Genomic DNA, 60,948 nt, shown 5'->3' with positions numbered 1-60,948 from the left:
TTTAAGAGGACTAGTATTAGAATTGGTTGACAACCAAAATAAAAATAATCTAATTACTATGAAAAAACTTTTGAATTAAATTTATTTAGAACATAACTACTTAGAGACACATTACATTAAATTAGCTTGAATAAGGTGAAATGAACAACGACAAAAAAAAAAAATAGCAAAGGTCAACTAGTTTTGAATTAAAGCGTAAAGCATTATAACCATGTATGTTTGATTAAGCTTAATAGAAAAATATGCATGGTCCAAAATAAGTTTAGAATTGCGATGTCAAGAAATTCTGTTAGGGAGCGCTTTATTTTAATGTGGGACTTTTTGCTACAAATTCAAATTTGAAAAAGTGGAACTCTAATAAAATGATAGTGTTTGTCCTAATTGTTAATTTTAAAATACCTAACTCATTTTGAGCAAATCACCTCATCAATATTCGGAGGGGAATTTACCCGATTTCCTCTGACCCGTCACAATGCTCCGCTTATTCTCCCGCCAGAAAAACCAAGTTCTCTCACTCTCCGCCACGCGCCACCTCTTTTCTACCACCACCGCCGCCGCTTCTTCAAATCTCTATTCAAAATATTCCTTCGTACCCCCGCCGTCCCTTAAACCCCAAAGCCCTAGTTCCACTCAGTCACCACCCAAGAAGCAGCCCAAACCCCGGTACCGTCCGCCGTCGTCACTGGACCGGACTGGTGAGAAACCGCTTCAATCCAAATTGCCCTTCGACTTCCGCTTCAGTTACACTGAGAGCAGTACGGATGTGCGGCCCATTGGGCTTCGCGAGCCCAAGTACTCACCTTTTGGGCCTGGGAAGTTGGATAGAGTGTGGACTGGAGTGTGTGCACCTGTGGTTGACCCAAAAGTGGGGTCACCGGAAGATGAGAAAACGGTGGAAGAGAAGAGAAGAGTGGCGAGAGAGAGAATTCAAGGAGAGCCTTTAACGAATGCGGAGAGGAAAGCTCTTGTGGAAAGGTGCCAGAGGCATAAAACCAAGCGGCAAGTCAATTTGGGTATTCACTTTTGTTGAAAAAAATCATTTCTTTTGTTATTAGACGCAAAGGTTTGGTAGTGTGTTGGATGAGATGAGCTTTGATTTGTTGTCTTTTACTGTTATTGTGTAGTATTTCAATTTTTGCAAAAGTATTTTAAGTGGAATTGAGAAAGTAAAGATTGGTACTTAACCCATGTGTTAACTTGATTATGCCATGGTATCTATGGCAAAGACTTTGTGGTATTGCTTTACATTATTGCATATTGTAATTGCATCAAGTGAAAGGTGTAAGTGAAATTCTGCATAAAGATCGGGCTGGTTTGCTGACTTGAAGGCGGTACTCAGTTGTGCTTGGTTTTAACTCTTTATTGAAGTGCCATGGTTGTACTGTTGTATATGTATGACTTGAAAATAAGCATCATTTCATAATGAGGTATATGTATGACTTGAAAATAAGCATCATTTCATAATGAATTTGAGAAGGTTGATAATTCAGGAGTTATTATACTACTTATTTTCATTTGCCTTTTGTTCTTTTCTTGAAGATGGATCATTACAATCTAAACCACTTCATGAAACTTGTTTGCCAAGCACACATAATTAGGTTATTCAAAGAAGTTGTTGTTGATATTCTGATGGCTTTAGTATTGCTGCATCTAGATATAATGAATCAAATGTATTGTTAGGATTATTTTTAATCCTATATGGTTGGAGATTTTTAAATAATAATCACTGAAGTTTTTGTCGGAGTAATGTTTTTTAAAAACAGAGAAGCACCGAAAAGTTATGGATTGCCTAATATTTTTGGAGAGGGCATTTGGTGAAACAATTTTGTAATTTAGGCACTAGACATATTCCTATCAGAAATCCAGTTGTTCTAAGTTCTTGTATACAACTGCCTGTTACACTTTGCATCTTGGTGTTCTTTTGTAATGCAAACCATGCTTGACTTCTGTTATTAGCGTTGAAGTTTACTGTCATAGACTGGGGAATTTAGTGGTGTGGAGACATCTTGTGTTCTTTTATTATGCAAACCATGCTTTACTTCTGTTATTTGCATTAAAGCCTACTGTCATGGATTGGGAAATTTAGTGATGTGATGTGCTTCATGCCTCCATTTGCTAGTAGAGCTTTAGCCTTTGTAATGACATGAAACATTTTTTTCCTTCTCTACTCTAGTGAAAAAGATGTTGAATATCACTGGACATAAGTTTTATAGTGTGATTATAAAAGCACATTATCCGAATGTCTGCTTGCTGATTTCCATTATCTTTTGTTTTGCAGGACGAGATGGTTTAACACATAACATGTTGAATGATATTCATAATAACTGGAAACATTCTGAAGCTGTAAGAATAAAATGTATGGGCGTTCCTACAGTTGATATGAAGAATGTTTGCACTCAGTTGGAGGTATCTCCGTCCTCCAAATTCAATCTCATCCACTTCATTTTCTTCTTAATCCCATCTTATTATTGTAATTATTCAGAATTAAGTTGCTTGAACAAGTATCCATTTACTCTGTTCAGGGGCTTTATCCTCTAAAAAGATATGCTTCACTCATCTTTGAATTTCATTTTTATGTTTTACTGTGCCATTGATTAGTAATGTGGGTTCTTGTATGTCTTCTAGGATAAGACATTTGGTAAAATCATCCACAGACATGGTGGTTTACTTGTGCTCTATAGAGGAAGGAATTATCATCCCAAGAAGAGGCCTGTTATCCCCTTAATGCTCTGGAAGCCCCACGAGCCTGTATATCCTAGGCTTATAAAAACTACTATCGATGGCTTGAGTATCGAGGAAACTAAAGAGATGAGAAAAAGAGGATTAGCTGTTCCTGCATTAACAAAACTAGGTATCCCTTCTTGTCAACTGTGTTTTGTTTGGTGAGGCCATCTAGATTTGGTATGTGACATGTAGTCTACTATGCAGCCAAAAATGGTTACTATGGCAGTCTTGTACCGATGGTACGAGATGCTTTTCTCACTGAGGAGCTGGTTCGGATTGATTGTAAAGGCCTTCAAAAGAGTGATTACAAGAAAATAGGCTGCAAACTGAGGGTAAGAATTTTCTCCTTCTATTTTGTGTTGGACTTGTTCATATGGTATACCTTGGTGCTAGTAATGGCCATAGTTTTTCTTGCATCTTTATGTGGAGTACTATGATTTACGAGAAGAAATGCTGTTTCTGTTATTTTTTAAGTACAACAAGTTACTTGCAAGGATAATATGTTTGTTGAATTTTAGACTCCCTGTTTTGCCAAAGCTCCAAGCTTTTTTGGCCCAATTGTTTAGAAGAGGATGGGCCTGAGATTTGGGTTTTATGTGGTGGCTTTTGGGGCACAATTATGGTTGCGGTAAGAGAAGACCCGTGCTAGTATCCATTGGGGTTTGACTGCTGAGATTTGAATTTTAAATCTCCAGTCAGAGATAGTCTGATCATGCGGGTCCCTTTCATTGACAATTTAAGGAAAGAGGCCTTCCCTGTGCTTCTTGAATTGAGCAAAGGTTTTGCTTTCGGTAACTTTTCCAGTGACGTTGCTGGTAAAGCCAGAAGGAGTTTCCAAGTGAATGGGGCGTGATTCCATCCAAACAGGGATGGCCATATAGATCTTCCAAATTCGATCTCATCAAATTTGAGGATTTTGTATGGGGAAGATTTGACTTGATCCTGGCCCATTCAATAAAGATTCGGTCATTAGTGTTGTGGTCGTTGGCTGTGAGTTCCTTTTGAAGTTTCCCGACCTTGTGAAAGAAACTTTCTGACCAGTTATGAAGAAGAACACTACGTCCACTGAGTCTGACCCAAGTGTTTTCGTTTTCTCCCCGTTCTACTCTGAAGGCCCTTAACTCCATTCCCCATTTCATTGTTGAGGTCACAACCTCAGCAAAGGGACATTCCATGAGAAAAATGAGAGCCTTTCATTTCTCTAACCAGCACGTTGAATTTCTTGTTATGAAGGATCCATGATCAAATTTAATCTGAAGAGGGTGCGGCTGTGGTAGGAACTCCCAGCCAAACATCTCTTGAGATACAGTTGTCTAGTAGACCTAATATATTTAAATACTATTTTGAGTGAAGTTCCAAGCTTTAAGGAATGCTTTGGGCCTTTTTCCTGAGAACATTATGGATTCTGTTGAACTAGATGTTCACAACTTTTAAGAACTTGGAGACTATCAGTGCTTATCTTGTATATTAAGGACCATTTTTTATTGAACAGCAAACTTAATGGACTATTTTGGGATTTTCTTGAGAAAAGGCTCGTCAAGGAAAAAACTCTTGTACTCTTCCTCTTTTAATCTTTTATAATGATAAGATGGGCTGAAAAGTGGCAAGCATAAACTACTTCGAACTATGTATTGGTCCCAAGTAATCAAGTATCCAGTGCGATACGTGGACGCCTGGCAAACGATATGGTATCAGATTTTTTCTTTTTAATTTTCAGGATACAGATATTCTCATTTAGAGATATAATAAATATCCAAAAATCAGATATTTTGAGGCAACTTTGATATGTTTGGGGCCTGTGAATCTTAAGTGAGAAGATAGAGGGTCTCATTTCTAACGGATATAATGGGTTAATTATTTATGTTCAAAGATGTGGCTAAGTTCCTGGCTTTTCCAGATAATATCTGGTAAGTAATTTATAAGAATGATGTTAGTTGACTTCAATTTATAGTTTATGTTTTGTTGACTTAATGAAATATGTGTTCTTACTTCTTACTTTAGTTTTCAATAATTATTAATGCTGCTTATAATATTTTTAACTTGTAAATGTTTAATGAAAAATATAAAGAATTGTATTGTGTAATACTGTATTCTTTTAACACCGACTTGGTATTGTATTAGTGAAATTTCTTTTACTTGTCAGAGAGAGATGTATGCATTACAGTAACGTTTTTGGGCCCCAACAATAGCGGCGGCAATGTCCAAAGCATGATGGATCTGGTAAAATTAGAAGCTTGCTACAGAGATTGGGTTTTGATTCTTGGACCGAATATCCACATGGAGCTCCATTATTGAGTCTCCAAACCACAACCATTTGTTCTTAGATAAACACATTGGTTGATAAATTCTTTTTCAGTAATGAAATAAATCAAGAAAGAATTTATAAGGAAGTTTTCACTTTATTTCGAATAAACAAAAGTCACTTTTATTGTATGCTCATAGAAAGAAGTGGTGGTTGAGAGGGAGTCTGAATCACCAAGGAAGAATGTGGTGAAAATCACTCTTGGCCTTGGGGGTGGGATTACCAAATCACAGAAAAACAGAAGAAACAATCATGGTCATCTTCTGCTTGTTAACTTTTAGAGCTCTTTGCCTCGGGGGGTTGTTGTTGGTTAATATTCCTAGAACTGCAGTAGCTAGTTCTATCTCATTCAGTTCACATCTGTTTGAAATGAAGACTTCAACTTAGAAGAGCTAAATGTTTGGAATAATGCTGTGATATCCATTTGGATGAAAATAGTGATCGGCATGCTACTAAGACTTAAGATGTAATTGATGTTCAAAGATTGTTCTGATATCCATGCGGGCAATATAGTGATTGTCATGCTGCTAAATACTGTGTGCGCTAACTTGTGTCAATGGCAGGATTTGGTTCCTTGTATACTCGTGACATTTGATAAAGAGCAGATTGTGGTATGGAGGGATCAAAACTACAAGCCTTCTGAGGATGGGTTCTTCCTTACAGAAAGAGAACCATTTGATCATTCTGGTAATGATTTGGATGATCATGAGGTTGAAAACCTAAACGGAGAAGGAATTACAGGCAACAGTGATTATTATTCTGGCGACAGTGATTAGATCATTTTTTGATAAATATTTTTGGGCTTCAAGCGGTTATAGTTATTGCAAGTCAAGCGGAGGGAAAAATAACAATACACAATACGTCGACCAAATACAAGGTAAATGGTTAGATATATGTTGTGTCTCCTTTCTTGTCTGAAGATTACCTGACTAGATCTACTATACTTTTAATTTTATTTATTTACAGAAAACAGTTGCACAGGTTGTGGAAGAATGAAGATAGCTGTTGATGGCTGTCATTCGTTGTATATATAGATAGATAGATAGCATGTAGTTTTCATGTTGGCTCTTCCAAAAGTTGGAAAATCTATTGATTTGCTGGGAGTGAAGAATATCACGTGCTTGCTACATCATGCTGATTATTTAAGTCCCAATCTCTTACCAACTTAGGTGAGAAATTTCTGGTGCAGTATTATACTATCCTGACAAATGTTCTTTGTGGATCTCAATGCAAACAGATCCCAAAATCACTTGTTTGTTTTCCACGCCTGATCCCAACTTATGATGTTTACACCAAATCATGTTTAAGTGAATAAATTATGTGAGAATGTAAGTGATCAATTGTGGTTAACTGTTAAAAAGTTCACTTGCAACCATAGGTCATGCATCTATTTAGTTTTTTTCCACAGGTAACTTTTGGCCAAAAGAGCAAGAACATGTCTGCCCAAGTAGTTACATGTGGAGAAAAACGTCGATAAATATTTTCACCGATTCAACAAGGATGAGGGGATTGGAATACGAAAGTTTAATATTTTTAATTCTTGGTACATCATAAATATTGGTGTTTAAATGTTAGCGTAATCGATTTGTATTTTTTAAAATATTGCGAAGATAATTGACATAACATGTGTACATTCTAAGTGGGGACAATCTCATTATTTTAACTTATCCTATGGAATGAGTTATTCCATTACTATTCGCAATGAATTATTAGTTTTATTTCTAAACTATTGATTCTCTTAAAAATATCTCTTTATTTGATAAACTGAACTTAAATACATTTTCGATCTTACAACTTGAAAGAAATACACTTCTAAATTCTTGTCAAATTTTACATGTTTTCAACATTTCTCTTCGCTTTTTATCAAGAGTCTCATGCCCCTACAAGAGTTTGAGACACTTGCTATGTCATATGGGGTATATCTAAGGGGTCGCTCGGTGTAAAGGATAACACCAAATAATTTTGGGATTAAGTTGTAATGTCACTTAATTTGTTGTTTGCTTGGCACGTCTGGGATAATTTATTTCGGAATTAATAATTAGTATCGGGATAAATTATCTCTTCACTTGGGTGGTATAGTAATTTTGGAATAACTTATTACGGGATAAAATAAGTAAATGATAAAAACATTCCTTTAAACTCTTTTTATACATCGCTTTCACATTCATTAAGAGTATTTTTGTAAACAAATAAATTGTTCTTAAAATTTATTATTTTGAATACAACAAATCAAACACTCAACAAAAATAATAATAATTCCATTATAACTAATTCCACTCTAACTTGAATTCAAACCAAACTATCCCTAAGTTTAATTAGTCAAATAGATAGATGATTTTAAGGTTGACTCTCTAGTATATATGGAAGGATTAATAATTCTAGAACTAATTAATACATTTAATTAAATATAAGATAAAATAATTATTACATTTTACTGTTTAATTATTATCTCTTATCTCTCGTACTAAACACCTTTAAAAGTTTTACAAATAAAAAATAGTTTCATCCTTTAATAAGCCTTCGACTTGAGATTAATGAGTTTCCAAAGTAGGTATCTAATAATGAGGTGAGAATTATTAAGCTTTTTGATAATTTGAATCTGAATTAATCGAAATCTTAAAATAGAATACTCTCAAAAGAAGATTGTCCACGTGGGAGTAACGTGAGAATGAAAATGTGGGAGAGCCACAGATAACATGAGGTGGTGGTTAACGTTGACTACTCCGGATTTCTGTTTGATTGAAGTTTGCTGATGCCAGCACGTACTGTTTTTGTCCTTTCAATTACTCCCTCCAGAATTAATTATTTTTATTATTCTATAATTACAACTTTACAAGGCACACAAATACTAGGCAATAATAAAAAAAATATGTGAGGTAATACTGGCTCAATGTTTAATAATCTCTTTTAGGGATTTTTATTAATTTTCTCAATATTTAAAGTTGAGAAATAACATCTTTTAAAAAAGGATAAATCCTTTTTGGGTATTTTCTCTATCTATTACACCCATGTGTCTTTTTATTGATTTGATGATGCATAGAAATATAAATATTTTCGTATCAAAATATTTCTCTAACAAACACGTCAATGCACACGTGGCTAATTAAAATAGGATGGCATGGGTTTAGCCTTTAGGTATATACTTTTGTAACGTGTGATGGTCTACCTGCCATGATTATGTATATTTTGTTAAAAAAAAATCTACATCTTGCTTCTTTCATCGGTTCCATATTAATTGAATTTGATAGACAATGCATATATATTAAGAAAAATATTTATATATATATATATATATATATATAATTTAAAAAAATATAACTTCAATAAATAAAAAGGTAAATATAAAAAAAATATCAAACATTCATTTCGAACTTTGAATAATTTAATAATTTAAAACAATGAAAAAATCTTTAAAAATTCACTTATTATAGAATATAAGGAGTACGATTCTTCACAATCAACAAGGTCGTCAAAACTAATTCCTCATTTTGTTTTTTAAATCACAATTTATTTTTTATTTTTAAGATACTTTTTAAATTCTATATTAAATAAATTAAAATAAACAAACAAATTGAAGCGAAAAGAATATTATTTTTCAATTTTTAGTCTAAACTTGATTTTCTGTTATTCACACACTGCTACAAGAATAATGATGTTTCCTTTTTTCCTTTTTATTTAATCAAAAGTACACCATATTATGTCAACTATCTAATAGTAGTAATTATTATAGTATATAAATAGCTTCATGTTTCTAGGTCCCATCGTTCCTCTTTTTTATCCTCAATTGCGAAAATAAGTTTTTTAAAATCAAATTTATGTTGCTCTGTGTAGCTTTTACTTTGCTATATTAAAGGAGCCAAAATGCCAATGTAGTTGGAGAGTATATAAGACATTAAAACGAAATTTCATAGAAGTTATCTTGTTGGAGACTTGGAGTCATGAGACATATAGCTGTATTTAGACAATTTCACTTGAGTATAAAAATAGTATAGAATATAATTTATTAATATTACTGACATTAGTAATCCTGATATTATTTATGATATAAGATTATCTTTTATGTATTATTTATTTTGATTTATTAAAAATAATATAAATTACATATTTTTTAAGAAAAACATTTGTTTGTAAAAATACCCTCTCCACAAATATAAAGGAACTTGAAAAAAGATTTTGAAAGGAAATTATGTCTATGATCATGCTAATGTATACATTAAAATCTGTTTGTATTAGTTAACGAAAAAGCATACCAAATAAAATATTAAGTTAATGTATGTATTTTTGGATAAAATTGTAAATAGCCAGTAAATTTTAAATGTGAAAATAGATTTATTGTTCAATAAATATTTACCCTTGTTTCTCACTATTCACGGCCCACCTATGTGAACAATCCACCCAAACAAGTGAAATTACCCATTTGTCCGATTTTGTCGCGAATTTTTTGTCCTTTTTTTCAATTAAAAAAGCATTTATTGCCACATAAATCGTTAATTTGTCAGTCTTTTCCCCTTCTCTCTCTCTCTCTCTCACCCTTTTCCCTCCCATTCTTCTTCTCTTTTTTCTCTCTACTCACTACTATACCCCCCGCTTCCGGCCACCGGCAATCTTTTTCCGGCAATGTCGGACCATTCTATATTTGCTCCTCTTTTACCTTCCGATCGCCTCCCACACAAATCCAACGGAGACAATCAAGAATACGCGCCTGAGCCGCACGTGATTCTCACCGTCGAAGACGATGGGGTACAACATCAATTATCAAACGGTGATCATCTGGGTACCCATATTTCGGAGGTGGATGATAACCCATATGCGTTTCTTGGAGCGAATAGGTTCGACATGCCCGGATCCACCACAGTTGACCCGTTTAGGAATAATACACCTAGAGTTGAAGGGGTCTATGAATGGTTAAAGATTGTTGTGTGTTTGCCGATTACCTTGGTGAGGTTGGTACTTTTTGGGTTGGCTTTGATGATTGGTTATGTGGCTACACGGACTGCTTTGCTAGGATGGAAAGATAGAAGCAGTCCTATGCCTAAATGGAGGTCTAGATTGATGTGGGTTACCCGGATGAGTGCACGAACTATCCTCTTTTCTTTCGGGTATTTATTCAATCATTTACTTGTAAATTTGGTCAGTCAAAGAATGCTACTTTGTTTAATTTGCTTGATGAAATAAGATTCTCCAAGTAAAGGAGTAGGATTTCATGATTTGTGTTGATAAAAGTCACTCTCTTGAGCAAGACTTAATTGTGGAAAGATCAAAATATTATTTGTCTATTTTCTGGTTACTTGTGAAAAGGTTGAGAGAATAATTTATCCACTTTTTTCTCAAATAGAGCTGCTAAGTTAACTTTGTGTCTCTTTCTGTGTCATTGTGATATCACCTGTATTGCATTGAATCTTCATTTATTAAATCGATCCTTCATATGCATGAGTGCTCGACACATATGGTTGGGGATGGGTGTGATATGAGTTTGAATACTTCCTGTGGATCATCAAAAGAGCTAGATTTACTTGCATTGGATACCTACACACGCCCCTGTTGGATATGTTGCTGAGACAAGCCCAATAAAATGGAACAGTACTATGATTGTTGCAAACCAAAATTTTATCCTACTTTTGAGTCGGACAGGATAGAGCTTTAACTTGCAGTAAGTATAAACCTACAAGCTACACTATTCCATTTCTAGAGATTGGGGAGGTTTCTGAAAAGGCATTTCTGCTAAGTGCTTGATAATCATTTTGATTTTCCGTTTGTTTAATTTTGTTACAAGTAACATCAAGGTGATGAACCTATATGCATGGATGAATACTAAGACCCACACTCAAACATCATACATCTGATTTCAGTCATGGAGTTCTTTTCCCTTTCTTAAATCTCAAGGCCCTGAAATCTTTTCACTTCTCATTGATGCGTAGTTTTTTCTTTCTTGTCTTCAGTTATAAGTGGTTAACATCCATTTCTGGCAATCAACTCACAGAGATTTTTCCTGAAGTTGAGTTAGACTCTTCTCTTATTCCCAAACAGTTGCTTTCATTGAAAACATAGGCGTATTTCACCTCTTTTTCAACTTGAGACCTGTTTTTTTCTGTTACCTCACCTTGTACAGCTCTTCCAGCTACTCCTTTATGTCTTTCTTGGTGTTGGTTCATTGTCATCCTTCTGTTAGTATTAAGTAATCCTTTCAATCTCAAAACGAGAACAGGATACTTGGAAGAACTTTGTGATCTGAAAAGACTTGCTTTTTTCACTAGTTTTCCCATTTCTTTACTGGATATGTTAATATCTATTCTGTTGTGTTTTTCTTAATGGCCTATGGCTACTTGGTGAAGATATGTCTTTCCTTCTCCTGCTCTTAGTGTTTTGACGAAATCCCTTTGTTACCTTCTTTTAATTGAACAAGATTACTTCTTGTTTGGATAGGCTCATTATGCCAGTCATTTATCTGAACATTTTCCCCTTTATTGCCATAAATTCTTTGTGCAACTAACACTCAAACCTGAAGTGTCAGATGAATTATGACTGTTAATAGTATTTTTTGAAATGAAAAGTTTGTTATTCAGTAAAAGTAATGAGTTGTGCTTGTTGGTATTTTGTTTACTATTTTCATCAACCCCATTTCAAGTGACATTTCTCAAGATGGCTTCTTTTCTGAGGTCAAGTGGAAACTAAGTGATTAAATAAAACATCAGTACCGTAAGCTTGAGATTTTGTTCTTTTCTCTATTGAATACGTGGATGGTGACGGAGGGGGTGAAAAACCTGGGATATTATTTAGCTCATAGTTGTTGGAGCTCTGGGGAAACCTGTGGGTGTTATATCGCTTGCAGGTGTTGGAACTCTTGTGAAATTTAGTGGCAGATTTATGTTCTTAAGGGAGACTACTGGCCTAGTTAACTCAATTAAATAAGTTTTATCCTTGCAAGACATTTTTTGATCATTAAATATACCCTTATTAAACTTATTTGTATTCCTTTTTTTTAAAGATCAAGTAACTTTTTAGTATTCCTTTCCCAAGTTTGAAGATCTTCTTCTATTAGTCTTTTTCCCTTTGTTTCTTGTAGCAGTTTTTAGTGTAACATGGATTTATAAGATTAGTGGTTTCATCTTGTATGTAAGTGGGGTAGAATCCCATTGTGGTATTCAATGTGAATAGTAGCTTGTTAGTTGATAAGTCAGGCATTTTGTGCTGTCCAAGTCAAACAGGTAGGTGCATTTTAAAAGAGGTCATGTTAGCTTTTGTCAAAGTTAAAGGAATTTGTTTTATTAGATTCTCTCGCCGTGCATTGTGTCTGACGATAATTATTATTTTTTGTTCCTTTTCCCTTTCCTATTTACTGTTTCAGGTATCAATGGATAAGACGAAAAGGAAAACCGGCACCAAGGGAGATAGCTCCCGTTGTTGTATCTAATCATGTATCGTACATAGACCCTATCTTCTTTTTCTATGAATTATTTCCAACAATTGTTGCCTCTGAGTCCCATGATTCCATGCCTTTCGTCGGAACCATTATCAGAGCTATGCAGGTAATGGGCACAACAACACTATCTCAAATTTTCTTTCTACTTGTTAGCCTATTGGTGCTATTACATATAGTTTATGTTTTGTCCTTTGTACACAGTACACAGACTTTCTTCATTTGATTCTAGCTTCCAATTCTGCATCCAGTTTATTCTGCCTCAGCTTGCTTGGTATATATTTCTGTAATTAGGATACTGAACTTGTTTCGCAGGTGATATATGTAAATAGATTCTCTCCCACTTCAAGAAAGCACGCTATAAATGAAATAAAGGTAAATAGTATCTGTCTTTGGTCTCTTGCCTTTTTTTTTGTTTATAAGATGGTCTCTTGTTTTTTTCTATCGATGCTATCGGATGATAAGACTTCTTTTTGGTTATTATGTTAGAGCATTTTATTCTAAGGTTAGTTAAATCTACTTTTTACACGTAGTAGGCCCATGATCACTTGTTGCATCTGTATTATAGATGTTTTCAGAATGTGGTATTGAGGTTTACCTTGGAGATATGAAATGTTATGTTCCATCCCAGGTAAAGCCTGCTACTTTAGTTCCATGTCTCAGGATCTTAGGTTGAGCTCTATTCTACAAATAGATGCAGATCTATTGAAGTCTGGAGGTAGTTTTTGAGCAATTTTTTTTTTGTTCAACCACTTGCCGACATGCTAAGGATTGTAGAAGATGGGCAAATTATAATATCTGATCCATAAACAACTCTTGATCTTTTTTATCAACAAGTATTTTTCCATTTCTAAAGGCTTAAACTTCCAACTGGTGTATCTGACTGCCGTCATGGTAATGACTTATTTACAGTTATTCACTTGATATTGAGGTAAACCTTTATTTAGAATTAAACTGGTACATGAAAAGTTGCCACTAAGAAGAAATGTCAGCAAAATTTATATGGCAGAAATTTTATGAAGTCCATGTACTCTCTTATTCAGTTCAATAAAAAGGTCTGAAGAAGTAATTTTCCCTTTAGCAACCATCTATTTAGCTCTCTTCATAAGGAATACTTGGCACATATTTATATGCATAACTACAAAAGTTTCACTTTGTACTTTAGCTATGAAATAGAATTAGTGAACAGCTCCATCCATAATTTGTAAATAAATAATCTTTCCTGAATGTATAAATATGAAGATGAAGTGTTCTAGGCTTCTAGCAATATATAGCTATTTGATACAGAAATATGCTTTCAAGGATCTGAAAACAGAGAAAGGCTTCTTGCGATCAATTTCCCCGAGTGCTTTTATTTCCTGAAGGGACTACAACAAATGGAAGATCGATTATTTCCTTTCAACTTGGTGCATTTATCCCAGGATATCCTATCCAGCCTGTTATTGTGCGGTATCCCCACGTACATTTTGATCAGTCATGGTATACTCTTCCTTCTCATCAAGTACTTTGCTGCTGATTTGTTTTAGTTATATCACCCTCATGTGGGTTTTCATTGTCGTACAGGGGGAATGTATCCCTAGCAATGCTGATGTTTAGAATGTTCACACAGTTCCATAATTTCATGGAGGTATGTATGACTTGCAGTAAGAAAATATGTGACTAACTGTTCATGGACATGTATGCACTGCTCAATGTGGTGACTTCCTATGGTGTCACGCTCCAAATCTATGATGCTTTTCTGCTACGAGTCATATGTCCAGAACTCTGCTCCTTTCACATATGAAAATCTGCTTCCTTACATGTATATGCATCTATAGTTATTAAGCAGAATGACTTTATCAATGTGATGGTGTATGACTGCCAATTTTTACCTGTTCATGACCTTATAATTTTTTTTGAGTTGTTAATGAAAACCATGAATATTCTTCAGTTCCAGTGAAATTTGGGGATTAATCTGCTGACTGTTGCTGGATTTGGTACACTGGCACTTTTAAATGTGTGTTTATCTTTGTATTAATCTATGTCCGGTATAGTCTAGACAAACTTATCTTCATTATGGTTAGTCAAGACACCAGCCGGTCATTTCCAGTTGTCTTGTAGGCCTATCTGCTCTGGTTCATCAGCTTTAAGTATTTTACAACATGTTTTTGATAGTTTTAGAGTTGTAGACCAATTTGCACTGATTCATTAGTTGTAAAGATTTAACTGGGAAGACGTTATTATGTGCTTTCAGTATGCTTGTTTCATACAGTCTTTTTTAAACATTGCTAAATATATTCTTTAAAATGATAAATAAATTTTAAAAATATGACCTACTGTGGAACTTTGGGAGTCTTAACTTCTACATCTTTGGGATTTCATTGAACAATTGTCTCACTTTGTTTAGTAATGTGCAGGTTGAGTACCTTCCTGTTATTACACCTCATGAAAATCGGAAAGAAAGTGCTGTACGACTCGCTCAAAGGGTGAGTCTGGTCTGTAGAAGAATTTATTCTTCTGCTATCTGGACAAGTTTTTATTTTTCATGTGTATTGTATGTTGTTGCGTATAAAAACTTCATGGATGATCTTATATGCAGAATTCATGTTTGTTTCCAGCTTCTTTTAATTAATGTGCTTATGTTTTCCATTATAGTAATCCGACCCAGTAAATTGCTGCAAATTTCTATTCAAGCTGTTCATGTCTCTCTCACTAGTCTGGAGTAGTCTTCTGTTTCTTTTCTTCCACACTGTCTGAACAAAAAACGCAGCGGAATTGTTCTTGCGGAGTTGGGTGTGACATGCATATGAGTATTATTTCATTTCATATTCTTCAAATGCACTAGAGTTAGGAACTGCACATACCAGTAACAGATATTACATAGTTGTGAACAAATCCATTTAGTATGTGTGAGGTCAGTGGTTATTCACTGATGTGACATTTTAGAGTCTTTTTTGCACCATTTCACCCGATTAAACTTGTCTGATCATAAAAGTGATGTCCATTAATACTTATCCAAAAGAAAAGGTTGATGTCTGTTTGTTGTCTCACGTATCACCTCTCCTTTAGAGTACTCTTTGGATGTTTTCTTTTTAGTTGGTATAGCTGCAGATGAGGTCACTGTTAAGGGACAAGACAGTGGAGTTAATAATTGTCGAAGCTGGGGACTTCTTTTACAGTTTTAAGGCCTGATTTATCTAAATTTTCTCCTTGCAGCTTATGTAGTGCGGTTCACATATGACTGATGAATAAGTTATGTTTGTTGTACTTGAAAGATTCTAATATTGACTTGACACACACAATAAAAGAACAGATTTTGTGTTATGCAGTTAAATGTCATTTTGGTTGATAATGTATGTGGTTAAATATTACTAGCTTGTCTAGACATCTTTTATATGTCCTATTTACGAAGGCTTGATCCTTAAATTAAAACGTATGATCAATACAGACTGGACATGCTGTTGCAAGTGCCCTTAATGTGGTACAAACATCTCATTCATATGGCGATGTATTGCTTCTTTCTAAAGCATTGGAGGCCAATCAGGTATAGGGTTCTTTTCAAGATTTTGTTAACTAAATCATATTCATATTGTTTATGTTGATGTATTGATTTTTGTCTCTTCCTTTGGGGTATCTTAGAGAAACTGATGTTGGAATCTGACTTCTTAGCACTTTTCTGGGGATCTTCCTAAAGAGCTCATGTAGCTTATTTGAGACTAATATAAACTTCTTATGCTATTAGACTGTCAGCAAATAGATGTTGATGCATTCAGTGCTGCTTAGAGTACTCCACCTATTGCCAATCTACTACATGTCTAGTCCCAAGAGCTGTATGGTCACCTCCAAGAGTGCCCTCTTGATAGTTGATACTGTAATATCTTTTATATTATCTGGGTTGTTGACAACACTATGGGATTTGTGGCCCAGAAGCATGCCAATTTTACCTCCAAGAGTGCCCTCTTTATTTTTTTTTTATTTTTATTTTTGACATAGGTAACTGTTTCTATTTCTGTAACACAGTACATGGGTTGTTCTGAAACCATATTTACAAAAGATCTCAAAAGGTTACTTCTTTCTCTTGCTGGTGTTCAATGCTGAATAATTCAGTACAGGTGCAACCCTTTGGAGTTTTTTCTATGTTTTAGTCAGTGAATTGCTTGCTTAGGAAACGATGAATTCTTTCCACTTGTTTATTAAATCTAATTTGTAGTTTGCTTGTACAAGGTATTTCAGTTGAATGTATCACTCTGGAGTAATGTCTTTTTATCCATTTCCAGGAAAATCCCTCGCTCTATTTGGTTGAGATGGCAGGGGTTGAAGCGGTGAGTTTACTTTAATTACTTCATCTCCTGAGAGAAGCAAGTTCACTTTTGTTCAGCTATTTTCTTAGAGTATGCTTATTTTGCGACATGGTGTGTTTGTAAGTTAATTGTGAGGCAAAACTGGGCATGGTGTCCATTCTACGGACTAGTACATTGACATTTCTCAAAATGCAAAATGTGTAGCTTCATTGCCTCTTAAATTTGGTGTAGTGCTCAAATGAAGCCTTTACTTTTGCCCCATAAGTTTAGAGTAGATTCAGTTGGTTCTTTTATGTAGTTGCTTTGAATACTACAAGGAAGTTGGGCACACACTAGCTCAAATTATGAATACTCCAGCATTTATTGTTTGATATACTTTTAGGTACATATAATGTTCCGATTAACATAGGTATTGGATGACTTCTATGTAGAACAATACATATTATAGCTTCATGTTGTTGTGCATGTTATGTATACTGGGCTTTCCCCCTATTTGTTACCAATAGGAACACGTATTTACCATAATATTAGTGCTTTGGGTTTCATTATGGTGTGATATAATGTTGATTTAGGTTGATGTTGGGAGAGGATAGAACAAGGAATGCGAGTGACATAGAAATGACCTCGTAAATGGAGTTTTAAATTATGTGTGAATAGAGTTACCAAACAGAGGACTTCGTAGTATCCCAGACATTTTCTGTTGTCAAGCTAATCTTTCCTATTGTAATTGATGATAAAGGATTTGGTTCAAGAAATAATTGGTTATCTTTTCTAGATTCCATGCACCGGTAACTACAAAACAATAAAATTGTGTAACTATGTACTCTATCATTGAATTATATCACAAAGAAAAAGATTATTCCCATGAATGAAATGCCATTTTTCTGAATATGCAGTCCAAACCTTGCACTGAGTAACAAAATTCTTCAGTGGTTTATTAAGATATCTGAAGCAGTATTACTACCTAATTTTATGCAGATTTTTGTTTCGTTGCAAGCAAAGCTAATTTTTCAAAAATGTGGACTGAACATGATGAAGGATATATGATCCTTTTCATTTTTATTTTTTTTAGGAATTTCATTTGAGCTCTTTGGAGGCTGTAGATTTTCTGGATGTTTTCCTTTCAATGAACCCAGACTCCAGGTATGCCATTTTTCTTGTTTTAAGCATTATGTTTGTGCTCTTTAGAGGCTGTAGATTTTCTGTTTGAAATATCCCTGTTTCAATGAACCCAGGCATTTGTTGTTGTCAAGCTAATCTTAGCTGGACAAATTTCTGGGGGCACATGGCCTGGTAGCAAGGGCCTGCTTGTATGTATGATGCTTGTATTTTGTTGACTAATAACTTTAGTGTTCCCTGTTACAAACTTGGTAATATTTATATGGCTACGTAATTTATAATTATTTCTGGAAAGCAGAGTACCATCAGTTTTGCTATACTTTTCCTGACCCTTTAAAACAACAACAACAACACACCAAGTGTAATCACACAAGTGAGGTATGGGGATGGAAGTGTGTACGCAGACTTTACCACTTCCTTGTAAGGTAGAAAGGCTGCTTCATGTTAATACTCTAAGGGCTCGTTTGGTGTGAGGTATAATAACAAATAGTCCCGGGATTAAATTATAGTACCGCTTATTTTGTTGTTTGGTTGGCAAGTTCGGGATAACTTATCCCGGGATTAATAATTAGTACCGGGATAAGTTATCCCTCTCCTTGGGTGGTATAGTAATCCCGGGATAACTTATCCCGGGATAAAATAGGTAAATGACAAAAATATCTCTTTCAACCCTTTTGTTATATCACTTTTTACATTAATGAAGGGCATTTTTGTAAACAAATAAATTGTTCTTAAAATTTATTATTTTGAATACAACAAACCAAACACTCAATAAAAAATAATCCCAACACAACTTATCCCATCATAACTAATCCCAACATAACTTATCCCAACATAACTTATCCCATCATAACTCATTTTCAAACCAAACGACCCCTAAAAGCTAGATGCTTAGTCAATCTATTTAATTGGAACTTTTTGTCTCATGTAAATAGTGTTGACAATTTGTTTGGATATTGTTAGCTCTTTCATCCTAGCTTAGTACTCATGTAAGGGAACTAACTCTCTGTCTTTGTACACTTTTGCCTTGAGCATCACACTGGTGCTCTTTAATGAAATCTTTTACTTCATTTAAAAAAAGTATTTCGAAAAAGGAAAATAACGGGAGTGATGAAACCATGACAAAATACTTAAGAAAGTATGACTAAACATTTTAAAAAGAAATAGTAGCTACAAAAGAATAAGACCCTTTAAAAGAGAAATTATAACATGTCCTGATTTATTTGTGCTCCTCATGGTCTTTGTGAGACTACACGTTTTGTTTGTTCGTGAACTGATTTAAATCAGATTAAGTCTGCATCTCTTGCTCCATTTCATTGGTTTTCTCTTGTTAGACTATGCTTAAACCTAATTCTCTCACTCACGATCTCTTTTCATTGTGTGAGTTCCTCCCATTCCTATGGTTTACGTGTGTTTCATGCGATCGTCCTTGCTCCTTCCAAGTTTAACTGGTCTCAAGAAAATTTGAAATTTGTGGTTTTCATGGTATCACAATGTATCACTATCTTTTTTTCTCGTCTGATTAGATTATTGGGATTTGTAGTTCTGCTTTGATGCAATTTTTGTAATTGTAAATTGTACTTGCAGTAATTTCTATTGTGTCTGCAGGGGACAGGTCGAGATTCATCACTTCCTCAAGGTTTTAAGACTGAAACCCTCTACTCTTTCTGAAAAGGTAACAAATATTGGTTCTGATTGTCACAGTTTGGGACTTTGAGCATTTGTTTTCTTATTGCTGCTTTCATCATTCATTCTATTGCAGCTGTTTCCCTGAAATTATGGTTTATGTTTTTCACTGCTTATGTAATTCTATAATCTATACGTTTTAGGAGTTGCTTTCTTGGGCTTGTAAATGTCTGTTCTGTCATCATCTTTGGGTTTGCTGTCATTGGTTATCAGCTTTTGAGAAGACTATTCTACTTGGTGTCCTTTTTTCGGTTCAATGCCTTTCCTGATAGACCACTTTAATCCTCAAACATAAGATGAGAAGGGTCAATTCTCACCATTGTTAAATTATGTGAACCGCCTCATCAAAAAGCTTAATTGTAAGAAGGGGATCACTCATTTTTTTAATTTTAGGTACGCAGCACACCTTTTCATTTGCAGGTTTAATTCTTTTTTCTTCAAAGCATGAGAACAGCTAATGGGTGGCGTGAGACTCAAGCAAGGACAAGAATCTTTGCGTACTTGAATACCATGTTGAATTGTGTGAACTGCCCATTTAAAAAATTAAGCTGCTGAAATTAAGTAGCTTGAGAGGGGCCACATTAGATTGGAAGACATTGAAAGCAAATAAGTATACCAAGTAGAGTAGTCTTTGGTCGAGTTTGAAAGCCACCCTTCATTAGATTAATGTCCACATCTTGGTCCACATAAAAGAATTAGGCCAAGCACGTGAGGGGCCGTTGTGATGACATAATTAAGTAAATGAAAGTGTAGCCTCGCTAGTAGCTTAAACTTTTAGATCATAAGGCTCACATGCTTCAACAATCATGATCAACTTGACATATCAAACATTGCAATTCTACAAAATATACTAATATTTTCAGGATTATCCAGCTTTCAACTAAATGCCACATAAGAGTGAAGGTTATTGTTTCTGAAATTCATACCAGTTACTGTCAAATAATAGGAAGCTTAAGATATGTCAGTGAGGTCAATTTTATTAGTGAAGTACAATAATATTCTTAAAAAGAATTCTATTTTGTTGAAAGAGATTGCTGATAAGAAAGTACAATAACTTGCTTCATCTCCCTGAGCTATTCTTCTTGTATTGCAGATATTTGGCTTCATTGACGTGCAGAAAAGCGGTAAAATAACATTCAAGCAGGTGCTCTTCCTCCACGAATTGCGTCTGAAATCTAGCTGTTATCTGCTTAAGTTGTAGCTTTAGGAATTATATTCAAGCAGGTGCTATTATTGCTTCGGCTCCAGTTGTATATAGCATGAAATTAAGCTATTCATTTTCTGATAAAATGTACAAAAAGGGGGTTGGACGGGGTTGGGGGATGATTTTGTGTCATGAATGGAGCTCTAGACTTAGAATTCATGATTGATATGTCTGCTGCTTTCAGTTTTTGGTTGGGTCAGCTCATATCTTGAAGCAGCCCTTATTTCATCAAGCCTGTGAATCAGCCTTTACTGCATGTGATGGTGATGGGAAGAACTACATTATGGAGAAAGAGGTACTATGACTTCCATTCTGTTTGTTTGATAGCTCTTGACTTGTCTCTATAAATTTCCATATGTTTTTTCAGTTTGGGGATTCTCTTATGCTATCGATTCCTGGCTTGAGTAACAATGAGGTGAGTTGTTTTTTGGTTAGTCTTGGAAAACTCTAAAGCCACTCAAATATTGTTGTTTGGACTGGATATGTATCTGTACTATTTTTGCATGTAAACTAGGTCAATTCAAGATTTACAACTCCAATCAGTGTTATTGCTTTGTAAAATTGAGGGGTTCATTTAACCTGTAAGAAATGTTTAATGAATGAGCTGAAGTGGAGATTCAATTGGCCAGACATGCAAAAATGACTTGAGTGGATTACTTTGCTTAAATGCTATAGCCAACTTCTCTAGAAATTAGGTGCTTAGATTGTAAACAATCTATGGTTTTTCTTATTGCAATACATCTTATTTAAGCTTCTTTTATCTTGACCATTGCAGATCCGTGGACTCTTCACCTTATTTGATATAGATCGCGATGGGAAGATGAGCAAGGACGATTTCATCGGTTGTTTAAGAAGATATCCATTGTTGATTGCCCTTTTCTCACCATGTGTATTGCAACAAATTTGCCCATAGCTGCAGAAGTGAACTAGGTTGATGGGCATAGGCACCATCAATTGGTGGAGAACCCTTTTAGGCCTTCTACCACAGATATGTCTAAGAAATTTTGTTGCTTAGATAGTGTGTTTTTATCCTTACAAACATGACTTGGGTGTTATTAATGTCCCATTTTGAATAGTAAAGTTGTTTGGCCAATAGATGTAATGTCTTGCTTCTTCTTTTATTTCTTCTATGTTTTCGTTCAATTTCTCAAGGGAGATGAAAGTAAAATCTAGGCTCGTGACATGGCTTCTATTAAGTTGTAATGTAATGTAATGTAATGTAAAGTATACTGCAAAAGCTAATGAAATTGTGTACTATACTATTTACTTTTGGGATTTTTGGTTATTTATTTTTCTTCAAATAAGTGATTATGTTACTATCTGATCCGTAATTATTACTTCAACTTGAAATAAAGAATTTAAAGCTTGCAAAACTGTGATATTGAATGTTGAAGTTATTAGTCTTTGTTGAGTTCACGAATTAGAGTAAATTGATGAGTTGTTTTGTGTGATGTTTGGGCAGTTAAAAGGTTACAGGCTAATCTATGTGCCTAATCTGATTTCATAATAGAACATCAGTTTTCACGTTAATTATTACGTAATTACTCCTAATTTGGAATTTGAAATTTTCCTGATAAACTTCAAAGTAAATATAAATAAATAATAGGTTATGATTGCTTGGAAGTAAGTATAGTCAGTGGGAAAACGTACGTATATTTCACTTTTAGTGATTGGAATATGGGAGCAACTATATATATATATATATATATATGGGCTTATATAATATGATTATGATTATATGCATTACTTAATAATTTGAAATTTTGAATGTGCAAAATTCTCTAAATTATCTTTCGACCTATTTTTTGTTGTGTGTGTGTGTTTTACTTAATATCATGAAAATTGTGTAGTTTAAGAACAAATGTCATACATAATTTTGCTAAAAAGAAGGGAAAATCATAATAATAATAACATCAATAAGGGGTATTAATTTATACTATTAAGATTGACGTATGGAAAGAAAAGCATAATTTAGTCTAAAGAATTTGAATTGAGGGTGAAATTGTTTTTGATAATTTTTCTCTAGTCAATTATCTTCGTTGATTCTTTCAAGCTAGTTATAGAAGATTATTTAAATGAAAATCTTCATCGGCATCGACAGCGGTAGTATGATTCTATCCATTCAAGTCTTGGTCTATCAATGAGTCGTCCTATGAGTAACTCTGACAAACAAAAAAGAAAAGAGATGAAATTCAAGCTAAGCAAAGGAATAAAGTAGGGCACAGAAAAGATAAAGAGAAAGGAAAATATAACAATCATGACTTTTTTATACTACATAATTTTCCTTCTCTTTCTCAAATTTGATGCACATACATCAAGCATCTTCAAATTTTTAATCCACTCATCGTTTTTTTGCTTATGGTCCAAAGTGAATAGAGAATAATATAGGTGGTCAATTTTTGCAGGCAAAAACTGTTGAACATTAACGAATATTTTCTCTGAAAGCAATTATATTACTTAAACACTCACCTAATTAAGTGATTAACTGGTCCCGCAGAGAGAATTTTTATTTATTAAAAATACATAATAAAAGCAGTGGCCAGGGAATCATGAAGTAATTGGGCAGATGAATGCACCTCTCGAGAAATTATATAATTTAGGATTAGTGTATATTAATAAAGGATTAATTAAGAAATTAAAAGTACTAATCACATAATTATTTTACATTACAAGGTCTTAAAGTTATAGTACCGACATCTGTCACCACAAGGCACCCACCATGAGGATAAGGGCCTGTTTGGGAGCCCACTTATGTTTTTTTCAGAATTAGTACAGGTGTTTTATTGGTTGTGTGATTTTGGGACCACTTTACTAAGTTTTAGTTACTTGCCACGTATACACAAACACTATTTGCATTATTCTTTTCTTTGCTAAAACTAATCAAATTACTCTCACGCGGTTTGTCGTGTGCGATTTGAATTTAGTCGAAATTTTAATATGGCTTCACGTTAGCGAGTGGGAAATCAAATTACTAAAAATATGTATATAAATTTTTTGGATATTATTAACAAAATTCTTTATTTCGTCTTTGAAAGTGTTCTGAAATCTGATATTTTTATTAAATAATTTCTTTTAATAATCAATGGTTGAAAATCCATGAGGTAATAGTAAGATTTATATACATTCTATGCTCTCCAGAATTTACTTGTGAAATTTTACTGAATATGTTATTATTGTTGTCACACAATTGAAAGTAGTCCATTTTCTGAAATTAAAATTTGAATACTAATTATTTCTTTTGTAAAAGATATTACCATTGGTAGTAACTTTTCTTAACACAAAGAGAATAAAAAAAAATACTACTCCAATAAAGAGAGCTACAATTTTTTATCTTTCCCCTCTTTTACGACAAGAATCTAGGGCAATAATACAAGTTGACGTTGATCAAGTTTTTGAGAGGTTAAAAATATTTTTTTAATAAATATGATTATTATTATTTTATTATATTTAAAAAGTAAGCCTTTTTTCTTTAATTTAAAAAATACGAAATGTGTTTGGTGTTACAGATTTTTTTCCTTTAAGAAAATGTTTGACAACATATTTGGGATGTAAATTATTTAGGAAAGTCTTTCTTCCTGAAATATAAAAAACCTTTTTGTTACTATTTCTAGGAAAAAATAGTAATCTTTATTTACTTTTTTATTTTATTTTATTTACTATTCATAATAAAAAGGAATGTTCTTGAAAAAAGAGAGTACTATTAATTAATGAGTTGAAGAAATATCTCTGAACATATTGTACGTTCTTTCTCACCTCCACAAACTATACAATAAATAAAAACGAAAATGGCACTGAGTTTTCACATCACTTAAATTAAAACACCATACAAATATTAGTTGTTGGTGTGGTGTGATTAATTTGAATTGTGTTACATAAAATAATTAATTTACGTATATTATAACAAAAATATTTTTTAGCGGCAATAAATAGACACATAAGTCTTTATCGACATTAGTTAAATGTCATTAGATCCGATGACGCTAAAGGCTTTAGGGACATATATAAAAAGTGTTAATTGCTGCTAAAAATACATATTTAGCGACAGTTGAGCTATTACTATTAATTAATTGTCGTTAAAGATCATTTTTGATGTAGTGATAGCTGATAGTATAGTACAATTCATATGAATATGCATGTCTTCACCTCTTTCAATAAGTTAACAAAAAAATTCAGTAAAAATTAATTTATCGTCTGTTTACATTGATCAACTTATATTTATTTATCATGGTTATGCGATATAATGAGACTAAAAAAGGGAATATTAATCATTTTAAGTGAATAAATCGTATGTATAAAAATGTCATGCATTTTTTTATTTGGTATAAATTATCATCCAATGTGGGTACATTTTTAGCACGAGTCATTCACACAAATCTTCCTATTATTGGGTTATTTTTAATTTTTGACCTTCAACATTTTAAGTAAGAAATAAGTGGACGAAAATATTTCAAACACCAAAATAACAATATTTTTTTGTCAGGCATAAATTTATATTTTCGTATCATATATAATATCTTATAAGTTATGCATTTTTTTACACCAAAATAATTAATAATCTTTTTTCGCGAGGCATAATCTTATATTTTCGTATCATAATATATCTCACAAGTTATGCCGTATATACTGGGAGCTAGGGCATAATATTTCTACACATATCAAATAAAACGAAAAACTTTAGAATCTAAGGCCAAACACCTACGTACTTGTGATCTAAATTTAGAAATATCTTTCCACAGAAAATAGAATTAATTCCCCCAATAAACATTTCTCTTACTATTTCTGAAATACTTTTTTAAAATAATACTAGTATTCATTACTTTTTTAGTGGAAATATATTCGAGAGAAAAAAAAGAAGCAGTATATGCGTAGATGATTGATGAAGTGAAGAAATGTATACCCTAAAAAAGAAAAAAATGAAACTTATGCCATTTATATTCAGAAAAAAAATATTAGGTGTGTTTGTTAGAGATAAAAATGCTTTCCTCAAAACTAAGGAGATTTTTATTAACTTATCGGTATCGGAAAAGTAAGCCAAAAATTACGTATAATTTTGGCAAATATCATGAGGGTAGGAATGTGGGGAATGGGGGGCTAGAGGATGGGTAAGAGAGAATTAATACGAAATGTTATTTTATTAAATTTGTCTTCCTTACTTGTATTAGGTAAGTAATTTTTGTCATTTCTAAAGAATATTTTGTTCTTTGACAAAACTAAACATAGAAGATTTGGAAAACATTTTTTCTTAGGACATGTTTGAATATGCGATATCAAATTATGATGGGAAAAAGGACAAATATACCTCCGAACTATCATAAATGGTATGCACATACCCTCTGTTATATTTTTGGGACATTGGTGTCGTTGCCATCCAAAAACTAGACCACATATGCCTTTCACTCTAATGGAAGACTAAATAGGGACACGTGATACAATCTTATCCGTCAATCCGGTATTTAATAAATGTCGGATGGGTGGATAAGATTATGACACGTGTATGTCTGTTAGTATAAAGGATATATATGCTTTTATTTTTGAACGGTAGGGGCACCAATGTCTCAAAAGTATGACGGAGGGTATCTGCATACCATTTACGGTAGTTTCGGGGATATATTTGTCCTTTTTCCCAAATATGATTAGTAATTATAATATGAAATTGAAGTGTTGTTGGATATACAATTTGAATTTCTTAATTTGTATTTTTTCTCATAAACATAAAAACCACACAAATTGTGAAAACCATCAAAATTACTCAAATTCTTGTACTAACTTATCAAATGAACAAACTATATAAACAAGACATCAAAATATCAGAATCTCTTCATAGTGTCGTTGAGCATGACTCTTTTTTTAGAAAGTATCAAATATGGATCAAATTATATATTTTCATATATTTTTAAAATCACAATTTGAAATTCTAAATCGTATCTTTTTAACATGATTTGAAATCACGATCTAAAATAACATATCAAAACACTAATTTAAAATCATAATTTCATATCACGTATCGAAACATAACTTTAAAATATTTTCATTCATACGAAACACACCTAGCAACTTTATCTCACGTCCATAAGCCACAAGTAATGGAAGAATTAAAGAGCGTTGAATTTTGACATCATTAATACAAACAAGTCAGTAGTTTTTTCATTTCTATTATATAGAAAGTGAAGTGGGAGGACGACCAAGGGTAAAAATGTAATTTAGTTCTAACAAAAATCTATTAAGAAAGATAATAAATAATTCTAGAAACATCTTTCTATATATGAAGTGAATAATGATCAAGGGTAAAAATGTAATTTCACGCTAATAAAAATCTACCAAGAATAATAACAAGAAAATTAAATAGTTCTAGAAACATCTTAAGTTATTGTGATTACCATTAACTTATTTTGTTATTACTTCACTTTCTTTTCTTTTGTGAGTTATTGTGATATCTATTCATTACTCTATTTTACTATTGCTTTAATTTAATTCTTAGTATTTTTTCTATTCATTATGCTTATCAAAAATGCCTACTTTTAATATAAAAAATTATTATGAATTAATTCATTTCACCTTTATTTTGGCTCTAATTAATATACTTGAAAATAAATAAGTGTGATAAAATTAATAATATATATTAGATTGAAATTAAAGAAAAAGATGTTAAAAAGTAACTTTACAAATAAAAATGAATAGGATGATATCTTTGCATTTAAGACGATCAAGAATAAAAATGTAATTTCATTCTAACATCTATTAAGAGAGACAGCAAGAAAAATAAATAATTCTAGAAACATCTTTCTATATATGAAGTGAATGATGATCAAAGGTAAAAATGTAACTTCATACAAACAAAAATCTACCAAGAATGATAATAAGAAAACTAAATAGTTCTAGAAACATTTTTTTGTTGTTGACGAGAGGGAGTTGCTCGGATGGTAAGCACCCCTCACTTCCAACCCAAAGGTTGTGAGTTCGAGTCACCAAGGGAGCAAAAGAGGTGGGAGCTCTTAGGGAGGGTAAAAAAAAAAACTCATTTTGTTATTTCTTCACTTTTTTATGAGTTATTGTGATATCTATTCATTACTCTATTTTACTGTTACTTTACTTTAATTCTTAATATATTTTTTATTCATTATACTTACTAAAAATGCCTACTTTAATATAAAAAATCATTATTTAAAAATATAATTAATTATTTTCACTTTTATTTTGGCTCTAATTAATATTCCTAAAAAGGAATAAGTGTGATAAATTAATAATATATATTAGATTGATTATTAAAGAATAAATAAAATTAGTATTTGTAACGACGTGTTCCTGTCGTAATAGAAAAGTCAACGGAAAAAATTTTGGGCATGAAATTTTTTTTGTAGTAACTTGGAATTTTCCAACCTAGTCCAGATTTGGACGAAATCGGAGTCAGTAAGGTCTAGGGAAATCTGGTAACAATTGGGTGATCAAATTATTCACATGAGTAGATAGCTAAGACGTTAAGGAACCCGTACGACTTTACGAAATTGAATTCGGTTGAGTAGAACTCCCAAAACAGATCTTAGCGTGAACGGATAGTTTCTGAGTGTAGTTGGTTGAAGGTGTGTTGTGAAATGGGAGTTTCGAATTCTTAAATTGTCTCACTGGTTCCGTGCAAGCCGCTAAGACGGGATTATTTTCTCCAGGGCGGGGCAGCTGTAGCGGGGTAAGTACTGTTGTGGAGGGATAGGCGTGACTTAAGTCAGAAATAAACCCAAAAACATTTTATTCTTCACTTTTTGACTTTGAGAGTTAGGAGACGACCCCAAGTGCTTTCTTGACGGTTTTTCACCATTCTTAAGGCTAAAGGTAAGGTTTTAACTCCCCGAATTCATTTTTCGATCTGTAGATCATAATCTAATGGGTACTTATCGATGGGGGAGAGTTTTGATCTGGAATTTATGGTGGAAAAAGTCATAATCTGGGTATGGGGATCATGGGTTGATAATGTTGACTTTATTTCGTGTAATTAAGTCTTGTTTATTGATCCTAGCATTATATTGATTGTTTGTAGACTAAGAACAAGCGGAAAGGATTCGAAAAGGGAAGAATCAAGTTTCTTAGGGGATTCAAGCTTGTTTGAGGTAGGTGATGGTTGTGATTTCATGTTGTGTGATGTATGTTTGTTCTTGCTTCATTATAATACATGTATGTATGCGAATGTTGTATTATTGATCACACTAATTGTAAATGAGAATAGATGAATGTCATGAATCATGACTGTATGATTATGAGAATGTACTTTATGATTGTGATTGTGACTTGTTGAATGGATCGGGTGTTGCGTTCCGACACACTAACTTGGATCGGTTGCTACGTTCCAGCATAAATATGGGATCGGTTGCCATATTCCGATATAAACATTGGATCGGATACCACGTACCGGCATGCTAACAGTTTAGGTTTGGGTTTCATGAGAAGACTATTGACTTGGCATAACTGTGTAATTGAGAATTGCGAATTTGATCGTTGTTCATAAATGATATTAATATTTTATATGTTCGGTGTATGCATGTTATTATTATGTTGTAATGGCTTATGTATGTTGCACTTAGTGGTATAACCGTGTGATTCTACCAGTACACTGTGGTTGTGTATTGATACTGCACTTACTCTTTCTTTCTTGAGTACGGAGCATCTTCAGGCGGCTATTGACAGACCACGCTTAGAAGATCAGTTATTGTTTGAATTCAAGGGTGAGTCAGTTTTTCTGGGTTGTCATGAGTTTTCTTTCGTTTAAAGTCCATATTTTTGGACTTAGACTTTCTAGTTAGTTATTCCTATGTTAGTTTGGGGTGGTACCCCTTCTGACTTCTGGATCTTGTTAGAATTTTGGTACATTGACTTTCAGGTTCTAGGTATTACTTTCGCAATGTTAGTTTTGGTTGTTAAACTTTTGTTGGAGTTTATGGGAACTCCCTATCTTTTCCTTCACATTAAACTTGCTTTTGTAACCTTAAATGCTTTAGTATTTTGATTAAGTTGGTTTGCTAATTAGTATGAATGGTTTTTTCACCGGAGGATTAGTGTGGGTGTCATTCACGATTGTCTGGGTCGTGACAGTTTCAATATTTAAAAAAAATATATTTTAAAAGATGTTAAAAAGTAACTTTACAAATAAAATGAATAGGATGGTATATTTGCATTTAAAGTAAACTAAAAATGTTTACTAGATTATAAACGAGTAGTTCTTAATTCAATTATATAATCAAATTTTTACTTTATTTGATTTTAAACATATTATTCTGAATAGTGAACTAATGTAAGCTTGATTTAAATTTAAAGTTGTCCGGCCAAAATTTGATATCTTTTTATTATATAGAAATATGAAGTTGCGGACGATCGAGGATAATATGATCATTTCATATATATTTTATTTTAAAATTCTATAAATTCTATTTTTAAATTTGTCAAAATATTTTTTCAAGTGACTAAATTTCCTCCATAAGTTACATGATTATTCTAGAAACTATAAATTATAAGATTTTTCTAGAACTAACTACGACACAAATAAATAGACACTAACTCATTCTTCATTTCATTCACTCCTCAATTCTCTCCCCTCTCATGTCTTGTACCAATAAATTTTTCGTCCTTTATTTCTGATTTGTATCATAAATATTACACACTTCGGTATAGATCTCTTATTAGGAAGACCAATAATGCAGTTTTTTTCAATATTAAGAACTTCATTTTTGATCAATTCCTTACATAATGGCCCTACTTTTGTAAAATAATTATAAGACAAAATAAAATTCGTTATTTCGAACACATCACTTATGGGACTTGTCCATGTAACAAATTTTCAGCAAAATTCAACTGATCCACATTTTTCAAACACTCTAATGAACATGATAATGGTCCAGTTAACATGTTAAATTCAATATCAATCACAATTGCAATTCTCAAAAGGCATAATTCATAAGGAATGGAACCAGTGAGTAAGCTCTTCAAGAACAAAATTTTCAACAATTTTGGAGCATGTTATGTCTTTTCCTTTGGTTCTCTTTAGACTTTTCAATTTCATGGTGTTTCTTTTCTTTTTGGATTGTAATGATAATTTTTGAAGTATCTAATTTACTTGATTTCTCTTTTTATGTATAATCCCAAAGCTTCACGTAACATATATATCATTATATAATTTATTGAGAAACATATATTTATTTATTGCTATTATTTTAACATCAGTTAAAATCATTTTAAGCAAGTTATATAAATTATTATTTTAACTACCTCATGTTAAATTACTGCAATATATATTATATTAACTTTTCTTAATATTTTTAAATTCTCGTTATTTGAGGTAAAACAATCATTCATCAGGTATATAAATTAATTTAGAAAAAAAAACCTTACTATACTAAGTTGTTCTCCTAATTTTAGTGAATTTAAAGACAAGATATAAAGTCATAACTTTTTTTATCCTTTTATCACTTTGTAAAGAATGTGATGATTCATTCTAAATTTCATCAAGTAGATCACTATTTTGTTTGTTAAACACCTATAAAACAAATTTTAAGTGTATTCAAAATTAATAGGATCAACAGACTTGATTGCTTCATATAGTTTATCAAAATTGTTAATATATTTGAGACTCGTAATTTTAATATATTCTCTTGAATAATTTTCAAATAAAATAGAAAAAAATATCATTAAATTAATTATTCAATTCGAATATACATGTTTGACATGATGTTAAAACAATCATTGGAGCATGTGATATTTTTTATTATTATTATTTCTTATCATGTTTATTTGAAAATATCATAATAATTTTTCTTTTCGAAAACTCATTAAATTTCTATTACAAATATATATAATATTGTAATGTCGAACCCTGTTAACCCGTTAACAGGCCTTTAAATTATCTAGTATTTAATAGAAGCAATGCGTTTTCGATATCTGATTGGTTCGTACTTACTCATTTTTTGGTTTTGATGTCTTCCAAACATGTGTACCACCTTTAATTTCTATTTTTATGGACTATACCTTCTTTACTCAATTTTTTACAAAAATAAAAAATAAATATTTGATACTTTTTTCTGTTTTTAGTTAACTTTTTAGGATTACCAAAACTAGCTAAGGGTGAGGGTTTTGTTACTACGTACCATTCCAATTATATTATTCGTTGAGGTCTTTTTTTTTCTTCTTTTTCATAGTGGGGTTATGAAAAAGACTTCAAGAAAATGAAAGAAAAAAAAGAAAGAAATAGAAGTGTGTGGCCTTTGGCCCTTTGTTCCTTTTGATAATGTATATTTCCTCCATTTTAATTTATATGAATTAGTTTGATTTAACATAAAAAAATTTAAAAAAACTTTTGAAATTTGTGATTTAAATAAGTGATAGATGTTTATATAAATAGATATTTTAAAGTTAAAATTATTAATATAGAAATATGTTATTTCTTTTGAGACTAGCTAAAACAGAAAGTAAGTCATATAAACTGGAGAGCAGGAGTATAATAAATTGGGGTTAAAAATCAAACAACAAACTTTGTACATTTCCCTTACTTACTTACCCCTTTCACTTTTTTTTCTCTTTGCTTCTCTCTCTCTCTCTCTCACTCACTCACATTTGTAAGTGTGTTGTGTCTTTCCATTTTAGCTCCAATAGTCCTTTTGCAACCAAAATCTTGTCTGAGATTTTTCTATATTTGTAAGTCCTCATTGCTATACATGTACTATCTTATTATCTACTCCTTAACTTATTACCTTTTCTTGCCTCATTTCTTCTATTTGATGCTTTTCTCTTTTCCTTAAACTTGCAAAAAACATCCTTATAATCTCTTCTTGTGTGAAGTTGGTACTTAGAATTACAATAATATTACCTTCATCAGGACTTGAATTAATTAATTTCTAGGTTATTTAATCTTTCGTTGATTTGTGTTTTTTTTTTTAATAAAGGGATTGATCTAAAGAGATGGTGAGAGGGAAAACACAGATGAGGCGTATAGAGAACACGACAAGTAGACAAGTTACTTTCTCAAAGCGAAGAAATGGTTTGCTCAAAAAAGCTTTTGAGCTTTCTGTTCTATGTGATGCTGAAGTTGGATTGATTATTTTTTCTCCAAGAGGAAAACTATATGAATTTGCTAGCTCCAGGTAATTAAATACTAACATATATATTTCTTACTTTTAATTTTATTGCTAAATTTTCTATCATTTTACATAAATCTAGCTTCATCTTAAAGATTATATTGCATTTTATGTTAAACATTATTGCATCGTTACAAATTTTCTTGCAGATCGCATCAGATCTCATATTTGTACCTGGAAAATCACAAACTATAAAAGATCGATGTAAATATAAGTCTATTTATAGATGTAGATGTAGATCCAAGCCCTTTTAATTAATTAATTAATTAATTAATTACCCAATGGTTAAACAAATTCTAATTCTTGCTTAAAAAAGTTTCTCCAAGCTAAGCTAAGTACCTTCATGAAGAGGTTAGTACTGTAGCCTATTTAGAAACTCAACCCTAGTTAGTTAAAAGATTCCTCTTAAATTACTACATTTTACTAACAACATAGTAAGTAATCATATTGTAATTTGGTTCCTCTAACCTAAAAAAAGAATAATAGTGTTAAATCTCATAGGACCAAATTAAGTTTTCCTTGAGTAATTATATTAGACAATAGAAAGTGTACAATTATCTTGTTTGTAGTTTTAGTAGTACTAGTTATCCTCATCTCATGTTTGGTTTAAGGGTGTGTTCGGTACAAAAGAAAATATTAACTTTTTTATAATGTTCAATCGTGAAAGTTGTTTGAAAATATTTTCTCTAAAAAAAAAATGAATAAAAATAAGTTTCAGTACCAATGTCATATATATTATTGATTGTGTCTTCACTATCCTCTAATGCTCGCTCTCAGCACGGCGCCGCCCATAATCTTCATTTCTAGGTAAGAAATCCACTTATTTTTCAGATTTGCTTAGAATAAATGGTCAAGAGGTATATGGTGTGAACTTAAATTAAGTGTTTTTTTTTTTTTGAAGTATAAATGGGAGCCAGTTGTCAAGTTATAGTAGTACTAGTTGATTTCATGCTCTATATATGTTCTTGGGCTGTTCCCATTATAACGCCACCTTAAGAATCTTTTGAGCTGACAACTACCTATTTCTGTACGGACATCAATCACTATGCCTTTTGTGCTTCTATGTATGATATATCATACTATATTATATATTTCTGTCAGTAAAATCTTTATTTTCTTTCTTAATATATGGAATATCCATGTTATTACCCATAACTTTTGACTTCCTAGTAAAAGGCATGCTTCCATAACTACAAACAAAGAGATTATTAGGAGAATAATTGGTAGTTGTGCGTGTCTCCTCCCTTTTTTTTAAGTGTGAATTGGTGTCAGTTTGCGTGCATCATGATTATTCTACCACCAAATCATTTATATTGTTTCTGATGAAATTTGAACCCTAATGCAATTACTCGTTATCGAATGCTAGCTTATATATGTTGATAATTAATATGTAAGTGTTGTTCAAAATTGGCAGCGTACCGGAGGTAATTGAACGCTATAAGAGGCATACTAAAGATAAAGTTCAACCTGATGTAAATCAATCTGTGGATATTCAGGTAAATATGCAATTAGTGCATTTGCAAAAAAGTAAATAATTAAAGGCTTACATTATATATGCATATAATGCAGAATACTAAGCAAGAGACAGCAAGTTTGATGAAGAAGATAGAGCTACTGGAATCATCTAAAAGGTTCAATTATATATAGCTGTTATTTCATTTTTACTACTCCTTCCGTCCCAATTCATGTGACATTATTTGACTGGGATATGGAGTTAAAAGAATAAAGGAAAGACTTTGTTATGTTTATCGAATTGCCCTTATTAAAGTCACATTTAGTTGACTTTTCTTCACAATAAAGTGTTAAGTGAGACACAATAAGCGTGAAATGGAGAAGGTGTCATTAAATAGTTGCTAAATGAGGAAATATGACATTTCTTTTGGCGATGGATTAAAAAAGAAAGACCGGGTGTCATATAAATTGAGACAGAGCAAGTATTTTTTTCTATGTCTCAACATTAATTGAGAGAAGTTTTGAAAGACCTTTTCAATCTTCTAAATGGCAATTTGCATGCAAAACACAGGAAACTCTTGGGAGAAGGTTTAGGATCATGCAGCCTTGAAGAAGTACAACAAATAGAGAAGCAATTGGAGCAGAGTGTCACTACTATCAGAGCTCGAAAGGTTTAATTTTTTCACACAATTACAAGCATGCTTAATAACTTTCTATAATCTATTTTGAAATTTATGGAATTAGTAACTACTTGTAACGCATTTTTCGTTCTCTTCTTGTTTTCAGATGCAAGTCTTTAGGGAACAAATGGAAAGATTGAAAGAAAGGGTAAGACTAGTTGCATTGTCACAATTCATACATGCATAATGCCAATTATCCTATATGCTTGGTCGCTCAGACTCTTAAACATGCCAACGCGTGCATAAATGGTCAGAGTATAGGTTCATTAGAAAACTATACTAAGGTTGACCTTTTTAAATATATATGTGTCGTTGGTGAAAAATCCTGACTCTCACATTGCATGCGTGGGTCTATTTTTAGAGGATCAGTCATGAGTGTGGAAATATGTTTAGAGAGTCCGAACACCATAGCCTATAAGTGATCATGATTTTGTTGCTTGTTATGCTTGTCTACCAAGAATTTGTTAGTAACTTACGCTAAATATTTATTTCTTACTTTCTTGTGTAATATATTATCCAGGAGAGATCCCTTACAGCTGAAAATATGATGCTGAGGGAGCTAAAGGTACAAATATCTTTTCCTTTTTTTGAGTCATACACATAGTCTAGACTCCCAAACCAAACTTCAGATCTATACATTTGATTATTTTTTTTCGAACTTTATGATATTCAATTATATATGACTTAAATAAATGCGTCTGATTTGAGTATTTTTCATTGTTGTATTAGTTTGGAGGGGATGAAGAGAGAGGAAAATCAAGTGGAGAGAAAGAAAGAGAAGTAGTAATTTGTATAGAAGGTGGTAGCGATAAATCAGATGTGGAGACTGAATTGTTTATCGGACAACCTCATCATCATGACTCCAGAATAAGGCGTCCTGAGTGGTCTTGAGTGGTCCGTTGTCGGACCACTCAAGATCGCAGAACTGCTCTCATGTGCCCTTATTTTGTACTTCAATTTAAAATATGTGTAAATTTTGACTAATTATCAAGTATAAACTAACTAGTATTCTCATCTGCTTAATTATTTTGGAGATGTATGAGTGGGCTTAATCTCTCTCTTAATTAAGATGGAGTTTAACTTTAATCCCCTCTTCTGAGATGCAATTTGTACTTATTTGAAATGATGTAGTATTACATTTACTTTCACTTTAATAAAGCTCCTTTCTTTTATGATGTTCATCAGTAAACTTTCATATTATATTTTCTTTCTCTACTTCAATAATATAATATAATATACATTATCGAACAACTAGAAAGAAATTACATTTAACTCTAAAAGTAATAAACTAACCAACTACACGTCTACTTTAGGCAATCAACATAATTGTTGTTATTGGTCCTGGAGAGAGAAATAAAACCTATAATCAAAATGTTATGTATGGATATATGTAACTTTTAAGGTATAGTTTTTGGTATTTGATAGTCATTGGTTTAATTCAATTCACTTCAAAGGTTCATTAAAAGAAAAAATGTTCTCAATATAAAGTTTATAACTTTTTGTACTTGGAGTCAAAAAATTTTATCGTGGGCGAAGAGATTTTATCCATCCCATAACAACCTCGAAACCATTGGCTAGATGAATTAGAGGGGATTAGACCCTTAGTTTAATCGTACTGCTGACATCTGTCTCGTAAGTAACGGACTGTTTGGGTATCCACTTATTTTTAGCATCTTTTGCTTCTTCTTCATATTCATATAAAATTTCGTACAGAGGTTTTATTTTTATTTCTGTTACATTAGAAAGCCTTTTTTTTCTTCTTGATTTTGTACAAAGGTTTGGCGATTTAGGGACCACTTTTGAACATGGCCTTTACTTTCAAATTTTAGTTGACCACATGATAACAGTATTTTCATCAATTTTTCTTTGATTTATTATAGCATATCATAGTATTCTCAAAAATGTTTTCTGCTACAACTAGGTCTTTTTTCTGATAAAATTGGAGTAATACAGAGTTAATCAATTAATTATTTAAATCAAATCAAGTCTCAAATAAATTTATTACAATAATATAAGATACGTCTCCACCCCCACGCACAGTTATAAGAATCTAGTGAGCTTGACGCTCTGGAGTGAATTTTATAAGAGGTATATAATTTGTTTTCGATTTCTCATTGGCAATGACACGTATATACTAGTACTTGACATATATTGATGTTTTCCCAACACTAAATATAAAAACTCCCATGGTCTTGTCATAAACTTAATCATTACTTGTATTACATTTTTATATGAGAACGTTCAAAGTAGCTAGGAGAGTCAAATCACCTCATTATTATTAGAGTGAATGCAAACATATAGTACTAAAATTCCTATAATTTTCACTAGTAGGTCTCACACTATTTAGTATATCCCTACAATTTAAATTTAATAATTAGTTTGCTTTTCTTTTGAAGTTATCAATTTGAAATTTTGTTCGCATACCTACGTTCTCTCTTATCTATCAGGCAGCAACATTAATTTCCTCCCTTTATACTATAATTTCTAAGAAATTGAGTTTTGTTCACATGTAACATACATAGTTCATATGTCATCCCCATTTCGATTCTTATACTACACGAAGTTTAGTTTTATCAAAACATTTCTATTTAAATTATTCCAATCCCAATTTTGAAACACTTCTATTTAAATTAAAATAAAACTTTTAAACCCCTCTTACTATGCAAACTTTTTTTACTTAACTTTAACTTTTCTCTAATCACATTCAAATATTCCATTTCAATTTCAACCAAATACTTTTATCCAACACACAACTTAAATATTTCTCGTTTAGAGTTAACAAGATTCTGTCATAAATGTCATTGTTTCCCATGAACTTGGATATAGTAAAAGCACAATCAACCGAAAAAATTACTCTTTGTTTACTTTTACTTTTCTACTTTGAACTTTACATGTTCCTTAAGAAACAATGATTAATATGCGCATTTTCTATAATAATCTTAATTAATTTATTTTTAAGTCTTGACAAATGATTTTTGAAATAAGTAACTAATCATGTTGGGATAAACTAGAAAAAATAATAATTTTATTTTAATATATTAAAAATGACAAGTAAAAATAAAAATATATTTTAAAAACAATGAATAAGTAAAACTGAACCAAGGGAATACTAATGACTAATGAGATATGCGATCTATCTAGAGTCAATTGGGAACCAATTCAATACTAATGAGAAACAAATTTTAATTACAAATTGGAAAAAAAATGCGCATTTTATAAATGTTTGTAAAGATTAACCCTAGCTACTTTCTGGAAAACAAATTATAAAACTACTTAATATTTTGTTAAAAGTGTTAATTAATTTGGACGGCAGGCCAAGAAATGTATTAATGAGTAATAGAAAGATGATTTTATTTTTAAATAGTAAATATAATTAGCAATTTAATATTTTTACGGTTGTAATTTAATCATCCTGTATATAGGGTCATATCTATGACGTTGAACTTAATTATCTTTTGAAAATTGTCAATTTTTGCATATGAAAATTAAAGAATTGATGGATGGAACAGTAATAAACAATTTTTATATTTTTAGGTTAAAACTTCTGTCTTATCATCAAAGTTGCAAGATAGGTAATATTTTTCTATGTTTCAATTAAATTTATCTCGTGAAATGTCAATATAGCACTCTTACATGATATTATCATTAGTATGTCAATAAAATTATCTCGTGAAAGTTAGAGGTACACCTTTAGATCCCAAACATTTTCGGAGATCACTTTTGGGATTTTATTATAAACTTTTTCTTGGACAATGAATATCATAGGTAGTTTTTCTTCTTCTCCCTGTACTATTAATGCTTCATTAATCTGACGTATGAGATGTATGACTTCTATAGTCGAACATCATAACATGAATCCAAATTGATTCTCAGTGGACACACCTCTCTTTGTCCTCATCCCATCTCCACCTTCTTTCAAATTTTGACAGTGTAACTTAACAACTTGATACTCCTATAGTTGTTGCAATTCTGAATATCACCCTTATTCTTAATTATATAACAAAATCATTGTACTTCTCATTTATTATTCGACATTTTTTATTTCCTAAAAATAACGTCGTCAAACAATCTAGTTAGTCATTTCATACCTAAAATATCCAAAAATCTATATGACTCTCCAAGTGCTCGAAATTATCCAATATATTATTCTTGTTCCTTTCTTCATTAAGAGTTTATTTTCAAGAATAATTTTAAAAGACAAAAGAAAACTCATTTGATTTCCACAAACATGGTCAAACTGATTAGTAGACTTAACTCCTTGATAATTTCAATTTAATTTGACAAAGGAAGAAAAATAGGAATTGAAGAAATAAAGGGTAAAATAGTCTTTCAAAATTTATTAAGACGAATAGAATAGAGAGGTCAATTTGTGCGTAAAAAAATATTAAACATGATAAGTTGCCAAAAAAGGTACGCATCAGGTGATGTTAGCAATCCTCCTTAAAAGGAATTAAATTAGTCAAACACTCACCTAATCTCTAATATTTGAAGATTAACATAAGTATATATATAAATTATAATTAACTGGTCCCGGAGAGAGATTTTTTTTTTTTAAAAAAATTGAATTATTAAAAAAACAAATGCACTGGGTAGTAGCAAACATGGTGGCTTCTCGAGATTATTTTTAAAAATTTTAATTTATGTAAAATTAAAGTTTTTTCGATTAATGTACTAATAAGGGATATAATAGTACAGTAATTTATAGTTTATTTAAAATAAAGTTGGTTGGCGTGCCGACACCTGTCACCACCATCCACTACCTCCTGTTTGGGTGCCCACTTACTTTTGGAATTTTTCCTAATTTTGTACTAAGGTTTTGTTATTTTTTGGGACCACTTTTGAGCATCATTTAATTTACTCATTAATTTTAGATATCCAATCAAATACTTTTGTATTTTCTTATTTTTGTTAAATCTAATAGATAAACAATATTAAAAGCATATTTAGAGTCCGCTTGAATTGACTTATTTTTAGATGTTTTTTACTTTTAAACATCTATTTAATTTTGAAGATGTTTGGAAAGTTTTAAAATAAAACAAAAGTTAAAAGTAGGATATTTTCTATTAATACTTTTAAATCTTTATCTATAAGCTCATACAAACCGTCCCTTAGTAGATTATGAGCCCAGGGGGTTATTAGTCTTTCTGGGGTTAAAACAGAAAATATATTTTTAACCGTTCTTTTGAATAATCAAGAGTATTTTCAATATTTCTCAAAGATTTTTTTCGCAAATAATATTATTCCATTAATTAAAAAAATATAGGCGCCAACAGTACATGGCAAACATGAGGACAATTATAATTAACATGTTTCGTGCTCAATTGGTTACGTCGTCTTCTTTCGCTGTTATATACCCTACTGACGTACACAAAATATACATGTGCAATTTTGTTGGTGTATTAATAAATTTTTCCCAATACAAGTAGTTGCATTAATCCATAACATTTATTACTAGCGGAAGTCAGAAATATTGTTAAAGGTATTCAAAACTTAATATCGAGTATGAAAAATAATTTTTGAGCTATATATTTTGTACAATTTTTTTATATACATAATATATAATTTTTCGACTAATAATATCTAACTGACCAACCTAAATAAAATGTGACTATGCCACTATGTACTATCACTGGCCCAACAAATGCTATTTTTATCTCGATTTACGTGACACAAGCAAAATTTGAAGAGTCAGTTAATTTATTTAATTTTTAAAGTTGTAATTACGATAATCTATAGTTTTTTTTTATGTAACTTTTAATAATATATGTAGCTAATCTCTTTGTTTCAATTTATGTGGTACTGTTAGCTGTTTTATTTATTTTTAAAAATTCAAGTTGTTAATTATTATGACTCACAGTACATTGTATGTCATAAAATGGTCAAAAATGTCCTTAAACTATGCGAAAGAAACAAAAAGGCCCTCCGTTTGTAGTTTGGTCCAAAAATGTCCTTCCCGTCAATATTTTGGTCCAAAAATGCTCTTATTGTTATTTAATGGGTAAAAAATGCGCATTTTTTCAAATAAATATATATTATTATTTTTACACATTCTTTTTTTAATAATATTTTGTCAAATCAACGAATGTTTATCTTACTTCAATTAAAAAAAAATGAAAATATTTCTTATTTTATTTTTATAAATATAAATTAATTTTTGGATGTACTATGATCTTATATTTATGACATATATTATCTGTCGAAAGGGTACATGTAGTTATTCTATTTTAATTGATAAAATGAGATTAAGAAGAAAAAAAAATCCTACATTTTTATTTGTTAAAGTGATTTTAAAAGAAAGAAAACAAGAACACAGTTCCTTAATAATATTTTAATTAAGAAGATGTGTTTAAAAAGAATAATAATAATATACTTATTCGAAAACAGGCATGTTAATTTGACCCATTTAGTAATTATAGAGGTATTTTTTTGACCAAAATATTAATGGAAAGACATTTTTGAGTCAAACAATAAACGGAGGACATTTTTGACCAGTTTCCCCTTTTTAAATAATATGTTGGTTACTTTGTTCCAATTTATGTTGTACATATAGAATCTATATTTCTGATTCAATCAAAATTTTATGTCTTTTAAATATTTCAAACTGTAAATTATTGTGCTTATAATACCTTTTATATAAAATTTAAATAATAAATGTTACTTTCTTTGTTCTAATTTATGTGGCATTGTTAAATTTTCAAAAATCATTTAAATTTTTGTATATCTTTTAAAAATTTAAATTCATAATTATTGCGACTCATATATATATATATATAGTATCTCTATTAGAGAATACGCGTTAATTGCTATGGTTTGTGAAATATGTTATAAAACTCTTTAGAGCATACATGTTAATTGTTATGGCTAATGAAATCTGTACTTTCAAAATAATAGTTCTCTTCATCCGTTTTATTTGTGGATAAAAATTAGTTATTTCTAATTAAAAGTAGTAGTACGATTATTATTATTATTTTTGTGTGTGTGTGTGTGGGGGGGGGGGGGGGGTTGATAATTAAGTAGGGGTTTGGACATGAACTAGAAACTATATTTGAAATTATTGATATGATTGGATTAAAATTGATTTCAAGTGATTTTGGACATGCAATTTGAATTTTGAAATTTGTATTTTTCTCATAAACCTAAAAACTGCATAATTATTTCTGAAAACTATCAAATAAAACTTTCTCATCTCTTATACAATCAGTTTACCAAATGAACAAAACATACACGAAGTATCAAAATATTTTTAAACGCTACATTAATAATTAACACTCTATATTATTATTTGTTATAAATAAATGATTGTTATTAATTACATATTATTATAAACTTTCAAATACACATAATTCTTCAAAGATACACTTGTCTAATGAATCAATAATTAGTTACTCTTTAATATAATCCTATTAGAAGGTACGAACAATCTATTCATAAGAAGCATAAGTCTTTTGTACAAAATTCAAAATTATGAATCTTTTTTTTGGCATAATTTAAAAGTATGTGCCAATTTTTAAAATTAAAATTCTATATTTTAAATAAACTTGAGATTTAAAGTCAAATTTCAAGTTTGAAATTGATGTTTTGCGACATCTCACAAATAATCCTTGTAAAGATTCCATGGAAATCACAGGAGACAATTGAGAAAATTATATTAGAGAAAATATTGATATCATGTTTGGTTGGAACAAAATTATGAAATAATTTATTTTGCCATTAGTTTGTATTTTGGTATTGTAGCATTACTTCCGTTCAATATTAAAATATTAAAAGTGGAAAATTAATCACGAAATAACTTGTTTTCCAACAGAATAAATCCTAAGGAACATGTTTTTGAATAACATATTTAGTGGAAAAATTAACTTATAAAAATAAATTACCAACTCACTTCAATTTCAGTTATTTAACTGCCTAACTCCAGACATTTAAAAGTTGGCCTAATATGTATGATAAATTGATCAATGAAAAATCTTGTCTAAATAATTTACATGTCCCCTTATAGTCTTATACTAGTCTGTAGCCCCCCACCCCCCACCCCCTTTATTTTAATAGTACCATGCTTATATTATTTTTAAAAAAAAGGGGCGTGGGGGTGGGATTGAGGTGAGAATACATATAAATTAATTTAATTATGACTAGGTGATAATAATAAGTGTGTATATATATATATATATATATATATATATACACACGTTATAAGTACATTTGTTACTTGTTAGGTTTGTGATTTTCACGGTACAGACGTGTATAATTGATTTATGGACACCATGAAGTTAATCTCTGCAATATAGCGTCCTTGGGCCAACAATTAAAAAAATTGAATACTTGGATGTCGATATCAATCTATGTAGGATCCAAGAAAATTAGGTAATTTTTTTAATAAAGGTTTAATAAATAGACAATTCTTTTAATTTGCTAATAAATTTGATTGAAACACTTGAACTGTAACTTGTTTGAATTGAATATTTTAGCACATGTGAAAAATGTTCATACTATATTAAAACTAATTTGTATAATTAAAATAGGCGACATATAAATTTTAAATGGTTACTTATCTATCCGTAACAAACATTTAAGAATACATACAATTTTATTTTTTTAATGAAATTTGAACCAAAACTTTTTAATAAGAACACTTTATTATGTGTTCATTAAGATGCTCAAATAAAACAAGTTATAATTTGAGTATCTAAATGAAATTTCTACCTCCCTTATCACAAAAAAAATATCCAATCTATTCGAAATTATGTGACACACTCTCCTAATTCATAATGGAAAATTATTTAACTTCAAAATTTAAATTTCTATTTCACTTTTCATTAAATTATTTATAACTATATAAATTAAAACGAATGAAGTAATAAAATACTCCCTCTTCTCCCCTCATCCAAAAAAATACAAACAGAAATAAATAAGAACAGATTCTCAAGGGTTACTGTTTTTAGGAAACAAAAACAGTGTATTCCTTAATATTCGTGGAAAAAGAAAGTTGAGAGGATGAAGAAATGTGAGCCATTTATACATGCTTTTATCACCTCCACAACCTATAAAGAAGAAAAATAATTAAATAAACATATATCACATCATGAATAAAAGAGCTATGATGATAATAATATAGGATGGTACAAAAAACTCCAATGTGTTTTCGATTTCTAATTGGAACGTACACATCCCTATGGGACATTCACATCTTGACGTTATTTAACCTTGTACTAACTTTCCTATTCTTATATTACCTTTTCCTTCTAATACTGTACAATTTCCATAATTTCTTCGTTTCAATTTATATGATGATATTTGATTAAATAAAAATTTTAAAATTTTTGGTACTTGTGATCTGAAGTAAGTTGCAGTCTTTTTATTTTAATTCATGTGACATTTTCTTTTTAGTTTGTGATCATGTCATCTTTTCCTAAATGGAAATAATTTAATTTTGAGATTTTTATTTTTATTTTAATAAAATGATTTATAATCGCACAAATAATTTCAAAAGTTTTTTTTTATTTTTAAAACTTTATGTCAAGTCAAATATTGTCAAATAAGTTAAAGACAAAGAAAATAAGTAGTTGTGCGATTGGAAATATTTTATTAAAACTAAAATAGATATTTTAAAATTATATTATTACTAAATAAGAAATAAAAAAAGATATTTAAAATAATAATAATAATAATAATTAAGAAAATAGAGGGTTACGAAGAAAATATTATTTTTCTTTTACAAACTTATATTTGCTTGGGGATTTCAAGCATGGTTTAATTAACAACATTTGCAGTCATTTTTAATATCCTTTCACATCTCATTTTTCTGTTTTGGTTATATTTTTAGGTTTACCAAAACTAGCAAAAGCTGATGTCTTCGTCTTCCATTTAATTAATATTATTATATTCACTATTTTTTTCCTTCCCATTGTGGGGTAAGGTGAAGGAGACCTCAAGAAAAGGAAAGAGAGTAGACTTAGAAATTTTAAAAAATTTATGTTCTTAAATATATCAAAATATTTGTATAAGATAGAAGGCGTGTGGTTATATAAGCTTTTTGTTATGAAAATATATAAATATGTCTTTTGTATTTTAGCATAATCTAATAAAAAAATAGTGTCAAATAAAATTGAAGGAAGGAAACAATTAAAAAATAAGCCAGAAACAACCTAGTATAAGTTTTAAAACTATACAATAAGGAAAAAAAGTCTAAACTTTGACCGAAATTGTTGTAAGCGTGTAACAATTCCAAATTTTGGGCAGAACTTATTATCCATGCACTATTTAATAGTGTATTTTAAAGATATATAGGTGTCCACATGGAAATCATAAATATAGCATCATTATAATTACTAACTTGTCCAGCTGGATACTTATATGTCTTTAAAATACACTATTAAATAATGCATGCAAGGGTAATAGGTCCTGCCCAAAATTTAGGATTGTTACAGCAATTTCGATCAAAGTTGATATATTTCGAACTTTTTTCCCCTACAATAATTGTATTCTCTCAAATAGTTTAAACTTTTAAATGAGATAGTCACACACTTCAACATGGTATCAGAGCAGACAAATGTTGTGTGATTGAATTTCACCTCCACCTATATCAAAAATTTTTTTCATGTGTTTGGCATATGAAAAAGAATCAGGCCCACACCCTAGGAGCGTGTTGAAAGACTATAAAAAGTTTTATATATATATATATATATATATATATATAGATCAAATCATAAATTTAAAAAGTAAAGTAAAAGTATAGTCCTATTTGTGTTTGTCCCTTCATTTCTTTTAGTGGATGATATGCCATTATTTTTTGGGTAGGAATTGCACCTTTTTACCCTTTCAGTTTGCTCTTCCACACACATCAGATTTGGGACTTCCCCTTTTTAGCTTCACTTCTATTCTATTCTTTGCCTCATTGATATAACTTGCAAACATAAAACTTGTCAGTTTTTACCAATTTTGTAAGTTTCTATTTAATTCTAACCCTTTCCATCTTCTCAACACACACTCTCTTTATATTATCTTCAATCTTTTTTATTTTTGATTTTTTATTTTTAGGAGATATGGTGAGAGGGAAAACACAGATGAGGCGTATAGAGAACGCCACAAGTAGACAAGTTACTTTCTCAAAGCGAAGAAATGGTTTGCTCAAAAAAGCTTTTGAGCTTTCTGTTCTATGTGATGCTGAAGTTGGATTGATTATTTTTTCTCCAAGAGGAAAACTATATGAATTTGCTAGCTCCAGGTAATTAAATTTTATCTCATTTTAAAGATTACATTTTTATGTTAACTTAACATAATAACCCCACCCACATCTAGCTTCTTGATTAATGAGTTTTTATCTTGGAGTTGAAAATACAACCAATTATACAATGTTGAAATGTCATTTTCTTGTATATTTGTATCAGATCTCATCTTTTGTACCTTCAATATAAATAGCACAATTGATTTTATGAGTGATCTAGGTTTACTCATCTCAAAATCTAACATTTAATATATTTTTGCTTTTTTTGATGGTTAAATGCTTAAAATGACAACTTCTCTTGTCATTTTGTAATTTATTAAGAGATCCAATTGTATCAACACCCTTTGGTGCCCTAGTTAATAAAATCTTGTTCAATGGCATAATTTTATGATCATCACATAAGATAAAAAAAAAATTATACTGTATTCAATTGAAGTGTAACTTTTGTTGACGTCATGTGATAACTGAAAAAGGAAATTTTAGTTATGAAAAGTTTCCTATTAAGTAAAGTCTTGTCATAATAATAACAAGAAACCAACAAAAATAACACAAACAGTATAATCTCACAAGTAAAGTTTAAAGAAACAGGAAATAAGAAGAAACCCCAAAGAGTATAATTACCTTAGTTTGGGTTTGTAATTTCAGTAAATTTATATAAGTTTAAAATATTTGATTATAAAGTAGGTATACTACTGTTATGATTAGTGGTGTCATTGTTTCCCATGAACTTGATTTAATAAGCATAAATCAGCTGACAAAGTTAGTAGTAAGTACTATAAGAGATACTTAACTGACAAAGTTAGTAAAAAAGAAAGTGAGTTTGTAGATTAGTTTAGAGTTAATTTAAAGAGGTTTATGTGAACTTCAAAGCTAAAACTTGGAGCCAGTTGTCAAGCTACTATGTAGTACTACTTGATTTCATGCTCACTGTTGAGAATCTTTTGTCAATAACAATTAATATTTGTACCAATTTCATTCCAAATATCATCACAATGTGAATATTACTCCTAGTACGTATATTTTGGGTCAAGAAATCAACTTTATCTTTATATTGTATAGTCAAGCTAAGTCCTTTCCTGTTTGGATTTCCGATCCACGTTTTATTGGACCTAGATATGAAGTGGCCGTGTTAGAGTCTCATATTAGTTGAGGTATGAATCAATGGTTTGTTTATATTGACTTAAACAATTATGACCTCATATATAATCTAGCTTTTAGAGTTACGTCCATGCACCGCTTCTTCCTTTTTTTTTTCTTTTTTTTTTTATAGTTTTTCACCCGGTGTTTAAAGCCCACATTAGAGTTCCGACTAAATTCGGACCGCGCACTGCAGGGCCCATTCGGGAGTGGCGCTCCTAACATGATTTTCTCCATACCTTGGGCTCGAACCTAAGACTTCTGGTTAAAGGTGACAAATTCCCACCAGTGCACCACAACCCATGTTGATTCCATTTATGTTTACTAAGTAGTATACATTATTTTTTTCCTTCAGAAATTGTCTCATTAACTTAAAACATGGGATCAGAATGGGCCATTGCCGCAACTCAATTTTTGTTCAATGCTAGCTGCTCCATGTACTTTTGAACTATTATATTACTTGTTCGGTTTCAATTCGTTTGTCATACTTTCTTTTAGAAAAGAATGTGTCTTTTCTTTTTGACGACTCTTTAATTCTAATTTTTCACATGAGATGTTTAAGACTCAAGATTCAAAAGTTTTCTCTACCTTCTTAAACTTCGTACATGCCAAGTCAAAACAAGACAATCAAATTGAAACCGAGGGATCGGGTATGTTGGGTAGAGTCTTACATAACCTCATGATATGTGAAAACATTAGTACATCAATCCATTGTACATCACTACAAAGAAATGTGACAATCCCCTCTACATTTGAAGATGCAAATAAGTTATGAGGAAGATGGTCGACCACATAATACATTTAATTAAATATGAAATTTCATTGAGATAAAAGGAAGAGATTGGAAGATTTTAGACAAAGAAACACTTGAGAAGATGAATTGCCAGAATAGTTTAGTTTGTGCCAATGTTATATTCATGCTTATTTTGTTTACCTATATTTCTATTTTTGTTATATAGAAGAGTGAAGTGGTAGGACGATCAAGGGTAAAAATGTAATTTCATTCTAACAAAAATCTATTAAGAAAGATAGTAAATAATTCTAGAAACATCTTTTTATATATTAAGTGAATTATTATTAAGGGTAAAAATGTAATTTCACGCTAACAAAAATCTACCAAGAATGATATCAAGAAAATTAAATAGTTCTAAATATTACACACTTCAGTATAGATCTCTTATTAGGAAGACCAATAACACAGTTTTTTCAACATTAAGAACTTCATTTTTCATCTATTCCCTAATGGCCCTACTTTTGTAAAACAATTATAAGACAAAAGTAAAATTCACTATTTGTTAGTGAACACATCACTTCTGAAACTTGTCCATATAACAAATTTTCAACAAAATTCAATTGATCCACATTTTTCAAACATTCTAATGAATATGATAATGAACCAATTAATATGTTAAATCCAATATCAATCACAATTGCAATTCTCAAAAAGGCGTAATTCATAAGGAATGCAATCACTGAGCAAGCTCTTCAAGAACAAAATTTTCAAAAATTTCGGAGCATGTTATGTCCTTTTCTTTGGTTCTCTTTAGACTTTTCAATTTCATGGCGTTGATTTTCTTTCTGGATTGTAAAGATACTTTTTGAAGTATCTAATTTACTTGATTTCTCCAAAATTTCACGTAACATATATGTCATTATATAATTTATTGAGAAACATATATTATTTATTACTATTATTTTGTCATCAGTTAACATCATTTTTAGCAAGTTATATAAATTATTATTTTAACTACCTTATGTTAAATTACTGCAATATATATTATATTAACTTTTGTTAATATTTTTAACATCTCATTATTTGAGGTAAAACATTCATTCATCAGGTATATAAATTACTTTAGAAAAAAATTCTTTCATTACTATACTAGATTTTTCTCCTAATTTTAATGAATAGAAAGACAAGATATAAAGTCATAACTTTGTTTTATCCTTTATCACTTTGTAAATAATGAGATGATTCATTGTAATTTTCATCAAGTAGGTCGTTATTTTTGTTTGTTAAACACCTTTAAAACAAATTTATAAGTGTATTCAAAATTAATCTATAGATGAATCAGTAGACTTTATTGCTTCATATATTTTATGAAAATTGTTAATATATTGAGAATAATTTTAATCTATTCTCTTGAATAATTTTTCAAATAAAATAGAAAAAGAATATCATTAAATTAATTATTTAATTCAAATATATATGTTTGACATGATGTTATAATGATCACTGGAGCATCTGATATTTTATTATTATTTTTATCATGTTTATTTGAAAATGTCATAATAATTTTTTTTTGAAAACTAATTAAATTTCTATTATAAATATATATAATATTGTAATACTGGGCTCGTAAGTGGGCCTTTCATTATATTGGGCCCGTATCACGGGCCTAAAATTATCTAGTATATATATATACTGCTCTTCACCGTTGAGCTATATAGTTGTTCCCTGGGTTGTTCAAGACTCTTGAGAAAATATTTTAGGGCGCGTGTTGGATCCTCCAAAAAAGTACATTGATTTTTGAAAGATCCAATACAGGTTCGACAATATTTTGAAGAGTCCGAGCAATATAAGATTATTTTGAGCTATTCCTCCCCTTGCCTTAAAACAGGATATATGTGTTTTCCATCCAAATTAAAAGTTGGGAAAAGGAAAATAAAGAGGAGCCAGATTCAATTATTTACCTAACATCTGAATCAACCTTAATTTCTTAATATCATTAGGCATACCCTCACATTAGGTTTTTCTTATTTCTTTTAACCCTTCCATAGGAGCTTTCAGAATTGGAGTTGAAAGGTGCTTACTATCTGAATAAACCCTTTCGTCACCCCCTCACATTAAGTAGTTCAACAATTTCATTGTTCTTTTCCTCTTTTTCTTCTTCTAATATTTGGTTGGCTATTATTGGTTGTGCTTAATTAGACTTAGTAGTCGACTTGCCATGTTTTGTGCTCCAAGTTGAGTTTCATTAATTTCGGATTGTTCTAGTTATATTATCTTTTTGATAGAACAAAGGGGTTACATCAATCCTAATAAAATGATTTGACATATTTTTCATTTAAGATCATAAATATAAGACAAACAATTTGAAATAGTGAAAATATTTTCCTATATGAATTGACAATAATATCTTTTTCTTGCTATAAATAAATTTAAACGATAATAGATTAATTAGCATTTTTACCAAATCGATCAATACTTTATCAAAAGATCGACCTAATTATATAAATATTAGGGCGGATAAAACTTAAACTTTTGTTTTTTCTAAGGTTGAGTTTTGTTCACCTCTTTTATTTTTATATTTTGCATGCTGAAGTGCTTGATTCCCATACTCCCACAACTATACATCTCGAAAGTACCTACAATTTTTAATCAAGTTTACATTACAAGGCCATCCGTGTAAATATTTTATTATATTTTTAGATAATAAAGAGATATGTACAAATAAACCTCTTTTTAAGGTGACATTTTATTATACAATAAAGATATGTACTAATAAACCTCTATATAAGAGTGACATTTTATTATATATTATCAGATAAAAAGAGATATCAACAAATAAATCTCTTTAAGAGTGACGTTTAGTATGAAGGATAAATATAATTAATTAATAGAAAATATTTTCATGAAAAGAAAATTATTTTCCTATTTTCTAGTATTTTTTTTAAACTAAAGAAACTAATAGAGTTGTATATTAGAAAATGCTTACACAACACTGTGTAGAGTTGTATATTAAAATGCTTGCACAACACTATATATAACTAAAACTCTTTCTAATAATATGCAATTGTTTATCACTTCTTGATTTTCATACTCCCAATCCTAGACATCAATTTTCTTTTAGGACCAACATTAGAATACAATTAAAAATACTAATCAGGGTATATATGATCACCTAGTGATCTTCATCATAGAAAGATTCAAAGTTATGGTCCTACTCCTATGATGATCAATTAAAGAATCTAGTCGAGAGAATTATGAAGTTTCAAGTTCTAATAAAGACAAAAATATTAAGTGATTTTCCCTCCTTTATTCAAGCTTTTATTGACAAAATATGATTAATTACCTATAATCTGTGCTGATAAGTGATACAATAACTGCCCAAACATCACTATCATAAATAAAAAATCATCTTCATCAGTGGATCGGAAGTAGTCAATGCTGCTTCACTAGTTCCCTCTTCTATGCCATAACAAACTTTGCCTTCAATATTTGAAACACATTTTGCACTGCACTTTTGCCACATTTTTTAGGAGATATGTCACCTTGTCTTTCACAAATAAAAATATATCTCAATATGCTTTTTTTTAAAAAAAAAAGTTCATCCACCACATATATTATTAAGGAAGATTACAAATAGGGGGAGTTAATTAAAGCTAAAATCTACAGTAATTTGCAATACAACAATACATGATAGAATCCTTAAATGTTTAAAAACCTTAACCAGACTATCCTTTTTCATTAGTTAATTGCCTTTCACAGAATGAGGAAACTCCCTAGGATTAGTAAAAGACATAGAGATGTCTTCATTAACTCCATGATTGGTAAGAGAAAAAACAGGTAAACAGCTTCATTTCATAAAATTAAAAGACCAAAGTTGGCCGTATGTATGAAGTATATCAAGAAGTATAGAACTTACCAAAAAAAAGTAAAGAACCACATTAAATCATCTTTGTGTCTTTTCTTCTTACTCATGGTCTTTCGAGGTTTGCTATGCTAGCTTCCGCATGACACCTAATTAATTATTTCGGTCCTAACAGTGATATCATTAGTTCTTCAACCGCATATCTTAATTATATCAACTACTGTTTTGGAGTCCGATTTCAAGATTGAGTCAATTATGTTTTCTTTGCACATGCATTTTGAACTTCACACTTGTTGAGACTAAATAATCAGGTATCATGCGGAATATAATAAAGGAAATCTTGAAAAATGATAAATCAGACAACAAAAGAAATACTTCAAGAAAGACATGATAATTTATCGTGGTTCTGTTAATCGAACTACATCAATAGTAAAAGATAAACACACTCTACTATATAAAAACTAGTTCTACAGGAGAGAATTATGTCCATAGAAGGAGATCATCTTTTCCTCATCCCATCAATATTGGACTTTAACACCAAAGCCCAAAGAAAATAAGAATGTCATATCAGTTGACTTTTTCTCTAAAGCTAGTAAACCACTAAGGTGAAGCTTTTTTTTTTTTTTTTAATTAAACTGCCTCCTTTGATCATTGATGAGAAAAAATTACAAGATTGAGTTTGGCATACCAAACTGATTACATGTGCACAGAGTAGAGACAAAGCAGTTTAATCCACTAAGTTAACTGTTAGCTAATCCTAAGCTATCTGTAGCTCTAGTAAATGTCCTTTGTTGGATTTCAGCTTCAAATATTTGACAAATGCTATCCCATGTTGCTCCTTCTGGCCTTGCTAAACTGGAACCTTGTACCCACATTAGTTTTTGTTCGATAGGTGAAGCTTATTATATTAACTAGTCTCTCAGAATGTGCATTGCATTGCATGTTTATGTTAAAATATTTAATGCAAAATTTATATTTCAAATGATACATTTTAAATAATACATATAGTGTACTTTTTTTCTGTTACAAAATAAAAATCAAAACATACAAAAAAAAAAAAAATTAACAACTCATAAGTTGAGGTTAGAGAATTTGCAAATTTGATGCTACTTTAGTTATACATATAGCACTTCAATTTAAAGATAAATACATACTATAACATACATGAAAATTAAAACTAATATGATACATATATTGAATCGCAGCATAATCAACCCAAATGCGGTTAGAAGCCTCAATATTCTTACTTCGACTCAAACACATAAATATATAAAAAATAATTTAAAAAAAGAGTAGGACATGAAAAGTACCAGAAACTGAAGACAGTGGAGAAGAAGGCTCAAGAAATTGTGAACATCTTAATCAAATAAAATAGTAGAAAAGATTTTCTATGATGAGATGTTAGAAGTAATAGAAAAGACTCAATTTATTATGAGATTTGTTTTAAAAAAATATATTATGAAAATTGTACTATTTAATATTTAATAAATAGATTTTTTATTTTTAATTTAGTGTAAGAATAAAAGGGTAATTCAACTTTATATTTTGAAAATTTACATTTTTAATATAATACTAATTTCTAGAAATATGCTTTACACGTTTATCCCTTTGTCATTAGTATGATTCTATTATACATTTAAAAAGTTTGAGTTATAAAATAATTTTTTTAAAATCAACACTATAAATTTTATCATTAGATAAGATTAATAAAAGTGAAACGACGCATTTGACACCAAACTACAATGAAGATAAAATACCTAAACAACTCCCAAGAAAAATAACTTATCAAACATAAGAGAAATTTTGACTAATAAAATTTAAACACCATTTATTAGGATAATAAAAACACTAAAAATTTCAGTCTACCAATTTTTATTGATAGAAAATTTGGTAGCTAAACAACAAAATCAGTCGCAATTCCTAAAATTAGCAATATTTTTTTGTTAACTACACGTAAAATAGCGAAGGACCAGCAACAAAGTTAGTAGCTAACTCGAACGTATTTTTTAGTAGTATACATTAACTTTCACTTGAATCTATAGAACCACATTATCTAGAAATATATACCTTTTTCCCCAAATATATGTGAAAGTTGCCTCTGTGCTGATTTACCAGAACAATAATTAACTCTTTGTTAAAATTCAAATTTAGTTAGATAAAATAAGTTAGAGATATTCTAGATTTTTGCTTTTCAAATATGCAGATTTTTATTTTTTTAAGTTGGCTATTAAAAATCCTCTATGCTTAATAAAAAAAAGTCCAGAGACAATTTCGATCAATAATTTCAACTTTTGTGTTGCACTATCTTTTAAAAAACTAACAATATGCAATTAATATTATCACGAAGACCATGAGGTTGTCAAGGATGGGGCTAAGTGAAAGAGTTGAGAGTCAAAAGGACCACATTTTACAGCTAAAATTCCAAAAGGGACAGTGAATTTTGAGATTGACCAAAAGGAACAAAGCGCGCTACTCCCGGTGACAAACAAAATTGCATAGACGGTTCATCCAAACGGCCGTTTAAAATTTTCTTTAGGGACTGGGTCTTTGGCTTTATAAGGAAGCATTGCAATTTGCAAATGCAGAAGAAGTTATATTAGCAAGCAAAAGTGGACATGGATCATATATATATATATGGTAGTTTTGAGTTTTGGATGAAAAACATCAAGGGGATTTTTGTGGTACGGAAATGTTTTCCAAATTGTTGGTCAAATATTTTGAAAAGTAAGTTTCTTAAAAATGAGGAAAATGACTTATCTTGTGGAAATAGGGAAAATAAGATCCACAAGTGACATTCTACGTTGATTTTGTGTTTTCCCAACACACTTTATCTTCACCACACAACCCTGTAACCAAACCAGTGACAGAGCTAAGATTTTCACGAATTGGCTTAGCTCTCAAAACTACTGGCGAAGGAGAAAGTTGTCCTCAATGGGTTGAAAATACGAATAGGTAAATTTGTGAAAACTATGTTATACATTTGCTTGCTAGTTAGCTTTCTCTTGCATTTGCAAATTGCAGTGCTTCCTTATAGAGCCATAGACTTAGGCCCCTAAAGAAAATTTTAAATTGTTACTATCTTGTCGACTATAAAATACAAAATAAAATAAAATAAAGTTGTGTGCCATCGCACGACTAGGAAGCAAACTAAACAGAGAAATTTGAAAGAGTCTTGGAAGTGTAGCGCTTTGTTCCATTTGGTTGATCTAAAATGTAATGTAATGAGCCATCCATGCAATTTGTTAGACGCTGGAAGTGTAGCGCTTTGTTCCTTTTGGTTAATCTAGAGATTTATTGTCCCTTTTGGAATTTTAGCTTCAAGATGTGGCCCTTTTGGCCCAGAAGTGAAAGGAGGTGACCGAGGAACGCGTTAAAACTTTCTTTGAAACATATACCGCGTGAAACATATATCGGAGATAACAATCAAGTTTAAGGATTTCAAATTTGAAGGAGAAAGTTTTAACTTCAACTTTGATTTTTATGAGATATTTAAAGTGATTTGCTGATGAAATTTGAAGTCATTTCATTGAAGATTTAGCTTATCAATAGGGCATTTCCACCAAAATAAAGTATGACTAAAGAAGGCTGAATTTTATCATTCTACAAGTGAATAAACCAAATTCTAATTTTACATAAAAAAAGTTGAAGAAAATAATATATCAACTAAGTAGTAAATAAGGTCTAAACTATTGGATTTAGTCCGTTTGAAAAGCCACAAAGTAATGGCTAGCAATAAGGTATAAACTATCTTTATACATCATATCAACAACTATGCATTATTATTATTATTATTATCAGACTTTTAACAAACAAGAAAATAAAACGAGAATATTTAAAAAAAAAAAGAAAAAACCCTGCAAGTCTCATTGGAATTTGAGCCTTGTAAGGCTCATTGAAATTTGAGCCTCGTTTTAGAAAATCTAATTTAAACGGTGTTAAAAATTGTTACCCTTTTGGTTTCATAATTAATTGAGTTGCCCTTTGGGAGTTTTCGAACCAATTTGTTGCCCTTTTGGTTTCGGATTCACATAAACATAGCATGCTTGCTGGCTGTTGGCACTTGCGAGAGTCGAGCCATACTTTGGAAAACCTGGCATTTATCACGGGGATCGGATACTCTTGCTAGGTGCTGCAGGTGGTGATATAACGAGTCTAGTCCAATGACACCATATTTCTGTGAACATGATGGTTTGGCCAAAGTAAGGGAGGAAAATGAAAGTGCATAGCTTAAGAAATGATTAGATTGTATGAAGGGTATTGTTGATTCATTCTTGTGGCTAATATTGTCACTTCTTATATATATGTGTGATATTTGTTCCAATTTTAACCAAACCTCAACTACTTGAGGAGTTCAAGAGTTGCTTGTTATGCTCTTATCAGAATAGTTGTCATTCAAAATTCCATTTTGCTATAAATGCCTAAAGAGTAAACAGGGAGAATTTTGCAGCACGCAGGAGATAATAGAGCGATATAAGAGGCATACTAAAGACAGAGTTCAACCTGAAAACCAAGCTGGGGGACAACATCTACAGGTAGAATGTCTCCTCCTCCGATCCGTAGGATGTATTAGAAAGCAACTAGTAGTTTCTTGCAAAAAAGTTAATAAAAGGCTTACACAAGTATGCATGCAGCATATGCAGCATGAAGCAGCAAATTTAATGAAGAAGATAGAGTTCCTTGAAACATCGAAAAGGTTCAATTAAACCTTAGCTTACTCCAAAAGTTGTTGCATTGTCATGATTTCTCTCCTTTTTTTTAGTAAGTTTTAAAGATAACAAATGAAAAAATTTCATCAGGAAATTCTTGGGAGAAGGTCTTCAGTCATGTACCCTTCAAGAAGTACAACAGATAGAAAAACAGTTGGAGAGGAGTGTCAGCACCATCCGGGCACGAAAGGTTTCTTGATCAAATTAGTCTTAGAAATTATCTGTTCTTCTTATGAAGTCTCGGGAACTTGGCATTTATCTTATCTTGTTCTTTTCAGCTTCAAGTTTTTAAGGAACAAGTTGAGCGACTAAAAGATAAGGTAAGGCTACATTGAGTGATATATATATGTTGAGCTTTAATTCACACAAAGGTAAAACACAACAATCTACCTATGCGCGCCTAATTATTTTGTTGAATGTGAATGTCTCTATCGAAGAATTTCCACTTGTTTTCTTAAAGCTTCCCTTTCTTACAAATCCAGGGGAAAATCCTTGCTGCTGAAAATGCAAAACTGAGGGAGAAGGTATATTTTTCATTTCCTTAAAATTAGTATAGTCTTCTTTTTTCCAACTCATAGTTGGATATAAAATCAACTTATCTAGGTTTTTTTAGTTTGGTGGTCTTCAACAGAGAGAAACACCAAGTGTAGAGAAGGAAAGAGAAGCTCTTTGTACAGATGGTAGCGAAAAATCAGATGTTGAGACTGAATTGTTTATAGGACCACCGGAGTGCAGAGTAAGGCGTCTCTAAAAGAATTGATTAATGGTGAAATATCTGCAGTTAAAAGGGGTATATAATCAATTGTACGTCAAGTAGTGCTAATGCTAAATAAATAATTGTGCATTTGAGCAAGCAAACTAATTAGGCTTATGTCTCTTAGGCGCAGCTGATTCATTAACTTTTGATCACTTCTGAGATGGTTTGTACTAAGGATCGATGTGTATTAATTTTATTTCCTTTGATTGACAACTCTTAGTAATAAACTCTAAACAATATTCTTGATTGCCTCTTAAGAATTTCATCACCACATTATCACAATTAGAATGTGATTTCATCCTTGCCCTGGACATATATATATATATATAGTGTTAGTAGGCTACATTTACCTCAGCTTATTGGTCGCGGATGCTCATGATGCCTTAACACGAGTAGCCTCGGTCTGTTCATGGCTCATAAGGGTAATCTATGTAAGACATTAGACATGTTTCAAACAATTTTAATTGTTGGGACACTGGAAATGATGAGAATAATGTCAAACACTAGGGAGTTGTTTAGCTTTTCATCTTTTCTGGGCTTTCATATCCAACTTTGGATAAGGTTCATTTCATTATCAAAACCTGGTTTTATTTATTTTCGGCAAGATTAAGACGTCTGAATTATAAAATGTATACCAACTTATGATACAACAAATTAAATATTCAACAAGAAATATTTTTTGCACTGTAATTACTACATTAGTAATTCTAACATATTACTCATGAGTTTATGTGGTTATAAGTTTAAGCGAGCCCAATTATATAAAAAGGTAACAAAGACTAGAAAGTCATGTATGATTATAAATTATTTCACTAAATATACAAGAGATAAGATTCTTTTTTAAATTATTATTAGAGTTATTATTTTGGTTTTTAATTTAAGTATTAAATGTAATTCTTTCCTTAATTTACTTCGACTCTTTGTTTTGATTGTTGTTCTTTTTTTTGTCCCAATTTATGTGATACATTTCATTTTTTCGAGAGATAAACAATATAAGTTTATCGGGAATTTGTGCATGAAATCTTCAATTTTTTGAAATAAAATTTATATATTTGTAATTTACGTAAAAAATACTACAAGTTACAAAAATTAACAATCCAAAATACTTAAAAGATATATGAAAAATTTACGGTCAAAGATAGACTTGTTTGGATCTCGATCAGAATTCGAAATGTGTCACATAAATTGAGACGAAAAAGATATTATTTATTGTTACTACTATTCTTTACTTCATTAGTTCCTATTCTGCTACTTTACTACTGATATTTCCTTTTCATATGGTATGTTTTAATTGAACTGAAGATCTATGATAAATAATTTCTTTTAATCTCACAATATTCCTTATAATCTGTGATATTAAGCTTATTTTCCTATTTGAATTTTGTTAAAACAAGTGTCAATTTATGATTTACAATTCTTAAAATTATAATATATTTAGGATATTCCAAAAAAAAAAATTGGCAATCTAGTCTTCATTAGAACAACCAGAAAGAGTCTCTGAAATATTATCTTTGTTAATTCAAATCGGTTAGAAAATGAGATATTTCTAGATGGTTTTTGTTTAATGGTTCTTTTGAAATATTATGTTTAGTATGTAAAGGAAAGGTAGTCCTTCGTTTTATGAATTATGTTTTGTAAGAAAGTCAACAGTTGTTGGATATGTATGGTCCTCTACTTACTTTGGAAAAACTTATGTAGACATATGTGTGTATGCTTTTTGAAATCTAAAATATGAAAGAAAAGAACTGTTGTTGAACTAAGCCCTTTCTTCCTGCTAGTTTCTACTACTAACAGTGGTATCAAGAGCCCTTCTTCTTGAGGGATCTGTGAAGGCAAGAAGGCTAATGTTTTTTCTCCTTCTAAGGTGAGAGTTGAGCAGTAGTAACATGGCATCCAACGACTTCTTGGGTGCAGGACCTCCTATGTTTACAGGAGAAAATTATCACATATGAGTGATAAAGATGAAGGCTTATCTTATAGCTCTTAGTCTATGGGAAACAATTGAAAGTGAAGATGACCCTTTCCACTTGGACCAAATCCAACAGTTGCACAAATGAAGATTTATGAGATACGAAGTCAAGGAAACCAAAGGCCCTCACATGTCTTCATTCAACACTTTCAGATATGATTTTCACAAGAATAATGGCTTGTGAAACACCTACAAAAGCATGAGAGAAGCTAAAAGAGGAGTTCGATAGAAGTGACAGAGTGAAGACTGTCAAACTCTTAACTCTCAAAAGAGAATTTGAGATGTTAAGGATGAAAGAAGGAGATACTGTGAAAGAGTATTCTGCCAAACTTGTCGAGATTGTTAACGAAATAAGGTTGTTTGGTGAAACCTTTCCAGATTCAAAGGTGGTGGAGAAGATGATGATAAGCTTACCAGCAAGGTTCGAGTCCAAGATTTCAGCAATAGAAGAATCTTGTGATTTGAAAACTTTATCTGTGCCAGAACTGATCAGCAAGCTGCAAGCCCAAGAACAAAGATCAAGTATAAGAGATGAAGAAGTAGCAGAAATGGCATTTCAAGCACAACATATAGGCAAACAACCTATGAAGGACAATAGAATGATGGAAGGAGATAAAGCAGCAAAGGGAAAACCATGGAAGGAATCTTCAAAGAAAGGGAAGTTTCCACCTTGCAGCCACCGTAAAAGAGCCAATCATCAAGAAAAAGATTGTTGGTTCAAAGAAAAGCCATCGATTCGGTGTAAATTCTGTAGAAAGATGGGTCATATTGAGAAAAATTGCAGGGCTGGGCAGAATCAACCACAACAAAACCATATGCAACAGGCAAATTTTGTTGAAAAAGTTTGAAAATGAAGAAGAAAACTTGTTTATGGCTTCTCATGTAGAAAACACAGCTAACAAATACTCATGATTTATAAATAGTGGATGTACGAGTTATATGTCACACAATGAGCTCTTGTTTCACACACTTGACAGGTCATTCAAAGCTAAAGTTAGGATGGGAAATAGTGAAATGATTGATACACATGGAAATGGTTCAGTTTCCTTTCAGACTACACAAGGTACAAAGTTAATAAATGATTTGTTGTATGTTTCTTGTTTAGCATGTAACTTGTTAAGTGTTGCTCAAATGATGTCTAAAGGCTATTTCTTATATTTTAAGGGCAAACATTGTTTGATTCTTGACTCTGAAGATAGTTTGATTATTAAAGTATAAATGGTGGATAAAACTTTTCCTTTAGATGAAAGGTTTGATAGTGCAAATTTTGCACGTAAAGATGAGTCATAGTTGTGGCACAAAAGATATGGTCATTTTAACTATGCTACTTTAAAGTCTATGTATGAAAAGGGCTTGACTAAGGATTCACCTGAGATTTCACTGTCTAAAGATGTTTGTAAGTCATGTCAAATGGGTAAGGTACACATGAAATCATTTCTTAGAAATGCTACCCAGAAGGCAACTGAAAAACTTGAACTAGTTTACACTGATGTGTGTAGACCTATGCGGACATCATCTTTGGGACACAATAAATATTTTATGCTCTTTATTGATGACTTAACAAGGATGACTTGGGTGTACTTTCTGAG

The 60,948-nt window shown here is 31.0% G+C and overlaps 4 protein-coding genes across 5 annotated transcripts; all 4 read left to right on the top strand.

The window, feature by feature from the left end:
- The first annotated feature begins 420 nt into the window (after positions 1-420).
- On the top strand, positions 421-6,032 carry LOC125862839 (CRS2-associated factor 1, mitochondrial). Its single transcript, XM_049542967.1, has 6 exons — positions 421-1,013; positions 2,279-2,406; positions 2,626-2,851; positions 2,929-3,056; positions 5,590-5,903; positions 5,993-6,032. Exons 1-5 carry the CDS (start codon positions 473-475, stop codon positions 5,800-5,802), a joined length of 1,236 nt encoding a protein of 411 aa, XP_049398924.1. The 5' UTR covers positions 421-472; the 3' UTR covers positions 5,803-5,903; positions 5,993-6,032.
- Positions 6,033-9,531: 3,499 nt separating this feature from the next.
- On the top strand, positions 9,532-21,853 carry LOC125862816 (lysophospholipid acyltransferase LPEAT2). The gene is made up of 14 exons (XM_049542937.1): positions 9,532-10,125; positions 12,372-12,552; positions 12,759-12,818; positions 13,759-13,922; positions 14,007-14,070; positions 14,840-14,908; positions 15,871-15,966; positions 16,700-16,744; positions 17,796-17,866; positions 19,451-19,517; positions 20,622-20,672; positions 20,917-21,027; positions 21,100-21,147; positions 21,508-21,853. Exons 1-14 carry the CDS (start codon positions 9,644-9,646, stop codon positions 21,643-21,645), a joined length of 1,647 nt encoding a protein of 548 aa, XP_049398894.1. The 5' UTR covers positions 9,532-9,643; the 3' UTR covers positions 21,646-21,853.
- A 10,420-nt stretch (positions 21,854-32,273) lies between these two features.
- LOC125862903 (MADS-box protein SOC1-like) lies at positions 32,274-36,128 on the top strand. 2 transcript variants are annotated; one of them, XM_049543028.1, is made up of 8 exons: positions 32,274-32,402; positions 32,651-32,848; positions 34,257-34,338; positions 34,412-34,473; positions 34,866-34,965; positions 35,081-35,122; positions 35,495-35,539; positions 35,704-36,128. In XM_049543028.1, the coding sequence occupies exons 2-8, from the start codon at positions 32,667-32,669 to the stop codon at positions 35,863-35,865; spliced, it is 675 nt and encodes a 224-aa protein (XP_049398985.1). In that variant the 5' UTR covers positions 32,274-32,402; positions 32,651-32,666; the 3' UTR covers positions 35,866-36,128. The 2 variants fall into 2 exon arrangements, with proteins under 2 accessions (XP_049398985.1, XP_049398989.1); XM_049543032.1 differs by lacking the exon at positions 32,274-32,402 and adding an exon at positions 32,531-32,549.
- A 9,597-nt stretch (positions 36,129-45,725) lies between these two features.
- LOC125862919 (MADS-box protein SOC1-like) lies at positions 45,726-57,579 on the top strand. The gene is made up of 8 exons (XM_049543043.1): positions 45,726-45,911; positions 46,009-46,195; positions 56,375-56,459; positions 56,559-56,620; positions 56,724-56,823; positions 56,912-56,953; positions 57,116-57,157; positions 57,247-57,579. The coding sequence occupies exons 2-8, from the start codon at positions 46,014-46,016 to the stop codon at positions 57,382-57,384; spliced, it is 651 nt and encodes a 216-aa protein (XP_049399000.1). The 5' UTR covers positions 45,726-45,911; positions 46,009-46,013; the 3' UTR covers positions 57,385-57,579.
- Positions 57,580-60,948: the final 3,369 nt, after the last annotated feature.

The sequence above is a fragment of the Solanum stenotomum genome, chromosome 1 (genome assembly GCF_019186545.1).
Source record: "Solanum stenotomum isolate F172 chromosome 1, ASM1918654v1, whole genome shotgun sequence".
Taxonomy (NCBI): Eukaryota; Viridiplantae; Streptophyta; class Magnoliopsida; order Solanales; family Solanaceae; genus Solanum; species Solanum stenotomum.
The sequence above is the reverse complement of the archived record's forward strand: the minus strand, read 5'-3'. Positions and strand labels throughout refer to the sequence as shown.

What these genes read in the sequence shown, in the direction of transcription:
- LOC125862839 (XM_049542967.1), top strand. Translation starts at nt 473, where the DNA reads ATGCTCCGCTTATTCTCCCGCCAGAAAAACCAAGTTCTCTCACTCTCC. An exon ending in CAAGCGGCAAGTCAATTTGG is followed by an intron (nt 1,014 to 2,278) that starts GTATTCACTTTT and finishes TTTGTTTTGCAG; the next exon opens with GACGAGATGGTTTAACACAT. An exon ending in TCCTGCATTAACAAAACTAG is followed by an intron (nt 2,852 to 2,928) that starts GTATCCCTTCTT and finishes TCTACTATGCAG; the next exon opens with CCAAAAATGGTTACTATGGC.
- LOC125862816 (XM_049542937.1), top strand. Translation starts at nt 9,644, where the DNA reads ATGTCGGACCATTCTATATTTGCTCCTCTTTTACCTTCCGATCGCCTC. An exon ending in ACGCTATAAATGAAATAAAG is followed by an intron (nt 12,819 to 13,758) that starts GTAAATAGTATC and finishes ATCTGAAAACAG; the next exon opens with AGAAAGGCTTCTTGCGATCA. An exon ending in GTAAAATAACATTCAAGCAG is followed by an intron (nt 20,673 to 20,916) that starts GTGCTCTTCCTC and finishes TGCTGCTTTCAG; the next exon opens with TTTTTGGTTGGGTCAGCTCA.
- LOC125862903 (XM_049543028.1), top strand. Translation starts at nt 32,667, where the DNA reads ATGGTGAGAGGGAAAACACAGATGAGGCGTATAGAGAACACGACAAGT. An exon ending in CTACTATCAGAGCTCGAAAG is followed by an intron (nt 34,966 to 35,080) that starts GTTTAATTTTTT and finishes TCTTGTTTTCAG; the next exon opens with ATGCAAGTCTTTAGGGAACA. An exon ending in TGGAAAGATTGAAAGAAAGG is followed by an intron (nt 35,123 to 35,494) that starts GTAAGACTAGTT and finishes TATATTATCCAG; the next exon opens with GAGAGATCCCTTACAGCTGA.
- LOC125862919 (XM_049543043.1), top strand. Translation starts at nt 46,014, where the DNA reads ATGGTGAGAGGGAAAACACAGATGAGGCGTATAGAGAACGCCACAAGT. An exon ending in CTGGGGGACAACATCTACAG is followed by an intron (nt 56,460 to 56,558) that starts GTAGAATGTCTC and finishes GTATGCATGCAG; the next exon opens with CATATGCAGCATGAAGCAGC. An exon ending in GCACCATCCGGGCACGAAAG is followed by an intron (nt 56,824 to 56,911) that starts GTTTCTTGATCA and finishes TGTTCTTTTCAG; the next exon opens with CTTCAAGTTTTTAAGGAACA.